General features: G+C 35.5%; 4 protein-coding genes across 7 annotated transcripts; 2 read left to right on the plus strand and 2 right to left on the minus strand.

Annotated features, from left to right (window-relative positions):
* Positions 1-1,684: 1,684 nt before the first annotated feature.
* On the plus strand, positions 1,685-9,246 carry LOC18447438 (protein PHR1-LIKE 2). 2 transcript variants are annotated; one of them, XM_006857535.4, is made up of 6 exons: positions 1,685-2,573; positions 6,736-6,812; positions 6,961-7,015; positions 7,382-7,454; positions 7,714-7,783; positions 8,290-9,246. In XM_006857535.4, exons 1-6 carry the CDS (start codon positions 2,381-2,383, stop codon positions 8,809-8,811), a joined length of 990 nt encoding a protein of 329 aa, XP_006857597.1. In that variant the 5' UTR covers positions 1,685-2,380; the 3' UTR covers positions 8,812-9,246. The 2 variants fall into 2 exon arrangements, with proteins under 2 accessions (XP_006857597.1, XP_088705442.1); XM_088849316.1 differs by lacking the exon at positions 8,290-9,246 and having other exon boundaries at positions 1,693-2,573; positions 7,626-7,751.
* Positions 9,247-20,378: 11,132 nt separating this feature from the next.
* LOC18447437 (myb family transcription factor PHL7) lies at positions 20,379-28,968 on the plus strand. Of its 2 annotated transcripts, XM_020675478.2 has the most exons (8): positions 20,379-20,562; positions 22,772-23,013; positions 23,933-24,153; positions 25,409-25,485; positions 25,590-25,632; positions 25,988-26,045; positions 26,823-26,892; positions 28,281-28,968. In XM_020675478.2, exons 3-8 carry the CDS (start codon positions 23,943-23,945, stop codon positions 28,812-28,814), a joined length of 993 nt encoding a protein of 330 aa, XP_020531137.1. In that variant the 5' UTR covers positions 20,379-20,562; positions 22,772-23,013; positions 23,933-23,942; the 3' UTR covers positions 28,815-28,968. The 2 variants fall into 2 exon arrangements, with proteins under 2 accessions (XP_020531137.1, XP_006857596.1); XM_006857534.4 differs by lacking the exon at positions 22,772-23,013.
* A 118-nt stretch (positions 28,969-29,086) lies between these two features.
* LOC18447436 (Calcium-binding EF-hand family protein) lies at positions 29,087-34,906 on the minus strand. Of its 2 annotated transcripts, none has more exons than XM_006857533.4 (5): positions 34,202-34,906; positions 30,878-31,128; positions 30,358-30,557; positions 29,827-30,001; positions 29,087-29,475 (listed from the first exon to the last, which is right to left on the minus strand). In XM_006857533.4, the coding sequence occupies exons 2-5, from the start codon at positions 31,074-31,076 to the stop codon at positions 29,369-29,371; spliced, it is 681 nt and encodes a 226-aa protein (XP_006857595.1). In that variant the 5' UTR covers positions 31,077-31,128; positions 34,202-34,906; the 3' UTR covers positions 29,087-29,368. The 2 variants fall into 2 exon arrangements, with proteins under 2 accessions (XP_006857595.1, XP_088705443.1); XM_088849317.1 differs by lacking the exon at positions 34,202-34,906 and adding an exon at positions 33,335-33,428.
* A 1,301-nt stretch (positions 34,907-36,207) lies between these two features.
* LOC18447435 (alpha/beta-Hydrolases superfamily protein) lies at positions 36,208-46,341 on the minus strand. Its single transcript, XM_006857532.4, has 14 exons — positions 46,014-46,341; positions 43,023-43,104; positions 42,769-42,872; positions 42,243-42,369; positions 41,955-42,049; positions 40,969-41,092; positions 40,061-40,141; positions 39,845-39,943; positions 39,301-39,486; positions 38,244-38,331; positions 38,072-38,142; positions 37,849-37,923; positions 37,539-37,688; positions 36,208-36,685 (listed from the first exon to the last, which is right to left on the minus strand). Exons 1-14 carry the CDS (start codon positions 46,052-46,054, stop codon positions 36,479-36,481), a joined length of 1,530 nt encoding a protein of 509 aa, XP_006857594.1. The 5' UTR covers positions 46,055-46,341; the 3' UTR covers positions 36,208-36,478.
* Positions 46,342-53,311: the final 6,970 nt, after the last annotated feature.

Consider the following 53,311-nt stretch of genomic DNA (forward strand, 5'->3'; position numbering starts at 1 on the left):
TGTGCATGTCGGTCTTAGAGAGAGAGAGAGTAAAATTTAGAAGATGGGTTTTTACACATAGGGAGACATTCTTATGGGGAGAGTGTAAAATCTTGAAAGAGAGTAAAAATATAGAGGATGGATAATTGTACATCGGTGGAGGCATTCTTAGAGAGAGAGAGAGAGTGTGTAAAATCGAGAGGCAGCAATTAAAGTGTGTAAAATCTAGAGAGAGAGAGAGAGTAAAATGTAGAGGAGGGGTTTTTTGTTGATAGGTTTGAGGCATTGTTTCTTGTAAAGTTCGAAATGCCGGTTATTCCCAAGACTGATGCATGTGCATGTTGGGGATAATAAAACAGCATGCCCCAATGCATGATCATGTCAGTTTTTTCTCAGGATATATTATCAACTTTATGTCCCCAAAGTCATGAATATGTACAAATCAACAGCGTCCTCTACTCCAAATTGAACTTTGCAAATGGGTTCGGAAGCTCGGCCCGACCCCGCCCCCGCATGAAATCCATGCCTGGTATCCTGCTGGGGCTGTTAACGGGCCGGGTGGCCTGGCCTTGCTTAATAAAACTAGGGCCGGGTTAGGGGGGAGGACCCGGCTTGGCTTAGGCCAAGGCCATGATAGGGCCGGAACTGTTTGGCTTTTTCTATTTTATTTTTAATTATGTGTTTTAGCCGAGGCTTGTCTAGCTTAGGTTTATTTTTTTTTCTTTTTGCTTTTCTGTATTCCAGCCAAGGTCTGTCTGGGCCAGGGTTTCTTCGGCTCAATCACGGCTGGGCGGGATTGGGCTGACCCTTTAGAGACTAGGGTCAGCATGGAGCTAGGGCCAAGGCCAGGGCCAGCCCTGCCCATTGTCGGCTAGCCCGATATGAGTCAGCCAACTCGTATGTACACATATGACACCCTTCTAAAATTCACCTTAAAGATACATCTTTTATCCCAAATTTTAGGGGTTTATCATCTAAACCAAGCTGATCATAAACATGAAAAGAAGAAAAATTGAACTTCAAAATGTCCCATTTTTTTGCACCGTCCATATTTTATTTGACCCGTGCATTTTACGCAACGCCCATCTTAAAGATAGACATTGAAGAGTCAGCGAGCACTTGTACTCTCAGGACAATTTTCATATCTGTTGACCAAATAAAGACCCTATCAATAGAGTCGAGCCGGGCCACCTAGCCCACGACCATGGCCCTGACTCAGAACCCCTTTGGTTTGTAGGCGCTTTAGGGGATCGAGGCCACTCAGAGGCTAGCCCAGACCGTGCCCGTTGCCACCCAGCATTCAATTCAGAAGTTTCAAAATGAAATAAAGAGTGGGTAAGTCCTCTTTAGCATTGAATTGCATTTATGCCTCACCGTGTCTCTCTCTCTCATGGACATTTATCACTCTCTTTCTCTCTCTAAAAACCATGCTTCTTTTGCCCCTCTATTTCGTTCTCTCTCTAGCGAGCGTGCTTCTTGTTTGGTGCAACGATTGACAAGTTTTCCATTGTGATTTATCTCAATCTTTCGATACTTACTACGTGGATGATCTCTTTCTCTCTCCTCTCTTTTCTTTCTCTCTCTCTCCTCTTTCTATCTCTTGTTTGAAACTGTTATAACAATATATAAAAAGAAAAATTTAGATAAGGTTGTAACTTTAAAATATAGAATAATATATACACCTGAAAAACCTATCGAAAATATTGTTTTAATGTTAAAAAAACTCTCTAATCGATCGTCCCGGTTAAATATGGAGGCCCTAAATCCTCTCTCTCTATGCATATTTCTCATTCTAATCCTCTCTCTCTTCACGCCTTTCTCACTCCTCTCACTTTGAAGTTTCTATTTTTAAATTAAATGATTAATGCATAGCGTGCCCGTGAACTCCATATAGATATTGGAGTTGCTCTCTCTTAATAGAGAGCCTTTTTCTCTTTCTCTTCATCAAGCTAAGTAATAATAACTGTACAGATGGAAGTCATTTCTCTCTCTTCCCGTGCTCATCAAATGAATTAATTATAGAGATTTTGAAAGCCGCCCACAGAATCACACACACAAACACTCTTTCTCTCTCTTCAATGAACTAATCATAGAGCTTAGTGAAGTACCAATTCAGTTTTTCTCTCTCTAAATTTGGATTTTCTCTTTTTTTATCTTGCAATTACCAGCCAATATCCCCAATTTCACGAGGTGAACTAAATATAGACCCACGCATTGGTCTATTTGCGCCATTTCTAGAGAGAGAGCGAGAGGAGAGAGAGAGAGAGAGGCATGGCAACTCTGCCATAAACCCAGGCCTCTATCTATCCGCCGAACCCACCCATCTCTCACTTTCTCCGCGCCCCATTCACCCAGGTGGGTCTTTCTCTCTCTACAAACTCTGCCTTTCTCTCGCTAGAAAATGTACCCTGGTTTGAACCATCACCATGAACAAGTTCTATCAAATGAAGAGACCCATGGTTCAGTTGAGGCGCCAGGCCTCGCCATTGATGCATGTTTGGTTCTCACTACTGATCCCAAGCCTCGGCTTAGATGGACAGCTGAACTCCATGAACGATTTGTTGATGCAGTTATTCAGCTCGGAGGCCCTGAAAGTGATTATTCTCTCTTTTTTTTGTTGAATTAATGGTTATTTTCATGGATTTTTTATATTGGCTTTTCAAATGAGAATCTTTCATTGATTTTGCTGAATTTACTGCGTATTTTTAGTGGTGCTATGACTATTTTTTCTTTATTTTTTTGGTGATTTGCTTGGTGTTGGTGTTGTGATTTTGATAAATTTGGATGTTTTGGTTGATGGGTTTAATGGGTTTTCTCTGCAATTGATAGTGGGATTGAGTTTTTTTGTTAATTGGGTTTGATGGGGTAGCTGTATTTGTGGGGTTTGGATGATTTGCAGGTGCGTTGTGTATGTGCAGTGTTTGCTTGATTTGGTGATCACATTGTTGTCTCTCTCTTTCCCTCCTGTTCTTTGATTTGGTGATCACATTATTGGTTCTCACATTTTGAGTCTCTCGCTCACTTATATTTTTTCTCGCTGTTCTTTGTTGGCAATTATTGGGTTCTTTTATAGAAACCCCTCTCTCCCTCTCTCTTCATCAATGGTTTCTTTTTTCAGTTTCAACTTACATTTATTGGCCCATTTTTAGTCTCTCTCTCTCCCCCACCCACCCACCCACAAACCCACAAAACGACCCCAAACCCTTCTTCTCTCTTTTTTCTCTGAAATGTTTTGTTGGCAGTGTGTTTTCTCTCCCGTTTTCTCTTTTATCTCTGGAACTTTTTTGTGGCAGTGTGTGTTAGTTGGCAATTCAGAACTGTTACACATATCCCCCTCTCTCTCGTTTTTTTCTGTTTAGACAACTTTTAGTTTGTTCGTGGGGCATTTTCAGGGTTCATCACATGTGTTTGTTTTTTCCATTGGTACTTGCAGGTCATTTTTTTGTGAATTGGCCCTCGATTTTGGTCCTCTCTCTCTTCCCCACCCCCCCCCCCCTCCCCCACCCCACAAAAAAAAAAGAGAAGTTGTAGTATGAGCAGTCATTGATGTTGAATTAAGATTGGTAGTTGTGATTAAGAATTATTATTTTCTTAGTCCTCTAGGTTTTTTGTCATCTTTCATTTGTGGGTAGTGGAGAGACCCCAAACCCCTTTATTAAAAAGGAAGACGTGATTATTTCCTTCTTTATTCTGCAAATTATTGTTATTCTCAGTGTTCTTTTTCTTTTTCATGTGTGTTGATGGTTGCTCTTTTATGCGTGCTAAAACAAGTTTGAAATTTTGGTTTATTACACACTTGATTTTAGTTGGAAAAAGGTTATGATGATGATGACACACTTGATTTTAGTTTGGTCATCATTCTTATATTGAGAAATAAAGTGATAAATTTCTACTCATAACGATGAAATACAAGTCAATAAGAGAATATTCATTTGTCTGTTACCTTAAGAAAAAAAAAACAAAAATTGTGTTTGCATGAATTCAGGCGTGTCCTATTCTCTGTCTCTATTTTTTGCATTGATGATGAATTAAATCACTGTTGAAATGACTGAATTAGACTGGACTATTCAATTGGTTTGAATTGGAATTGGCGTATTAACTGGTTCATTGGATCCTTTAAGTCTTAAACAAATAAATTGGACTGAACTGGACAATTGGGCTATGTTTCTCTGTTTTTTGCTTGATGATGAACTGAACCTCGTTTTAAAGGACTGAATTAGACTGGCCTATTCAATTGGTACTGGCCTATTAATTGGTCCGTGCATCCTTGAACAAAGCAGATTGAATTGAACTGGACAGTTTGCTTATTCAACTGTCTTATTTACCTGTTTTGATTGCTTTTTGTTGGTTCAGATGCTATGTATTTTATAATTTTTCCCTGGTGATTTGAGGTTTTAATTTATGGTGCTTTGTTTGTTTGTCGTGCATTTTGGCAGAACCTGAATGGGATTTACTAAGCATTTATTGTGTCTTCCGTGATTGTCTTTTTACGCGAACCATGTGATATTGTATTCTATTTTTTTCCCTTCCTAAGTTATAATATTACCATTTATTTTGGTTACTATTTTTAGGGATCCGTCTTTGGTCTTAATGTTTGGATCAATGTTATCAAATTCTCTTCGCTTCGGCCGAAGAAGCTGAAGCCTTCAGACTTTAAGCATAAACCGAAGCGAAGAGAAGCATGGTGCCGCTTCGGTCAGATTTGGGTCGCTTCGGCTTGCTTCGGGCTGCTTCTCTGGGAAAAGAAATACCTATAGAAAAGTATTTTTTAATTTTTTCCATTATTTTTATATATATTTTTATATAAATATCTAATTTATTTATATTAAATTAAAAAAAAGTTCGAAGTCTTCCCCCGAATCGGCCGAAGCACCGAATTGCTTCATTTTTCTCACCAAACCGAAGAAGACTCCGAAGCGAATATGACAACTTTGGTTTGGATAGAATTGTTTATCCAGTCATAGCTCAGACTTGTTCTAGACAAAGTTGTTTCCCCTTAGGTATGTTGTTTCCATTATTGATTTGCTAAAGCAACTTCTTTTTGGCTTTGTTTGTTATGAGTTATCATGAATTTTGAAAGCAGAGTTCCAACTGAAGCCTGTTTTCTTGGTCTCCTTTAGAGGCTTTTTGGTGAAATGCTTTCTGTTTCCTCAACCGCAACACTCATTACCCGTCTATTCACTTGCTTTTTTGTGTATGGGTTTGTATTTCGAGAGAATAATAAGGTGTATTTTCATTACTTTTTCGATAATTGGAGCATTTTTATTGATTTAGTGTGGATTCTGAATTCTTTGAGAATGATGTTGCTTCTTCGGTTAGTATGGGGAGTAGAAACTGTTGCCAAAATATAGTCGCTGTGGACAAGGAGCTAAATGGATTAAGAGGCCTGCTCTTGTTGTCCATTGACCAGCTAGTGTACACATTGTATTGTTCATGTTGTTTCATATTAAGCATGAAGGATTTGATGACAAGATTAGGATGCTAGCCAATGATACCTCCATCAAACCAGTACAACATTGGGTTTTCTAGCAACTAAATAGGTTTCATCGAATTTGGGAGCCCCAGGGCGGACAACTTGGAACATGGAAATGTTAATTGCATACCAAATCAAATTTAAGGAGTGATGGGGATGCAATAAGTGAACAAAAAATGAATCATTGGCATTAAAAGCCTGAAAGGCAAGAGTAAGATACGAATCGAACATGGGGAACTCCTGGATTCTTATTAAGTGGTCTCTTTAGATGGGGTCACCAACTATAGCATCAAGAGTGTGTGACAATTAGAAGATATTCTCATAACTTTAAGATTTGGCTGGGTGAAGATGATAAAAAGTAGGATTTGAATGGGCTATAAGCATGAGCATAATTTTGTAACAAGCATGGTTCTGTAGGTCCTGGAAGAGATGAGAAAGGGTTGTGTTTTACTATGGGAAAGAATGATGGTGTTTAGATGCTTGGAATAAGGTATCCATGAGAAACGGCCTTACTAGGTAGAAGACGATTGATTTAAGGGAAGTGATGTGTTTGCATAATGGGTTCCATAAAATAATATTCGTGCATTCACTCATGCATGCTATTGCTTCCCCTTGGTGACTGTTATTGACTTATTTCTCCTCTTAAAGATAATTTCTTAAACAGTTGTGGCCATACGGCCATAAGTATGCTATAGCTCTGCATCACCCTTGATGAGAAATTTACTAGTCTCCTTATAGATAGATGCTTTAGACATGAGCCATTGCATTATTTTACCTGTGATTGGGGACAGCACTAAATGCTAGTGTAGGCCATCACCACTCTTGCATATGCGACTGCTAATTCCTGGTTATTCCATGCTTTTGCATGCACTAGTAATTTCCCTTGTTATTGAAGTCTTGGTATTGGCAATCTGTGCACGAAAAGTTTGATGAGCTTTGCATCATGAATGCATACATGCATGTCTCTTTTTATGTACCTATGTATGTATTATGCCTACAAGACATCTTGATTTAGTCAAAGGGTTCCATACCTCCAACCCCCCAAGAAATACGACTGGGCCCTTCCCCACACCAGAATCGTAACACTGTTATGTTTGATCTATTAACTGAATCATGACTGATAGCTCTAAAAATCCATTTATATGATGATTTCCTTGTATAATTGATATTGGGGCCTATGATCTGTTTATTATGGGTCCCCTGAAAGTGTATTCGAACGAAGATCCTCTGAATTTGCTGGGTGCACTTTATGATTAAAAGTTTGGGTTTTATTTGATTTGCAGAAGCAACACCAAAGACAATCATGAGAACGATGAATGTAAAGGGGCTGACTCTTTATCACTTGAAGAGTCATCTTCAGGTATCCAAGAGGCTGATTTCTGTTTTATTTTATCATATTTGATTTCCGTGGGTTATTTCATTGTGGAAGTATTTGTTCTTTGAGAGGCATACCTTTTGATTTTTTACTCTTATGTACTTATGAAAATGTGTTTATTGCTCTTTATTAGAAATACAGACTAGGAAAGCAGTCAAGCAAGGAATTCTCAAATGAAAACAGGGACGGTATGCTTTCTAATCATAGTCCTCTCGCATCGTCATTTTGATTCCCTTATACACACGTGCTTACTTGGATATATGGTGTGACGCATAAAGAAGTTATTGTGTGACCTCCATTTGTTCGTCTCTGTGTGTGTATCTGTGTCTCTGTATGTGCGGGTGCGCATGTGTGTGTGTGTGTGTGTGTGTGTGAGAGAGAGAGAGATAAGCATCTGGTTTTCTTATAATCTGAGTCTCTGTTTACTTGGTTTGGAATTTATTCTCAAAGGCAAAACCCTTATTTTGGCTGTAAAGATAATTACATGTAAATATTGTCTCTGTTATATTTTTCTCCTATCTTGACTTGGGTAGATCTGTTGGCTTGAAGTGCAGCTTCGAGCCTCTCAGAGGATCAGGCCACTAGTTCGCCTCCATCTTCAAGAGTAATGACTCGGGATATGAACGAGTGAGATTACTAACGATGCATTCCCATTTGTCATTCTATTGCAGTACTTGGAATTTTTTTTATAGTCATGTAGATAATGGGGGACACACTCAAAAAATAAGAGGATGCTCAAAAGAAAGAGAGGATTGAATATAGCCATTTTTTATGCTCCTGTCATTTACAATTTTGTAGATATTGGGGAGCTAACTTAGTCTGAAAGAAAACAGAAAAAGCTACAAAAGGGAGAAACGAGTATAATGGGAGATTTGTTTATGAACAGGGGCTACCAGGTCACTGAGGCTTTACGGGTTCAAATGGAAGTACAGAGAAGATTGCATGAACAAATGGAGGTAAAGATGCATTTTGATCAAACTTCCTTATCTGCCCCTTGTTGGATGAATATAATTGCCTTTCTCCCAGTTTTTGAGCTGACTATTCTTTTACAGAATAACAGAGCGCAAAGGAATTATAACTGTAAATGTGTTAGAGTTGGCAGCCTGCACAGTTTGAACTATTTAGCAAGACCCATATGAGTGAAAGACAAGGGAGGGAGAGAGCGAGGTTTTGAGTGATGGATGACCGTTTAAAACTTTTCCAACTGACTGTGTGTGACAGAGAGAGAGAGAGAGTTTTGGATCAATCATCAACTACTTCCTCACATCAAAAAGAGAGAGAGAGTTTTGGATCAATCAGCGACAATTTCCTCACATCAAAAAGCTTTGAAGCCACCCCATGTTCACTGAAACTGACCGTTATAAACCCCTATTCCCGAGCAGTTGTTCTTTTATTAAGTTTCAGACTTGGGTGATTTTCGCCATGCATTTTCTCTAATCAGGGACGCTTTTTCTCTCTCTAGGTTCAAAGGCATCTTCAACTTCGAATTGATGCCCAAAGCAAATACCTGCAGTCCATGCTGGAGAGAGCATGCAAATACATGACTGACCAAGCGATGACCTCAGGCTCCAACTTATCAGTAGAGCCACAAAACAATCACCTTTCTTTCTCGCTCTTATCCCAATCAACACCTGACGATATATCTGAAACAGCTGGTGTTCAAAATAATCTTGAAGACCCTCGAGCCCAAATAGGGGATTGTTCAGTTGATAGCTGCTTAACTTCTCAGTCGGAGTACTCAAATGGAGGGAAGAAAAGGTCGAGGCCCCCTTGCTTTGAAGCCAATTCAACAAATTGGGGAGAAGATATAGTTGGACTGAATATGGTGGGACAGGTTAAGATGGTTAGAAATGAAGGAATTGATTCATGCGCGAGCAATGTGGGGTTGCACTCTCCCCGGCTTGAGCATTCGGGTTTGAGGAGGCCTTCTGTTTTTCTCGATGCTGGTCCAGTTCATGCAAAAGGTGGCATATATTATCTATGAAAAAGTGCGCATTCGCGATCGTGAGAGAGAAACCCTTGGCTTTTTAATACATGGGTCATGAAGGCTTTTTTTTCAGGGGGGAGGGCGGGTGGTGGGGGCATACAAAAAAGTTGGAAGTGTACAGTGAAACCAAAAGGAGAAAGGAAAAATTGAAGAACTTTTCATTGTAGGATGCTTTATGAACTATTTCCATTCTTGTTTTAGGTCTTAATTATGAGAAATTGGAGATTACCACCTGTTCTACTTGATTGATAATGGCTGATTTATGAGTTCCTCTCCATGTAATTCAAGAGAGATGGCAACCATCGTAAGTTGCAAAATACAGCTTCTGAGAATTCAATACTTAGTTTCATTTGCCTGTCTTCCGTTCTTGGAATTTTGGTGGTCAAAACAGTGTATGTCCATATCATAAAATTGTTAGTTATATCTTTATCATGTCCGTTTCATTTTGTTTTGTTTTGATTTGTTTTCGTTAGGTTCAAAATTGTATTAGGTTGTCTTGGTAACTTTTCCTAATGGCATATTAGATTTTGGCATTTGGGCTCTTATATAGACACAGATATGCATGTCAGTATTTAACATGCATATGAGTGTCGGAAAATGCCACCTTTGAGGTGCAACGCATTTTTATATCCTTTGAAGAAGGGGGGAGGCGGGATTTTGCTGATATCAAATATTTTTGTAGCGATATTTCAAAAATAAATGTTAAGAACGAGTGCCTAAAGCATGATATATTCAAATCAAAGGGTAGGCGGGATTTTTGGTGACATTTAATGCTCTTCCATAAATAAATAAAAAGTGGTACTTTTATGGTAAGTTATGAAGAAAATATGTGCAGAGATGCTCAAGTTTCTAATATATCAGATATAGGTGCCATGTTTTTGTTGTGACTGATATGTATTGGAGATCTTGAATACACATGTTTAAAATATATAGATTTTGATAGTACAATTTATAGTGCACCACTAGTACCTTGGTTTGTTTTATAAAATCACAAAATAACTATAGTTTCCGTGAAAATCATCATAGGCCATAACATTTAACAGTTTAATATTTTGAATAAATTGCTTGAGAAAGAGTTTAATTTTAATGTATTTTGAAATTAGAATATAAATTTTAAAAATAGTGTACCACCCTGTGAATATTAGGATAATGCTAATCACCTGTGTACATTTTAGGGTACTTGGGTCAATTGGAACATATAAAAAGGTTTAGAGCTGTTTGAAAAAACTCTAATACAGCATTCAAACGGAAAATAAAAGAATAAAAAGTATATATATAAAAAAAAAAACTAAGTCTTTATTTTCATTAACACAATAATTTATATAGAGATTGTTTTATAATCAGTGGAGATGGGTTTCCCATTGATTTTTTATTTGAAAATCTAAAAGGAAAGTATGGTGTAATAAAATAGTTCCTTGTGAATAAGAAATTGATGTCGCTTTGTTGTTAGAACCAAATATTTGACTGATCCAATCCCTTTAACTTTCAGTGTATTTTTTTGAGAGAGAGAGAGATGAAAATCAAGTGATTCTCAAAAAGACAAGAGAGATGAAAGTCAAGCATATCAAATGAGAAAGAAATAAAGAGAATTTACGACACTCAAGTAATGAGGGTGAGATTTATGAAACTCATTATCATCATGCCCGAAAAAGGAAGGTGGGTTGTATTAGATAGGTAGTTAATATAAAACTGTCAAAGTTTTTCATGAATCATGAAACTTAAAGCAATTCAATGGGAGATATATATATTTGGAATTCAAGAAATCCATTTATATGGGAGATATAAATATTTTAAACTTCAAGAAATCTATTTATATGTGAGAGAGAGTAAATTGAAGGCAATTTGAGTTCATAGTTTCCAGTTATGAAGAGAGAGAGAGAGAGAGAGAGAGAGAGAGATGTAGTAAATGAAATTTGAGTTCATAGATCCATTTACATGTGGACAAGATGCACGTATACTATGTTCTAGCAGAAGCATATTGTACACCCATTCTTAAGATTCACTAGATAATTATTTTTTAAAATAAAATTTTTGAGTTTTCTAACTGCCTCAAGTGCATCGAGAGTGTTTTTAGATTTTTTATTTTTTTATTTACTGAAAGTAATTGATAAGTTGAAGAAGTTACGTCCCAAAATTTATTTAATTATTTTCTCATGAAATCTTGTAGCAAAATGAAATGTACGTTCCAATGTTAGCAACTTTGTTTCAAGATGGTGATTGATTATGAAAGCAATAAATGGTGTCTTGGCTTTTTAGTGTTTCTCTATAAATAATGTTTGGACGTTTTTTTAGTCTCTCTACCACTAAAATGGAAACTTCACAATTTGTCTCTCTCCTCAAATTGATACAAATCTCTCTTTCATTGCCCACATTTTTCTCTCCCTGTCATCTCACAAGAAAGGCAGCACCTATGCACTGCTCTCTTTATAGGGCTGCCAATGGATCGGGTTAGAGCCGAGCTAACCTAGGGCCAACCCATGGCATTAAGTGGGTTTGAGTGAAAGTCTAAATTCTGCAGGCTGGGCTCAGCCCGGGCTGCTAGCCCCGAACAAAATTCCGCATAGCCCTACTCGGCTCTAAAATATATACATATACATTTATAATACCAAAAATGAGCCCAAAACTACTTGATCATGGGTTGAGCCCAAAACTTAACTTGGACCGACCCTAGACCGAGGCTCATGGTCCAGCCAATGTGCCTTAAGTTGTTGCAGTTTTAAAAAAGGAAAAAGTTTGTATAGAGCCAAGGCTCTAAACAATCAAATTAGAGCCTACCTCAAAAATTTCATTAAAAGAGGTTGTTTTGATGCTCAAATATCCTCATGTTGATCTTCTCAACATCAAGATGCATAGATCCGAGAAAAACGGAGTTCAAGTTTTGGAAATAGTGCATCTTGTAATGTATTTTTTGACCGTCAATTTTCAAGATTTTCATATATCTGCTCGATCTACATTATTTTTGAAGCTTTAAATTTTATAATTGAAAATAAAAATATGTTTCAATGCTATTACTAAGATTTTCAGTATAAAAACCACAGTTCTCGATACTATTTGAAGGTACGCTTTATTTTGATTGTTTTTAGCGTCGGCTCTATGCACCTTTTAAAAAATATTGTTCTACATCGCATGATATACATCACGAATGGGTTGGACCGATCTTGTTGCCATCACATATCAAAACTAACCATTTGCCACTTAAATTGTTGCAGTTTTGAAAAATGTCCTTCCAGATTGAAATTGCATGGTATGGATCGGAATTGGTAGGATCGGTCATGTTGCCAAGAACCAACCGTTTTTCCTGGCCAAGTTTTTGACAAAAACGGCCTATTTTGTAAAAGAACAGATCTATTTGGCCTCATATTTTATTTTTTATTATTTTTAATTTAATTTTATTATCTATTATTTTATTTTTATTTGCCAATTCGCTCAATTAAATTGCTGATCCGGATCGCCAATCCGCGGGTCCAACTAGTTTGTTAGTTATGCGATCTGAGCCACCGAGCCATTTTTTTCTTTTCTCTATCACTAGACAAGCACCACTCTCTCTCTCTACAAGCACCATTTTCTCTCTCTCTAACACTGTAACACACAACCTCACGCTAAAGAGAAGGGTGTCAAACGAAGAACTCGTGCGCTCCGTACAAACAGATCACGCCGAGCAACTTGCCGAATCCTCGCAAGTGCCGCTTAATCGCCGTCTCCGTTACGAAACGCTCCTCCAGCTCCATGCAGTCCGTTATGGAAGCCGTTTCGGTCGCCGAGTTTTTGGCCTCGCTCCCGATGTTTTGTACTCATAGAATCTTTGCCCCTACGGAAAACGACAAGGGAGCCCACCTGCCCGTCGAGAGCGTGAGATATGTGAGAGATTGTTTTTCTTGCTTTGAGCCTGCATAAAGTAGTCCCGCGAGAGCAAGCTGTATGTTTACTCCCTGGCTTATCTTTGAAAGAACGTATTTTTTCATCTTAAAGTTCCAAGATCCAATTTACTTAAAATTTTTAATTTTATATTTTCTACGGTTGCTGGTTCTTGAAATATAAGATATTGAAGAAATAAAATTAGAGCTGAGTAGACAAAATGGAGATATGTATCCATAATCTTATATGATTGCCCCATACAAATAAAATTGAAAGTGAAGTTTTGTAAGGTGGTTGTAAGACCTAATATGTTTTATGTAACATAATATTAGGCGGTCAATAAACAACACATTTTATAAAATAAGTGTAGCTAAGATGAAAATGTTGAGATGGATGAGTGACAAGAGAAGAAATAGTAGCCTTTAAAATGAATACATCCGAAGGAACTTAGGAATGACTCTAATAGGAGATAAGATGAAAAAAGTAAACTTAAGTGAACTGATAATGCAAAGGATCATTCTACTACACGGTTAGGAGGGGTAATTTAATTCGAGTGGAAGGTTCTAAAAAACCAAAAAAAATACCCAAAAAGATATGGATAGAAATAGTAAGAAGAAATATAATAACCTATTGACACAATTGAATGGAAAAAATATAATTCATGTAGACAACCCTAAATGATTAGAATAAAGCTCAAATGATGATGATGTTATATTAACGAAGCGTTTAAATGGGTATTTTCACATTGTATATTGATGAGTGAAGAACACAAACAGTTATCATGTAAGGCACACAATGAGCTCATGCAAGCCACCCATGAAACGGTTCAAAACTGCTATCGTTGCTTTTGATTTCTTCCTTGCCGAATGACTCAAGTAGATGCAGGGAACAAGACTTCAAATTTGCAGAGTTATTTATTGGTAAATTATTTTAGAACCAATTTGTTTGTTAGGAGACTTGAGATATTCAGACTAATTATTGCATTATTATTGAATCTTGACAATATAGAGTCTATGTGACAGACAAAATTGCACAAGATGAATAGGTGGTTGTGGTTGTGGATGTGGATGTCATTATCGGTCTTCCACATAGTTATGTAGCTCAATTGAAGCTCCTATTCAGATACTCTGAACCGCCGTTCCTAGAATCGGCCGAGTTCCCCGGCCTTGTGCTAATGTCGAGACTACATTGGCCCGAGTCAATGGTACAACTGAGGTTATGCCATTTGAATGAACATGACTAAGACTAATTTTGTAAGAATCGGCTCATATCAGTAAAACTCGCTCGAGCATGACTTTTTTGAGGATAAACTCATCTCTACTTGATATTTATTTTTCATGATATATATATATATATATATATATATTATCTTAGTGGCTGAGAGGTTCCACACCAATCTAAGGTCTTAAAAACACTGTAACTACGAATTTTATGCCTGAGACAGCACACCCGCGGGAGCATATAATTTGACCTGCTTTTCTAATTTGGCCCTTATTTTATGGGAGAAAGTATAAAAGATGGTCATGATAGAAACAAGATGTGTAGAAGCCCATGAAAATGGCATCATATGATGCCATCAATGACGGTTTTGCCCTTACATTTAAGGCCCAAAATGGGCCCCCTCCAAACTTGTAGAAGGTGAGAAGAATTTTAATGCCCATTTTTTCTGTTTAAGGAAAAGGGTGTGCAGTGATGATGTCTTCATTCAATCGAGAGGGGCAAGTTTGTCATTGTCTGTTTTTTTTTTTAGCTTTTTAAGACTGATTAGTTGATGTCCAAATGGGGATTTTTTATTTTTATTTTTATTTTTCCCTTCTTTTCATTTGACACATTTTAAAGGGGTATAGGGTCTCGAATACAATTTATGCATCCACATTGAGATTAGTGATGGTTAAGGAAGTTTGATAGATTCACTTTGAGGAAGAAAAAAGTTTGGGTTTTGGAGAGAAGTGTAATATCAACTACATAGACTTTGACTATTTATTTGGTGTAATGTTGTCAAGATTGATTTGAATTGGCCTATCTAATTAGTTGGGTTGTTAATTAGTTAGTGTCTTGATTTGTCTAGTTCAAAGCAAAAATTAGATTTAATTGAAAGCATCTAAAAACTATATGTTTGATTGATTCTGGGTGATTGGACATATGATTTTGATTAGTTGTACTGACTAAATAAACTAAAAAAATTATATTTTATAATATATTTTGGATTTTCAAATTCTTTTTTTTTATTTTTAATTTTTTAAAAATCACGTCTAACCAATTAGATTGGTTGTTTAATTGGTTTTAACTAAACCATACCTCAACAACCATTTCAATTCTGATAACACCGATTTGATACAATAGGAATGGTTATTTTGCATCCACCCTATGACATTGTGGTTTTATATATCAACTCGATAAAATCTCACTAGAAAATGGAGCTTTAGCGCAAAACAAAGTGCACATAAATAATCTCCTATTCAATAAACACGAATCTACAAAAAAATAATTGAAGCTCCAAAAAATGGTCCTTCTTGCTACGTAATTTCTAAACAATTATTCCAAGTTTTCACATGTTTTTGAAGCTTCAATTTTTATAGTTTGGGGCTAAAATGGAATTGCAAGGCATCATAAATTTTGTTAACCCGAAAACTATATTTTTTATAGATATTTGAAAAGAACAAAGTTTATATAGAGCTGAGGTTTTAAAGAATCAAATTAAAACCCACCTCAAATATTTCACTATCAGAGATTTGTTTTGATGCTCAAATATGATCAAATTTATTATCTCGACATTAAGATGCATGGACATGAGATAAAAGTGGATTTCAAGTTTTGAAAATAGTGCATCTCATAACGCAGTTTTGGACCGTCAATTATCAAGATTTTCATAGATCTGCTCGATCTACACTATTTTTGAAACTTTAAATTTTATAATTAAAAATGAAAGTATATTTTAAGGTTATCACAAAGATTTCAAGTATTGAAACCACATTTCTCGACACTATTTGAAGGTGTGCTTTACTTTGATTGTTTAGAGCCTTAGCTCTATACAAACCGCACCAATTTGAAGATGTTTCCTTGCCAAATCTATAGAAGTCATAGCCCTATGAAAACCACCCCCCATTTCTTTTAATCACACCCTTTTCAAATTTCAGGTTTGAGATTTTTAGCACTTTTATTTAAAAAAATACACAACAGACTATTTACTTACAATACAAGGAAGTTACAATCAATAGTGTGCCTTAGATTTCAAATCCGATAGTTGTTGTGTGTGTTATTTAATAGACTCAAAGTTAAAAAAAAAAAAATTCAAACTCCTTGACACATCCAAATTATCAAATTTGACATATAATTAAATTACAAGATAAGACTTGTAGCAAACAGTGCCTTTATTTAAAAGTAAAAGATAAGACTCTCAAGGAAAGAGTGAGTAATGGCCAAAACATACATGTAAAAGTATTGTACAATGGGACTTGGGTAGGTGCCTCAACATAATGTGGCAGGCTCCATTCCCACAATAAACACTTTATAAAAAAAAATACTATACAAGTACTAAAAAGTTCAAATCATGCTGGTGCTCTGATTTTCTCTCATTTGAAGAAGAAAGTATGGGGTTTGATTTTCTCTCCCGTTTCAAATTCTAACCGCATAGTCAACGGTCTCAGTTTTGGTCGGTTTTGGTGGACCTACTCGGTATTCTAAAAAAAATCAAAACAAAGTATATAAAATCCTAATAAATAAATGATTTTTGTTTGTAAGTATTTTTTAATATTTTCATCATTTTGACAAAGATTGAAAAGTTTTTTGGCCATTAATATTTTTATATTTTTTAATTATTTTTTTATTTTTAATTTTAAAAGTACCCCAGGGTACAAATCAATTATTTGAAAGGTGTGGTTTCTGTAAGGTTGCAACCTTAAAAAATCCAATAAAGGTGTACCTCCAAAATTTATCATGTAATGTTGGTGTAAAAAAGTATTAGGATTATCTTAAAATCTAATTTCATATCTAATTATAAAATTTTAAACTCCAAAAACGGTTAAAATCAAGTAAATATATAAATATATGAAAATGTGTATTCTAGATAATGTATTGCAAGATGCACTATTTTTGGGACTCAAAATCTTTTTTATTTTTATTTTTTTTATTTTTTTCTTCATATTTATACGTCTCGATGTCGAGATGAACAATTAGAGGGTTTTTTAACATTAAAACAATATTTTCCGATGGATTTTTGAGGCGCATATGTAATTCTACATTTTAAGGTTGCAACCTTATATAAACTTTTTCCTTATTTAAAGTCTATTATTTTCTTTAATTTCCAATTTCATTTGGATGTGTTTTGTTTAATTATGCTTTAAATATATTCTATTTATTTTTTGTATTTTTAACATCTTTTTACTGTCCGAGATATGCTCGATTAGGCCAGTTAGTTTACCCATTAGCACCGAATAACCGCTTCCAGCACCATGTCCAGTTAACCATACTCCCAACCAGTGTTCCCAAAATTGAACTGGAATGATTAACCATACATGGGCCTGGAAGCGGTTTAACCAGCCTAACTGGTAAACCAACCGATTCAACCGCTCTAACCAGGCAAGTCCCGAGCGGTCAAAAAAGTATTGAAAAAAATAAAAAAAAAATCTACTAAAATATGAAAAGCATATAAAAAATGATTAAAAAAAAACACATTCAAATGAAGTTGAAAATTAATGAAAAAAATAGATTTTAACCCATTTTATATTTTCCTATGAATATTTTTAAAATTTTCTAAAAAGATGGGAAACTATGACTAAAAGAATTTTTTATCTTTACTATAATGTAAAGAATATTTAAAAATACATTACAAATCAAATTCCTGATTTTTGAGATTTTATATACATTTTTTTTGAATTTTTTTTAAAAGGGTGCAGTTGGATAACGAATGCATCCATAGGTGTAGAGGTAAGGTGCACCTTCAAAATTTGATGTAAAATGTTATTAGGATTATCTCAAAATTTATTTTTATATCTAATTATAAAATTTTAAATTTCAAAAATGGCTAAAATCAAGTAGATCTATAAACATATGAAAATCTTGAAAATGGACAGTGTAGATAATACGTTGTAAAACACACTATTTATGAGACTTAAAATCTTTTTATTTTTCATAGTCATACATCTCGATGTCGAGATAATCAATCAAAAGTTTTTTCAACATTAAAACCACCTTTTTCGATGAATTTTTGAAGGGCATCCGTAGTTCTACATTTTAAGGTTGTATCTTTTTATAAACTTCTTTTATTAAAAAATACTGGTTGATCACCCTAACCGCCTAAAACGCGAACCGACGATTGGCCGGTTCCGATTTAACCAGGCGGTTAACGGTTAGCTCGGGCGATTTTTGCAAACAATGCTCCCAACAGTGGTGTGAGTTTTCTTACCCTGTCGTGAATTGAGAGGTCTCCTACATGGGAGACAGGCTGGTCATTAGAGTGAAAGTCCCGGGTGTTTTTCATAAATTTTGGCTTCACTTTTGAAGACGTAATTGAAGGGCTTTCCAGTCAATTCTAACATTTGGACTGCTTTGTTTTCCATATCCATTTCGCACCAAAACCACTCAAGTACATGAACGCCTATCAAACCTATAAGTTGTGTTACAAAAGTCCTCCGACCGCTTCGGTGTGCCTCAGCTCATCTATTGATATTTGGTACGGGTTTGGGTCCGGGTTGGAGTCAAGGTCCCGCCAAATCAATTGATTTTTGGCAGGTGTGGCAATTGTTTGGGTCCGAACTAGATCCAAAAATATGATATGGGACCTGGGCCTAGACCCATTCTCGAAAATATAGTGTGTGGCATCCTGGCATGGGCCCGACTCAAAAATTAAAATATGCTTGTATTTAATTATATTTAAATATATTTTATATATCGACACCCACAAATTATTATCGGAGCTGAATAGTATTTGAGTTCGAGTTTTGGACCCTAACCCAACTAGCCGAGTTCAATATTTGGACCTATACCCAGACCTAGATCGAGTCTATCTCTTGGGTCCCGAATCGGGTTTGGATCCATTGCCACCCCTAATTTTTGGCGATCGACTGATATATTTGTTTTTAACATAGAATAAGTGGAATCGAGTGAAAGCGGTAGCAAAGTTAGGCTCTTAGATTGGTACCCCAGTTATAAGTTGTCTCGATGATTTTTAAATTGGACTAGGTTTTTATGAGTCCCCACTATAAATGAGTGACCTCTTAAAAATCCTTTTTTGAAATGAATCTTTCGGCTTAATTTTTAAGGACATGGAATCTCAAACATGGAAATTGTGAATTCCAAAAAATAAATCAATATTGAAAAATAAAAATAATAATTTTATAAAAAAAAATTGAACCTTTAGCTTCAATTGTTTTTAGATAGAATACCTACTTGAATCCATCTTTAAAATGGATGCTTTATTATTTGGGACCACATATTGTAGATATGCGGTCCGACCCACATGAAACGATTTTTCTTTTTTAAATGATGGATAAAACGCTAAGAACAATTGTCTTTAACGCTAAGAACAATTGTCTTTCTTTTTAGCCAAAAATAGCATCTCTCTAGCCAAAATCTCTTTCTTTTGCTCTCTTCAAAATAATATACTCCCTGGATGAACGACTAAACTCTCTTTTACACTCTATGCATCGATCTTTTTTTTTTGGTAGCTTAGTTGTTAGAATCAAATGTGAAATGTAGTATTGTCACTGCAAATTACTAACCACTCAAGTAAAATATTGATACCTATGCATCTATTCTATGTCCCGCTATATGTATATATCAAGATTTTATTTATTATTTATTTATTTTTAATTTTTTATAAAATTTACTAAAAATCGTCTCTTAAAAGTGTTAATGAGTTAGTGTAAATAGAAATGAAAATCACAACACAGTTACTAAGGTTAAGGGGTATTGAATTGAATTGAATGTGGAGTGTTTCTCCCTCTTACAATATTATCTAACATTTGTGCCCTTCGAATTAGGGCTCCTTGTAAAGTTCATTCAAATATTATAAAATAAAGAAAAAGTTTATATAAGGGTGCAACCTTATAATATAGAACTGCGGGTGCACCTAAAAGATCTATCAAAAAAGATAGTTTCAATGTTCTTAAACGCTTTTGATTGATCATCGGGGATATCGTGATGTATGATCATGAAAAATAAAAAGATTTTAAGCGTCGTACATTATACATTTTATAATTATTATCTGGTCTATTTTTAAGATTTTCATAGATCTACTTGATTTTAATTATTTTTTAAATTTAAAATTTTATAATTAAATATAAAACTAAGTTTTAAAATAATCCTCATAATATTTTATACCATGATAAAATTTGAAGGTGGGCGTTAACCCCACGGCAATGGATGCATCCGTATGCCACCTGCACCCATAAAATAATATATGCAATGTAAAAATTAAATTTTCTCCTCTTTTAAAGCTCACTAAGTAAATAAAAAATAAAATAAAACAAAATTCAAATCATGTGTTTTTTCCCTTGAGAAAATTGTTGAACCATCACTGGATTACGGAGGGTTCCATTTCCATTATTTCAACAAATTTCGGCAAAATTTCGCGTGAATTACGAAGCGAGGGCATTTTCCGTCATTAGAAAAGATGTACAAAATCCACGTTCAACTTTCTTACAGTAAAAAACTCAGAGGTCTTCCTCTCTCTGCCAAAACTTTATTACCCCCACACTCTCTGAGATTCTGAGCCATTATTTTTTCATTTTTCCTTTCTATTCGTAGAAGAAATATCCAGTTGAAAAACCCAATTTCCAGATTAAATTTACCTTTCTTAATAGGCGAGATATTGGGTTTTGTTCATTGTTTTTCTCCCTACCTTTTATTCGCAATCAGGTGAATTGGGTGTCATTCATTTCGCATTTCATGAAGGTATGCATTCATTTTTTATGCTTTGGAAGCTCAATTTCTTGTTTTTATGATGTGCGCTGTGTTTAATTTTGTGTAATATTTGAAAAGGTGCTTCATTTTGGGTTGTACTTTGATTTTTATTGTCTGAGTTTGAGCTTTAGGTTTCATATGATTTTTTTATGTGAATGTGGTTGTGCGATTTACCATGGGTTTTGTTTTGATTTCTTCTAGGACATGTTTTGGTTATTTTCCGTGTTGGGTTTTCATGGAAATGGGCGATCTATTTTGGGAATAAATTCTATTTTTTCTTGAATTTTCTACTTTGATTCTAAATTGATTTTTAGATATGACTATGACTACTCTTGATTCTAAGTGTAGTGATTGTCTTTTGTCTCTGATGAAGAATTTTGGGTTTTTGATTCCCTGTATTCTAATTTTCTATATCTCACTATTTGCTCTCGGAAATTTTGTTGACTTGGGTGTTTTTCTTCTGGGGTGTTTTTAGTTGGAGTAAGATATTGCTTTTTCATTTTCTCTATGTTGGGTTTCTCTGAATTCTAGTCCAAGTTTTTTTTTTTTTTTGTTGGAGCATGATTTCTTCTCCTTTTTTCTCGATAAGAGGGCTTTCTTTATTTTGATAAAGGTGTGAGTCTTCTTTCTGCTTAATTTCTGGTTTTAGTTTACGTGTTCTTCTTGTTTCCTTTTTATGTGATTGGTCTTGATTATAGTACTGTATTTCACTGGCTTTCCCTGTGGCAATTGGGATTTTCTTTTCCTTGTGAAAATTGATATGCTGGGTGCATGTTTGTTCTGAGATTATCTTCTTTCTTGACTTTGAATTTGTAATTCTTGGTTCTTTTTAGAAATTAGAACCTTATTTAGCTGCAGTTTAATCTGAATTTTTCTACTGGATATTGATTTTGACAGTTTCACTCCATATGATATAGTTATTTCTGTTTATAATCTCAACCTCTTAGTTTTGGCTGACCAAAAAATTCATAAATAAAGCTATTTATGCCAATGCTGGAGTGTTATTATACTCGCCACTTATTGGGATACGAGATCTCGCTTTAATCCTGTTTTTTTTTTTTTTTTTTAACTCTTTCTTATGCACAATTTTATCCATTTTAAGATTGGTCATGTATACACTTTTTGTTAGTTACTACTTTTCTTGAGATGAATTTTTTTACTTTTAAGTTGATTAACTTTTTAGTGGTTATTGAGCTGAAGCAAAGATTATCAATGGTTGGGAATTTTATTCGTGAAATGTGAATTTCTTCCAATTTATGAAGTTTCAGTAATGTTCTTGCATCTATTTGCTAGTACTTTGTATTTTCCATGTTCTTGTATCTCTTTGCTAGTACTTTGTATTTTCCATTTATTGTGGGAGATTAGGCCTCTTTTGCGATTTATTCTTTCCCTTTATTTTTTCTGCAATAATATTTATTTATTTATACATTCTTAAGGAGGTTTTTGTCTTCCAATTCTATGTCTCAGTTTCAAAGACCATTTTATTAAACCTTGATGATGATCATGTCGTTTTCAGCTTGGTGACTAAACAGTGTGGTTGGTTCCTCTTTCAATGATTTTATTGAGCACTATGTTTCTAATTCATACAAAGTAATGTTTGAATTCCTTGTTCTGTATAATATTTATTCCCGAGTCATTTCTACAGATATGAGATCTTACATTGTACCGTATTCAATAGTAATTTGTCTAAGATGTTAAGTGGTGAATTTTCATGGATTTCATGAGTTGCTGAATGATACTTTTAATTCTATTTTCTCTTCTCCTCTTCTTGATTTCGTTGTCAAAGAAGTTTCTTATCAGTGCATATGGTACAAATTTAAATGAATAAACACTCAATTGTTCATTAAATTAATGTATGGAAAGAAAGTGCATAGTTTGCACTTTATTTTTCTAGTCTATCACGAGCATGCATTCCTGAATTAGCCAATACTATGTATATATTTATGTACAATTTGTTATCATACCTTTCACATGCTTTTGGATTGCCTACCAAATTTTTCTTCCCTAGAGTTTTTGGATTATGGGGCGGTGGTCTTTCTTTGACCTTATTATGGCCGTGATTTCCTTTTCCTATGTCAATAGCGGGAGTATTTATTTTGGGGCTGTGATCTTTCTTTGACCTTAATATGACCGTGATTTCCTTTTCCTATGTCAATTGTGGGAGTATTACTCTTACCCTCCTTCCCTGTCTTCTTCTCAGGATGTAGGTTGAGTAAATTTTGTGGAATTGAAAGCGGCTATAGATAGTGGCTCTTCCTGACATTGATAACTTGAGGCAATTTGTCATTGGAATGCTCACCTTAGCAATCAGGGAAACATATAGTGGTGCTCTGTAGGATCATTGCGATGGTTCAATTTTTCATTTTCTTAAAGAAAATGATCAGATTTTTCAATTCAAATATGACTTATGAAATCTGAATGTTGTTAATTCATGAAGTTCAGGTTGGTGCTTCATCTGTCATGGGTTTTGTCCCACTCTGAAACTGTTAGTACAGTGGCCCATTGTAAATAGTACAGTGGAAAAGAAAAAAAAAAAAAAACTGATAATGTCTTTTCTTTCCTATTGTAAAAGTTGCCTTAGAAGTTCGCTATCCTCTCGAATGCAAAAGTGCTAACAAACACCACTGCATTGACTGCCATGTGATAACCAAATGGGTGAAAACAGTCCATTCTAAGCTCTTCTTAAATGCAGCCTTACGCTTTTCCAACCACCATAAACTTACACAGGGGCTTAGTTCTTCTGAATTTTTTACTGGAGAGTGAACTTCCTTGTTCCTACTTATTGGGCAGAAGTTTGTGTCATTAATCGGTATCTGGTTTCATGCTTTTGCACTAGGGCTCTGGGATTTATTCTTGCATTCACTTTGTAATCCTGTCTGGATGGTGGATGATTCTTGAATTTGAAATACAAATTGGTAATGTACTGTGAAACATACAAAATTGTAAATCTCCTTTTTTGTTTATTGATGCCATTTCATTTCCTTCTTTCCTGCAACTACTTTTCCTTACCAGATTTTTACTCTTGTAGTCCTTTTGTTCTTTGTCCTATATTCATTTTTTTGGGTCTCCTTTTGAGTTCTTTCTTCCATAGTTCTCCTTATTTTTGGTGATCTTTTTCTTCAGCTTATCCTTGTTTAGCTTTATTTGTCTGAATTCTATATATACGCATTCTTTAATCTTGAAAATTTATGTCTTATTATGTTTATATGTATTTTCTCAACTTACAATGAAACTTGTTTTGTTCCCGTACTCTTACTAATTGTACTAATCACAACTTGTATGATAGGCTTTCAAGCCCCTAATCTGTTCAAAACTTCAAATAATGTGAGATCTTGAATCTCAAAATATTCTGCTTTTGTAGTTTGTGATAAATGTATCATCCAAAGAACATTTCTAGTACTACCCTGGTGCCCACCAAGCCATCATCTCGTGATCCACAAATTGATAATGCTAAGATGGCTGCAAATAGTGGAGGGAACCCCGTTAACAACTCAAATATGGCTTCAAGGCAGCGACTGAGGTGGACAAATGAGCTTCATGAGCGCTTTGTGGATGCTGTTGCACAGCTTGGTGGACCGGATAGTGAGTACCATCTATCCTCTTAAATTGGATTAATTTGTTGTCAAAACTCTATTTAGAAATTTACCCAGAACAGAGATGCATAAATCAAGTTTAACTGCAAGGATTTTGTGTCACTTGGAATCATATTTGGCGCGAGAGCAACTCTCTTGTGGATACCCTGGTCAAAGAGGGAGTTGTAATCCCGTAGCCCGACCAGCTTGGGACCTTTTGAGGTTCCCACTTTAGAGAGGAGCTTTCTATTTCGTTTTTGGTTTTTTTCTGTTTGTCGATTGTACTAGGCCCCTTCTCAGGGGCTACAGTTTGTAACAACAACTTACAGTAATACAATGTTAACAATCAAAAAAAAAAAAATGTTTTACTGCAAGGATTATCAAAACAAACTGGTGTTAGAATCATTTATATACGAATCCTATTGTATCTGGAGCACTTTTTAGGGGCATAAGCTTGTATCAAGTATTTTATTCTAATAAAATTTGATTACCTGTGGAGAAAACGTCTAACTACATGAGAAGTTATGTTTTAGACTAATTAATGGCATGTGTACTGCCAAATGTGCAAGGACAACAGTCACAATTGCGAAATATTGAAACAATTAGGAAAACAATGCAAGGAAACAAAAGAAAGTTTGGCAGATATGAAAAAAGGACATTATCTCAGTCCATTTTTAGAAATGGATATGCCAATAATTTTGCAATATCTGGCTCAGGTAGGTAAATTTGAACATATTTAGGGGACATTGAGGCTTTCTGAGATTATCAGGAAGCATTATTAATTGTATTGGCCTCTAATCAGAGGAAATTATGAAGAGAAGCATTAGTACTTGATTTCTTTTATTGCTTTAGAAGAATTGGACTATCAAAACAGAACATTAATTGTTTGAGGAAGCAATATTATTACTTTAACATAGAACAATATATTATGGGGGAACACTAATTATGGAATAAGTTTTAAAAAAAACCATCATTAAAAAAAACTTAAGTATTAAATGTAAGACTAATCAAATAAGACAAAAGAAATTATGAGGGATGTGTCTGGTTGGTGGAAGTTATAGTATTAATATTGTAGTTCTATTTTCTCTTGTTCCGGGGCTCTATTCATTTTATTACATTCTTCATTGCTTGTTGAGGACAGTTGTTTTTATCATTGGTGACAAAAATGGGAGGCACATTAATTATTGCCAAAGCAAATAGTAGCATTCCTTATTATATCATTCTGGTTTTTTATTATTTTATTAGAGGATCTTTTTCTTCTACAGGGGCTACTCCAAAAGGTGTTTTAAGAGTTATGGGTGTGCAAGGATTAACCATATATCACGTCAAGAGTCATTTACAGGTAATTCTCAACTGCAGAAGATAAAACATTCTTCTTGTCATCATCTTTTATTATATTTCATAGTTATCATGTATTGGCTTGTACTAATTTTAATATACATCCAGAAATATCGACTGGCAAAATATCTTCCTGAGTCGTCATCTGATGGTAAGTGGGTTAGATTTCTTAGTTTTCACCAGGGGTGATATTTATTTTTAACTGAATATGTAATGTATGTGGCCTGTGTGAGGTGTTTGCTAGACAGCTGGTGCATCTTCCATCCTCTCCCTTTGATGAACAGTGGCAATTCGCAATGTTCTCAGTGAGGGATATGCAACTGGCACAGTTGATATCCACTGTTTGTTGGTGAGAGTGGAAGGTGGGATGCCCCAGCTGTGTACCATATAGCATCCACAAGCGGTGTATGATGTATTTTATCTCTTTCAAGGTGGATTTGTTGCAACTTTGAGTATTTTTTTTGATAGTGCATGATAAATTACTGTTGATTCTCTGTTTCATGCAGGAACAAAACCTGACAGGAAAGAATCTGCTGACATGTTGTCTAACTTAGATGCTGCATCGTAAGTATCGAGTCCTGCATGTCACCATTGTTTTTTGTGGATAGACAACACTCTACTCTATTTTGGACTTAGAAGTTTGTTTCCTTTTTTTCATGGTTCGCTAAGAAGGATTTTAAGATGATCTATTCATATTTCATAATTTTCTTACTTATTCTTTTGTATTTTTGGATGGCCTATTAATAGTTTTCTTTTCATCAATCTATCTACTTGAACATGTGAAATTACTCCATCTAGATGAGATTCTTTTTTTCTTTTTTTTTTTAAGCTATCAAAAGTCATATGTTACTCATGTGATTATGGGTGTTACATTAGAGTTTTGGCAAAAACTTAATATGAAATTGGAAATACTAGACAAAAATCTATTTGGAATTGGATCTTTCAGTATACGATATGGAAATGGAAATACTGAAAATTATTAGGTTATATTTTCAGAAATTGAACCCTTCTATGTACTTGTTGGGCCTGAAAATTTAATTATTTTAGTAAATGCTTTTTTTGAGTGTCCTGGGATGGTCATCCAAGTGGTGTTTCCCTCTGTCTCTCTCATCCAAGTGGTGTTTCTCTCTCTTCTATATTCAGTTATTAATTTATAGTCCGTATCAGTAGCTTTTTCTAGAAAATAATGGAAAGTCAGCCACTAAAAAATATTTCGTCTTTTCTTTTAGGGAAATATTATATGCCTCAATCGTGTTCGTTCTTCCATATAAAATACAAGATTTACAACTTTTCATGCAGAGGAATCAAACCAGATGCTTATTCTATTTATGTTGTTTCCAGAGGAATGCAAATAACTGAAGCATTGAGGATGCAGATGGAGGTGCAGAAACGACTGCACGAGCAACTAGAGGCAAGTTCATTTTCTACATAAAAGACTGTATTCTTGCTTTTGAAGAATCGAGTTTACCAATGCTTGTTTCAAGATATTTGTTACTTTTCCTTTGCATGCAGCATTTTAAGTGCGATTTGGATTGAGAAAGTATAGCATGCACCAGTTATATATGGCATGTGGTATACCATGGAGCATCCACCATCCTCTTCTGTCGATGGATGTTTGAGATTTACTGTAACTGCATGAACATCCATCGTCGGGAAATGTTGTTAATCTTATGTTTATCATTGGTAATGGATAGTGAATGCTTCTGTTTGTGTATTATATTCCACATACCAGCGGTGTATGCTAGGCCTTCCCTATTCGATTTATCCAGAGACATCTGTAGCAACTTCCATGAAGTATAACGCTGTATCTTCCATGTGTTTGGTCAACAATTTTCAACAGGGTGTGGCTTCTACACTCTTCTAAAACGAACTACAAGTTTTTTTAAGGAAAAAGAAAAAAAAAACAAATAAAGGGAGCAACCTTTCTATTTTGAGTGGCTAATCTGTGATTTGAACCATGAACACCAGTGGAATAGTATCTAGTTTTTCTTGATTAGGGAAGCTCGGTTTTGAAGATCGGGTGAAAGGCTTGATCTTTTTGTCTTCTGCGAAGGTTGCGGGGCTTTCTTCTAGCACTCTTAGATAATTGAGCTGTGTTACTGTTTTTTATTATTGATGGGCAGTTGTGGATTGAAACCCTAGATGCTAGTGTGCTCTCTAACCACAAGGACGAGGCTGAAAACCCCATTTTGAGGGGAATTTCTAGTTTCCTATTAATCTCATATTAGTAAAATTGTGCGCATGCATGGGGAGGCAAACTAAGTGGGTGACCTGGCTTTCTAATATGGTTCTTTTTAAAAATCATGTGGTGAGTTTAGAGGGTCATCTTTTGATTTGAGTTGATCTCAACTCTCTGTTTCTGTTTATATCAGTATACAGGGTCCCCTGCTTCCCTAATGTAAATCAGATGACATTTTATATATTACAAGAAAGTGGATATTTCTCTTGGGAATATGCATCCGAAGGATTAATGTGTTTCAAGCTTTCCTTCATTTTCTTTACTATATTTGCCTTTTGTGAAATTTTCTTATTTCCAAAGTCTATAGCTTGTCTTTCAAGAATAAGAAGTTACATTATGCATCAAAAAAAGAAGAATAAGAAGTTACATTTCTTTGATGATTATTGTTATTACTATTTCCACCACAACCACCACCACCACCCCAGTACTATAATCACTGACACCACTGTCATAATTGTCATGTGTAATGAGCATTGTGACTGCTAATTGTCGTTGTGTTATTATTATTATTATTATTTATTTTTATAACTAATACTCAAATATTGGCTGTTGTTCATCAGGTGCAGAGGCAGCTCCAGCTACGCATCGAAGCCCAGGGCAAGTACCTCCAAAAAATAATTGAAGAACAACAGAGGCTGAGTGGTGTGCTTGCCGGAACTCCAGCTATTGTGCCAGAATCCGGTGACCACATGCCAGAACCTGATGCAAAAACTGACCCAGCAACCCCAGCTGTCACCTCTGAGGCCCCTTTAAAAGATGAACCCACAAAAACAAAGTGTTTGGTAGCTAAGAGTTTCTCACAGGAGGAATCATTCTCTTCAAGGCATGAGCCTCCCACTCCCGACTCTGGCTCCCCTGGATCAAGCCCTTGTGCTGAAAGGCCTGTAAAGAAGCAACGTGGGCTTGAGCCTAGTGGGCTAGGTGGGCTAGGTCACCCAATACTCGAGTCAAGCTCTGGGTCAGTTTTTAGGCAGGCAGATATGTGCTCTGCTTACTCCTCTTTGGAGGGGGTTTCGGGACGTTTCGATTCACTGGGGTCGGTGTCTCTTTGTGAGAGAGAAGGGTTTGGGGATGCTTCTGGGGCCGAGTTATAGGAAATTGGAGGCGTTTTTCGTCCTAGTCTTTGAAGTTCATGTTTTCGAGTTTGCTCCATTTTACTTCTTTTTTCTCTTGATGTATGTTTAGACTGCAGAATTCGAATTAAAGCTGTATGTGACATTTTAATGAATATGTACCAGTTATAATGCAGAATGGCTTCTGTCCATAGCCCCTAAGTTAAAAGAACAAGGACCAGTTCATCCGTGCAATTACCCTGTGGAATGCGCCCCTCTCTCTCTCTCTCTCTCAATTAGAAGAATCCATTCAATTTATAACATACTCAAGAATCTCATATATTAAGATCCGTAAGTTCCATGGTTCTCGCCAGCAAACAAAATGTGATTGTGCCTGTTCATTGTATTTACATGAGCATCTCTGCACCCCCTAAAGTAATAATTTGAAGGATTAAAATGTCAAATTCTCTATTCTCCAATTATTCATGTAGAAATTTCCTGATAAAATTCCACAGAAAACGCATTTCCATGGTGCATGCACAAGGCCACCAGTGATCTAAAATATAGAAAGGAATCACAATTAAGAAGCAAAACGTTTACTCCTCATCTTCCTCTTCATCAGCATCAATCCCCACCCAATGAGTGAAGGCAAATAAGAACTCTTTGAATGAAACCATTCCATTTTTGTCCCAGTCCATTTCCTCTGCAACAATATGAATATTATGAGAAAAGAAAAAGCAAAAGAAACAACCGAAAACAGCTCCATCAGGGGTACAAACAGGCTGGGTCAACCTGACTCGGCAGGGTCCAAACCAGACCCAGACCTAGCAAGGTAAAGGGTTTTCGGATATGAACCCGATCCCCTATACTGTCAAGCATCAATTGTCAAAAACTGTAACCAAAATCATCTCATAAATGATAGTCGAGGCTACATGTAGAATTGTATGCTATATCATCATATATCATAATAGAATGTATCATCATATATCATAATAGAATGCCTTCACAGACGCACACACGTGTGCATGCAAAAAAACACAGAGAGAGGCCAAACCAAATCTTCTCATGGCGATGCGACCAGATGAGCGCTCGCCTGAAGTTGTTTCATTGATTGCTTGCACCATCTCATACTTGCTAACATACCCATCCTTGTTTTTGTCCAGAAAAACAAAGGCATTAACCAGCTTTTCGAATGTTGACTCGAGTTGTGGCAACCCCAGTTTAAGTTTCTATAGATAGTTGAGGAAAAAGAGATCCGGAAAATATAACCCAACTTCTAGAAATCTTTCCTTTGAAGTCTAGGCCAAAGACAACGGGCATTTAGTCAGGTCGGTGAAAGAAGCAAATTATCCTAAAAAATATCAGTTTTATATTAATGAAAATGTATAATATAGTACAGTCAAGTCCTCTAGTACTTGTGTAAAAATAAAATCACCTAAGATACCGATAATTCAACACCACATGTACAAGAGGGAGAGATATATAATCACAAAGATACCCAAAAGTTAAATCAAGTGTACAAGAAGAGATACTAAAATACCCAAAATTTAACATCAAATTTATGAGAGAGAGAGATTAAGGATACAGCAGGAAGAACGGCTGGCTCTTTGAGAAGATAGACGAGGCAGAGGAGTACAATGAATTCGTTGAATTTCATTCCCTGCGTCTCGCTTATATCGCATGCCTCAAAGAGATCACTCACCTCTTCCTCCGTAAATGAAATCTGAAGTTTGTTGAAACAGTGCTTCAGTTCTTCAGGATCTATACTCCCATTCGAATCCTCATCTACCAACACAGAAAAGAACTCTCCATATTTTATTTTGATTCCACTTCACATAAAATAAAGATATAAAGTTAATCATCAAGAGAAATGAAAGATATGTTCAACTGACCATATCTTAGGAACTTTCTTAAAAAGCTAAAAAATCCGATATCCATATATAATTGAAAAAGATGTAATCTTCATTCTTCACTATTTGGTGCAATTAAAAAGATATTTTTTTTTGGGTAAATCAGAATGAGCTTTCAGAGGTGATTAAGTTTTAACAATAAAAAAATAGCAATAAAAATACACAAAAAGGCCACAGGGGAGAAAGAAAACTCACCAAATTGTTCAAAAATGGTCTTAACATTTCTTAAGTTCTCATCGATTTTTGGGAACTTCATTATTATACTGTTAAAAGATTTCACAGTCGTCCCCTCAGCAGCTTTGCGCCGCATGGCTTCTACCATCTTTGCCTCAAGCTTTGAAATTGGAAGGCCTTGCCTTCTTGGGGAGTCGCATTTCCCAATGACGCCACCCATTCTAGCCCAATAACAATAATAATGGCATATAGCCTAGAGGCCTACTATTTGCCTGCAAAAAAAAAAATGAAAAAAAAGAAAGCCAAAGACACAGGTTTATAAGTAAAAGAGAAAGTATGTGCATTAGCTGTTATAGCCCCTATATGGAAACATGCCATGAGTTTTTTTTTCAACAATATCCTGACTCAATTGGAAACTCCAATTTGGACTAAAAAACATCATTTTGACAAAAATAATTCTTGAAAAAAAGGGGTGGAGGAATAGCCAACAAAAGGATCATCATCATCATCCAAGCCTTATCCCAACTATTTAGGGTTGGCTACATGAATCCTGTTCCACCATTCTGCGCTATCAAGTGTAGGTCCAGCTCTCAGTCAAACCATATCTCTTCTCATTACTTCCATGCATATCCTTTTGGGCCTTCCGCTTGACTTTTTAGAGCCTTCCACTTGAACTAATTCGCCCCTCCTCACCAATGTTGTATTAGGTCCACCGTGCCCATGACCAGCCCACTTAAGTCTACTTTCCCTCATATTATCGCCTATTATAGCCACCCCTAAGTTCCCTCAAATACCCAACAGAACGATGTGATCCTCAATTATTTTGGTTCTTGGCAATGGCCAAAACCCAAAATTGCAAGATTCCATGAGTAAAGAAATTTATGGTCACTCTGCTCTGCCAAAGAAAGCCTATTTGTTTCGGGGAAAGTATACTACAAACCAATGGACTATGATGTTTGGTACACCAGAGGGCCATCCACTATCCATCCTGATGATGGACACCAGAGATTAGTGCTAATGAAAACTACCAGGCCATTCACCTTAGGTACACTTAATATCCATTGTCTATCATTTGATACAGATAGTGGGTACACCATTGGAGTACCATATACGATCTCCAATATATTATGTTTGTTTTAATGGTATTGGACAAACTGGGTAATGAATACTAGAAGGGCTGAGAGGAACACATGTGAGGAATGTTAACCAAAGTTAAAGCCTCCTCTACAGGTTTAGAGATATTCAGGAATATAATAACAGGTATGCTGCAACTCAAATTCTTGAGGTGACAGTAGTTTTGTGCTAACCATGACGTTCTTACTTTTTTCTTATTCCTTTTTCTAAAGTAGCTACAGTTATCTACATTATCTTTCTATTAGTTTTGCACTGACCGGATATATATATATATATATATATATATATATATACACGTATCCTTTGGAGTTGGCACCACTGAGAGCTAGTTTGATAGACATCATGATAATGAGGTGCCTGATTGTTGCTTTTGGACACTTAAACAAATTTAGATGCAGTACTTTCTGATTGCAAGAAATCATTATCCAGAGATGGCTATCCTAGAGATTAAATAGCATAATCCCAATTAAAACTTCATATAATTCTAGAGAAGCTTCAAATGCTTAAAACTTCATTAACAGAAAAGTATATGATTTAGTCAGAGTCAACAACCATCCAAAATAACCATCTCCAAAATTAGCTATCGCTTTATAATTTTATACAGTGTTACATTGTATGTTTGTCCTTTGGAGATACTTCTCAGTGTCCAATTTGATGCTCATTAATTTGTTTTCGCTAAGTTATTTGATGTTCGATAAAATTAAGTTACGGACAAAAATTATTCCACTTGAGATGGTTTTTTACAGCCGAAATAAGAATTTCTTTAATCCAGACTATAAATACATTTATGATCATCTTATTGTTCTCCTAACCAGTTTTTGAGCATAAGGCATGCAATCACATTACAATATGGCAGACTTCAGATCTCATTATTTTTCAAGTATCAAGCTTCAAAGCAAGGAAGCTCTACTGGTTCTTCCAGTGAGAAATAATGCCTACCATAGTAAGGAAGCAAAGACAGAATAGTATAGCTATTAAAACATATCATTCTCATATCATACAATGGTTCATGAAATACTTGCCGGATACTAATCATGACAAAATCTCCATATGGTAACCTCAGCAAGCACTTGAAGTTGAAATATTTTGTGAAGTAAATAAACAAAAAAGCTACACCATGTGTCTTACCAATGGATCAAAGCATCAAAGGCCAAAGCATGAAGTGAGAATCAAGATAATGAGAAGATAACTAAACAAAGCTGCCTCAGGAAAATCTATATAACCCAACAAATCAGGAACCACCTACTCTTAGATAAAGCAAAAGATCGGGAAGAAAGTTTGAAAATAAAAAAAGATGACCAGTTTGATTCGTAACCAAGCTTCCCTAGATTCAGAGAACAATACCACAAGAAAAACATATCATCATGGTACCCAATAGCAGAACGATTGCAGCATATTTGCAGATCATAAAGCCTAGAAAATAAAGCAAGAAAGACTAGGCAACCAAAGTTAAAAGAGAACAGGTAAAAGAAAGATGTGAAATGGGGGACCCTTGCATGCATCATAGTTCAAAGAACCACCAGCATATTCAAATAGTAAAAAGAGGATGCCCACTCTCCCTATTATTGAATTTGTATCAAGAACCAAAAATTTGAAAGAAAAAGTCCTGAAAAAGATTTGTAGCAAGATAATATCAAGTTATCAACACAGCCGCTTTTTGAGAGGAAAGTAACTCACAATTGCTCTTAGAAGAAAATAAAACAAGTGTTTACAGGTGTAATAATGCATATTATCAAGAAAAACTCAACAATTTGAGATCATTATATATAAATGTAAGCATAATTATCCTAGCATGATATAGGACATACTTATTAACATCATACAGTCCCAATTCATGCTAAAAGTCCAAAAAAGAGAATAAAGGCAAAAAAGCTGCCTATTTGAAGAAAAAGGAATCAAAATACCACCTTTTTAGAAAGAAATGAACATGTCCTGTTATTCCAACCATAAGTTTTTAAACATCAGAAAATTCCTCTGGTGACATATCAATTTTTAAGATTGAATAACAAATAGTATGAATTTACATAGGGGACAATTTGAATGTATATTAAAACTACATAGCTACAAAAAACAACAGAGAAGACAAAATAAACTTCTAGAAGGCTCATTATATATAGCAAATGCATGGAGAGAGAGAGAGAGAGAGAGAGAGAGAGATCAATTCACATAAAAGGAAATGATAGAAAAATCAGATCAAAGCCACAAACTCACCCTGTTCTCCAATGGAACCACAATTCAATGAAACCTCCAAAAGGTGAAAGCTTTAGGGGAAGATAAAGAGAGCCCAATTGATGAAATCCAAACCATATAAACTTTGTTAAAAGAAATAGCCGTTGCAATCCCAACACTTGGAAGCATACAACCTCGCCACGACCATTTGGTGGAAAAAGACAGATGGAACAGGATGAGAAGGAGAGATAGAGACGGAGAGCCTAGAGAGAGAAAACCATGAAATGGGTGCTTCCAAGGCAAGGGATGAGAAAGAAAGATGTGGGTGCTTGTAATTATGGAATGATAGCACAGAGATGGTTTAGAAAGAGAAAAACAAGAAACGGGTACTTCTAAACATAGTAGAAATGTCGTGTTTTTTCAACCAGAGAGAAAAGAAAACGCATTAAAAGAGAGACAAACAATAGGTGGGTGCTTCTGAAAATAGTAACGATGGTTCGTTTCAATAAGAAGGAGAGACACAGAAAGGGGGGGGATCCTAGAGAGAAAATCAAGAAATGGGTAGCTCTAGAGAGAGAAAATGAAGAAATGGGTAGCTCTAAACATTGTACAGTAATGGTTCTTTCAAGCTTCAATGAGGGAGAAGAAATGGGAACCGCCAATTCTGGATGGTTTTTAGAGAGAGAAAGTGGGGTGCCGCTAATGTGAGAGAGATAGGGAGGCGTTTTTTCAACATGGTTTCTCAATATTGTTACTTGATTGGGTGGTCATTTGGTTTTCTCTCTCCAAGATTGAAGGTACAGTTACCACGTGAGAGCATCTTAGAGAGACACAGATTTGATTGCGAAAAAACAGTTTTTTGAAACGTCCACCAGGAGCTTCATTATTGAGGAAATGACTAAAATAGCCTCTATATTTCTAAAATTGATAATCACATCCCCGTGATATTTTGAGGTGCTCCCAAGGGAAATCATGAGTTTGTGACCAAATGTCATCGTGGCCACTCTTGTTCTGTGAGAGAGAGAGAGAGAGAGAGAGAGTTTGGGCCTCAAGCACTCTCCCCCAACCCTGGTGCTTTTTTTTTTTTTTTTTTTTTTTTTTTTTTTTAACCAGACTTGACCGGATGTATAGATCTAACCTCAAATCCAATTATGAGTCGAAATTTTGAACCCAAAAATTAAATCCAAATTCAAAATCTAGACTCAAATACTATTCAAATCCGAGTCCAACCTGACCCGACCCTTTGCGACCGCCACTAACATACCTAAAAGAATATCAAAGTATGGAGAGAGTAGAGTTTTAGGGATCAGCCCCGCGGTTCAAATAAAGAGTGACAAGTAAAGTTGCTTGGTCTGTAAGCTCATACCTCAGTTCTAGACAGGGATTCATCTATTGTGCTCTATTTTAAAATTCTCATAGTATTCATATAGAGTAGATTAGACGGACGGTAGCAATATTAGGTTCATCTAATCCCAAACAAAAATTAAGTTCAATAAAAACATCAATTATAACAACGTTCAACTAGTCAGACCAAGAAATTTTGTTTGGTTGAACTTATTTAGCATTGTTGGACAATTTTTTTATAATACACTTTATATCTTTGGATCATTCTTCTTTTTCTTTTGGTTTTAAAAATGTTGATAGACTGGTGCTCAAACTTCTACAAGGCAACACGGTCAGAAGACGAAACGAGTTGCCTCCATATGTATGGAGCAAAAATAATTGCTCAATTGTTCCGATACAGTACTCCATTGTTCAAAACTTTGGGGTTTTTTTGCTCTCTTTCTCTCTTCCCATACAGTGCTCAATTGTCAAAACTTAGGGCTTTTTTTGCTCTCTCTCTTCAAAATGCCAAATGGATTGTTTAATTACATTGGCATTCTGTACTGTCTTAAAGCTCTACACACAGATTGATTGATTCTCTCTCTTTCTCTCTCTCTCACACACACATTTGCATATGATTACATCTGTTTCTGAAGTATTAAATCCCTGACTCATTGGATTCTAAATTAACATCCAGATTACCAAACGGAAGTGCAAACAAAAAGGGAAAGGAACTGCGCACTAGACTGATATTGAAATACATACAAAACAAGATCAAAACAGGGAATGGAAGTTTCCCATCCTCACACCTGCAAATACACAGAGAGGGAGAGAGAAAGACAGAGAGGGAAAGCAAAGAACATACAAAAAAAAGCCTTGGTGTGAGGAAAAATAATTACTGTTACAAGAGATGTGTGTGTGTGTATATGATACATTGAGAGAGCTCTCAACCCTTCATAATACCCATTCTGCCTCTTCTCTCATGATGCGAGCAAATCACGTTGACTTTTGCCTCTTGTATTTTACATGCCATAGGAAACATAGTCGTATTCGTTGGCTCAGTGCCTCTAGTTTCTCAAACTTGTCTCTCTTCTTCGGCTTCTTGGAATTATTAGCTGATGATCCATCATCTTTGTTATGTGACCGAGACTGAGACTTGCATTGTATCTTACGTAGAGGTGTCGCCAATGCCCTTAGAGCCCGCTGAATCAAGAGAGGAGAGAGACAAACCACATCAGCGGCATCAGCAGTAGTAGGGGAGAGAGATGTACAATGCCGATTCATGGTGAAAAATGGGGGGGAAGGGGAGAGGCATAAAATATTGATCACGAAGAAAGACGGAGCAAACAGAGAGGAGAGATGCATAATATTAATTCTGGGTGAAAGATGGGGAGAGAGAGAGAGAGAGGTATATTAATGATATTATATGGTGAGAGAGAAATGTATAATATAGATAAATGGTTAAAAGTGAGGTGTACATAGAGAGAGAGAAAGGGTTATGATGCACAAATATTGACTCGTGGTGAAAGATGGGGTAAACAGAGAGGAAAGATGCATACTATTAACTCAGGTTGTGTGTGCTTGTGTGTGTTTGTGTCAGAGAGAGAGAGACCAGAGGGAGAGAGATCTATAATATTGACTCATGAAAGGCAGGAGTAAAAGATGCATGATATTGTATTATGGTGAGAGAAATGTATAATATTGCTAAGTAGTGAAAGGTGGGGTATACAGAGAGAGAGATGTATAGAACTCATCCATGGTGAGAGAGGTGCGTAAAATTGGTTCATGGTGAAAGATCCGGTGGAGAGAGATATATAGTACTGATTAGTGGTGAAATATGGGGTTCAGATGGCAAGCATAGGTGGAACGGTGCTAGAATGGCTAAGTCACAAGCAGCCCATGGGCGGCACCTGCCCTCACCAATCACATATGCATATGCACATAGACACACATACAGACATAACACTAATTCATGTTGAATAGTGAGGAGAAGAGATTATTAATTCATGGTGAAAGGCGTGTGTGTGTGTGTGTGTGCTGGGGTTTTTGGAGAGACCTGATGTCCTTTGGTGACACTGTTACTCCCAGAACAATCAAGAGAGGATGACTCTTCGTCGCTGTTTCCGAGGGAGGAGCATCTGCCCCAGCTCTCATGGTTGGAACTCGAGTATGAGCAGCTCTCCTCAATCCCCGCATTCGACTTCTCCTGCGAAATACCAAGCCAGAAATTTCAGAATTAGAAACAGTATAAAAGCCCCATTCCTCTCTCTCTCTCTTTGGCCTCCTCCCTTAAATCAAAAAAGAAAATACTATCATGGATTAAATTTCAATTTCATAGATGTTCACACTGAAAGCAAGGCACCAACCTGAAAACTCATTTCTCCATCACCATCTTTCCCATTGAACTCAATAACCACATCATCTTTCCGTTGCAATAAGTCCTGATATGGAACAAATTTAACAAAGTAACAAATTTCATTGATAAATGATTCCTACCGATTTGGCATAACAAGAAAATTTGGCATGACAAGAAACTTAGAGTGATATACTCCTGAGCTTTAACAAAAGAAAACACACATATCAGCTTACCATTGCATTCGTTATTGGGGTAAAAGCTCCAGTTTCAGAGAGCAATTCACCAACCGATTTTGTGGGAAAACCTGCATTGGATTTCTGTTCAATATGGAAAAAAGGGTTTCCATGCTGAAAAACCTAAACTAAACCATATGAGAGAGAGAGTAACTTGATTCACAGTTCTTACCTTTTGGTGCACCAGGAGGAGCTGATGATGAACTAGCTGCATCTGTCTCCACCATTCGAATTCCTGTAATTATCTCGTACAACAAGCTCTACCCACAAAAAGGGAGGATAAAAATTAACATAAATCCCCATCTGTGCACCCATTAAGTTGTCAAAAAACCACACACACACACACACACACACACACACACACACACACACACACACACGCATGCACACACATGAACACACACACACAGAAGCGTGTGCACACACAGATACATATATACATACCTGTGTGCGCATGCGTGTCTCTAGAGAGAGAGAGAGAGAGAGAGAGAGATTTAAATAGTGGCTGAAATTCCTCTGAAAAGCTACTAAACTCTGGATGAGAGTTTTTTGTTTTGAAAAGCTCAGATATTTTTTGGTAATATTCTAAGAGTAATAGCCAAGATAGGAGTTTCTCTAGTCTATGCTCATTTTCCAAAAGTTCTTTCAAATCTGAAAGTGACTTCAAAAATTATTAAGTTCCTCGGATTTCCTCCTATGAATCAGGTTTATTGCCCTCAATTATTTTAAGCTTTTAAAATACTTTTCTATTAGTAAAACCAGTTATTAAAACCTCACCGGGCTTTGGGCCAAGACTCAGCCTCCAACTCGGCCGATTTTGCCACAGATTCAGGCTCAGGACCCTGGTGAGTCAGAGCCCGATTCCAAACTTATAAAGATATGAGCAAAATCATCTCTCACTGTTTCTTCTCTCTCCAAAAAAAAAAATCATCTCTCGCTGTTTCATAAATCATCAAATTATCTATATTTGTTTTCAAGGTGTACCACATACTTTTCAAAAGGATCGATAACCAACAAAGCATCCCTCATGTATAAGAGGTAAGAAAAGTTCAAAGGTAGATGGGCATCATAAAAGAATGTTATCTTGTCTCAAGGAAAAATCTTTTATAAGAATTCCTAGTCAGAGGGAAAAGTTCTTTTTTTTTTTTCTTTTTTCCTTTTCTGTTTTTTGTTTTCAGGTAGGGGTGGTGTGGGGCAGGGGGTGGGGGGGGAGGGAGAGAGAGAGTCACCTCATTAATGCTGGCACCAACCTTCAAATCCCCCAAGTCATAGTACTTTTCAACCTTAGCGGGTAATGGCGAAGAAACTTGAGGAGGGTGAAGGATGTTGTAGAAGAAAATGGAGACAGAATCATAGTAAAACTGAGGTCGAGGTGAATTGTGATCACCCTCAAACTTTATGATATTCTTATCTCCCTGAAAAATGTTCAAATAGTTAACAAAACCAATTTTCCTTTGATGGGCTATTTGCAAAAAGTTTTATGGATGACGTATTAAGAAACCAACTTCTTTTTTGATATATTCAATATAAAAAAACAAAGTTGGTCACTATAGATTTGTTTAAAACACTGACATTTCTTTCAGTAGATTACATCTAAAAATTATATGACACAAAAAATGCCCAACTATTGATGCTTTCTTTTATGCGCGATAACCATTAGCAAAAGGCTGACATATAGCAAAAAAGTAATATAACATCGATAAGTTGGAGATGAATTTGCCAAATTGAGATACCTATTAGAAACCAAAGATAGGGAGTTTTGTGTTTCCTTACTGCATATGACTTAAAGATAAGGTCTGAATGATGAGGCTGAATAAATAAATCCTCGGTAGCATGCCCAAACAAAGCTGGGATGAAAGTCTTTGGAGCAACCTGTGATATAAAAAAGAATGCACCCAAAGTTCAACACACCGTTCAGGTATGTAAGTTCAGAGAAATCATGCCTATGTCAAGTTATGAAAATTTCCAATACAACCCAAAAAAATGTACCTGTAAAGAGTTGAGATCCATAATATCAAAATTGGCCTTTTTCTGAATGACCCTCCTCATATATTGCACAGCCATTTTAACCTGATACAACAAGACAATGGTCAATGCAGTTGCAAATGTATTTGAAAAGAGAACATCTAACTATCAAGTTGATAATATTTAACAAAAAGAGGTAATACGAATTGAAAAAGACATATTTATTAAGAAAATAAAATTTCAATAAGTAAAGATAATACTTATTAAAACAGAAAACATTAATGTGTTGATAATAAAAAAGAAACTAGTTTTGATTTTCATCTATGTAAAATGGGTACGTACAGGCCAGGAATCAAAATGGGATAAAATTTCACCAATTTGTAGAAGACAATTAATAGAATTGTTGCTTGTTAGTCAAAGGGTGAATGGGTAATTTACCCCAAGGGCTAACCAGAAGGTAATTTTTCAAACACAAGAGTGTAATCATATCAGCTCATAGGTACTGTGATTTGTATATTATCATGACCTAATCCAATCGAACAGGCTTCATGGATCTCATACTCGCACATATGCCATATAAAAAAGTACAAAGAAAAATTATCTACTTTCAATTCTCAGCACTATATTTCATGTGTTCATAGCCACATAAAGAAATGAATTTGGACATAAGCCATTTAAGCCACAGATTGCAATTTGAACCAAGAACATACACTGCACAAAATGATATTATATCAGGCTTCAATTTGCCTAATTTGATCATCTTGACAGAATATATCTTCTAAAAGTTGCTTCTAAGAAGACAGCCTCACTTTAAAAAGAATATATATGCATAAGATTAAACAAAATGTGATAAATTTACTTTACAACTAAGTCCACCTCTTCAACATGATTGTAAGGACCAGTAGTAAAGCATATAACAGAAAACCCCATACCGTGAATTTAGGAAGCCGGATTTTATAAACGTCCACAAGCTCCATCATAAGATCAAATAAATTTGAGAAAGCACTGTCCAACACCATTCCAGCAACAGATGGGTCTTCTGCTCCATAAAGAAGGCTGCATCAATTAAATTTTGAGAGTGAACTCTTAGGCTCCAAGCAACAGTCATTTGTAGATATACAGAAACTATTGTTTATTATCGAATTATGGATATAACCAGATTTCCTAGAAAAACTTTCAATCAAGTTAGAAAGGTTTACAAAGGCACCACCACTGTTGCTAAACTCCATAACCATACAGAGAACAAGTCACCGATATTTTACAAATATAGAACATGGCACCAGTAAGCCAACAAGTAAACATGTCTCCTAAAGCCTAGGGAGGCATTCTCTTCATTTAGAAGATAGTTGGCTGGCAAAACTAGCATTTATTTATGTTGAAACATGGACACTGTGAGTCACTTGTAGGTTGATGCATGGATGTCTTGGATATCTAGCTGACCATACAGAGGAACTTTCATCTTCAGGGAAATAATCTTCGAATATCTATTTGTAAATTTTTTAAACCACGTTGGGATTATGCAGTGAATAAAAACTAAAAAAAAAAATGGAGAGCAGTGCAAATCCAATAGCGCAGTAAGCACAAAATTTGAAAGTCTAGAATCTATCTTAATCGGATGCACATCAAATTAGCTTAAATTAAAAGAACTGAAAGTAATGCCATCATAACAGCCCAGGAAGCAAAATTTGAGTCTAGAATCTATGTAGATGGACAACTAAATAACACAGAAACAAGTGGTCAAGAGTAGTTTAATGATAATTTTGTGTATGAACATGAGAAATTCCAGAATATTAAGAATCCACTACAAAATCCTGAATAGATACTTACACGATGGTTCTGTGAGTAGAAAATCCAACTAAGAATTAATTTTTTGTAGACTACGGGAAAAAAACAAATACAAAACAATGCTATATATTACCTTGTGACCGCACCCATGGATCTTCCCCATAGCCCAATGCACGATACTTGCTTGTTGCCACGAAGAAAATCCACAACAGTTTTAAGATCATCTTTCTGAATTGGACAACCAAGGGAATGACTTAGACAAATTACAAGAACACAGATGCATGAAGAAAATGGGCCCGTGGCCTGGTTACGGAGACACAACGACACGTCACGGGTTCCGTTCCTACCCAATTAACATTTAAAAAAAAAGAAAATTGAAAATAAAAAAGTGAGGCCATGAAAAAATGAAAGATCAGTTTACCTCATGCCATCCAAGGCTGACATAATCACCATCAGACAAACCCGAACCAGAAAAATCCAGAATAAAAACAGTAATATTTGAAGGAAGTAAAATTACAGCTGCCTCATTGGCATCTGCTCTGCAGCCACTGCATTGTTGAGAAAAGAAAGAAATCAATAATATCCAGCCTTTAAATAAACATTATTCCTCAAAAAATATCAAACTTATTATAGCAAATGGGGAAAGTATGCTGTAATCCAATTTAGTAAGTGGTAGTCCAAAGAGACATCCACCATCCATTGTCAATGGTGAAGAGTGGAAATTATCCATACTTTTAAGGATGCTCTATCGGATGCCACCATGATTAATCTTCACTCTTCATCATCAGGAACAGATGGCGGGGGGACCTTTGGAATATCACCTTTAGATTACAGCATACCTTCCAAAAATTTTGGGAAAAGGCAGCACACGACATAACTACATATGTGCAAACCCTAATCAGTACATGTCCCCAATTAAACCATCCTAAAGAAATACAAGAACAAACCTGTTCCCATGGCAATATATAACACAAGGAAGAGGGGTGTTTTCTGGGAAAGGTGAGGGAACATAGTGACTGCACTGCAAGACATGGCCTCTTCCATTTGTGAGCTGTTGATAACAAAACAAAAATGCCAGTGAATTTAATACTACAAAGGTGCGTGGGTTTGTACATATTGTCAAAAATATATTTGATAACATAAAATCACAGGCTAAAAACTACAAACAAAAATGCGAAGGAGACCCAGTTTCTATACTTGCCTCCAAGTCTTGTCGTTTGTATTTTCTCCCAGCAATAGTGAAATCTGTTTCCCATAAATATTGGTCTGGATTATATTCGGCCCTGTAATATATGTCATTTTAAAGAAAGTAACAAGCATTAAAAAAAATGAAATAAAGTATTGAAAACAAATGAAGAAGCATATTGTGCAACAACACTTCCACCACATAGCAAGGATCAGTAATTTGTGAATGCCACCTTTTATCACTTCTGACCAAAGATAAAAAAAAATTGGACACAGTTGAAACTTTAGACATATTTTCTAAGTAGCTATGCCACTAAGGTGCTATCCACAAGACTCAAAGGGGTGACATGAGATATGATATCTCTTTGCTGAGGAGCATTTGTGAAGCGTAAATGGTCATTGGGTGTTTGTCTTACCAGAGAAGAATTTATAGACTCAACACAAGTATTTAAAAAAAAGAAAAATCCGAACTTGTTGCGCGACTCGACCAGAACCAAGACAGAGTTAACTAGCCCAAGCTCTCCAATTTTGTTAAGAAGCTCAACAAGTTTCTGAATTCTAGGGTAACTTAATTTTTGCCAACAGTAGGAGTCGAACTTTAGATCAATTCTAATAGGGAACACATGCTACCGAATATCTACCGTATGTTTTGGCGATGACTCCATAATATTTTATTTTGATAACAGGGCTGAATCTGAAATTTCCATTATACAAACGGAGACCCAGCAAATTGAGTTGACTCGGATAAGTGGCAGAAACACAAAACAAGTTTCTGAACACTGATCAAGACATAATGAAGGAAATCCCAGTATATGAGCTGCTTCAGATGAGCTGCATTTACTGGCTTAAATGACACAACACAATCAAGGCCATAACGGGCAAAAGTCCAGTATTCTTTGGAAGATAGATATGGGTAAGCCATGCAAGCATGCCTACAATAAATTAATTACTCTTATAAGTATTCCTGAAGATGCCACCCACAGTCGACAGACTAGGGTGTGCAATGGCTGCACTGTCAAATATGAGTTTCGAGATAGTCTCCATCAACAACAAACAGGTCAATAGCTCAGTGGTAGCGCATTTAACCACCGATCAAGAGGTCACTAGATCGCAACAGGTTGGGCCCTCTTTCAACTCTATATTAGCTTTCACACATCAAAAAAAAAAAAATCCCCCCAACAATATCTCTCACGAAACAGTCTAAATTGTGGATTTTAACTGAGGGCCACAAGGTGACAAACCTGTTACAGATGAATTCAGGGCGGTGAGAGGGGAGTGTGAGGAATCAATTTGGAAGACAGGTACAGATATTCCCTCAATAAGGGAGTATAGAAGCATGGATTCATTGCAATATTTTGGGAACCAATATTTGGGACTAGACAGTCAAATCACAACAAGTAGGCAGTTGCAGCACTGATAGCTCATGCAGATTTCATGGTGAGGTTAGCTAATCTTCTACTCACCATTGACAACCTTAATATAGCAGGTAGAGTACGGAAAGTTTCTAATTTCCTGATTAGTTTAAATCGCATACTGCTATTAAAACCCTCTCCAAAAAAGAAAAGGAACAACATAAAGCATGCATTGCTATGTAAACCTACAGGTCCGAATTACAAAGATGGTCTCACTAATTACTGCTGATTATGTGCTATTATTAGCTCCTGTTAGCAAGGATAAAGCCTTTGCTTTTGGAGAGCTGGGAAAGCTAAAGTCTTACATAGCTCAAAGCAATAAGCTCGTTTAATTCAGGTGTCATATGGGAATTTTCTAGTTCAACTTAAAATGCAGGCCAACATTAGAACTAGGCAACCCGTCAAATGAGAAATTATGAAGTGCACATTATTATGCATGTCTTTAGATCTCAATTACCAAAATGGTAGCCTTTCAACTGCCTCACCATAACTGATTATGCACTTACATATCATTCAAATCACTGAGAACATTCAATTTGTAATTAAAATTACAATCAATGTGAAAATTGAGCAAAATATAGTAAAGGCTTGAGTAAATAGTAAAGGGTCTCTGACATCTAATGATATCATTTGCCTCCCTGCGACGACGAGTGTCACGCCTCCATGCATTACACACAAGAATCAAGTACGAAGCGTTTAATCCCCGATTTCCAACTCCAAATATTCTTTAGGCACAAATAACACAAAGCACTAAATGAAACATCTTAAACTGAAACTAAAAGAACTAGGTTGAACCTTATGTCTAAATTGGTAGCAAGAGAACATAAAAGAAACAAGTCCAAAAATAGCCAAAATTGCACCAGACCCAAATGAACTACTCTAGAATCAAAACCCAAAACGGTTCTCATTTTTTATTTAATTTCTCTTCTATGCTGGGAACCTAATTCTTCACAGGTTTCCACATACGCTTCTTGGTAACTTAATTTACACCAAAAAAGGTACAAGTTTCTGCAAGTATAGACAAAAATTAGTTCGATATTAACAAGTTTCTCAGTACACTTCATCAATAATAAAATTATAATAAAACCCACAAACAATCTTTCACATGAAGGAATTGCATGCTACCATATTATGTTCACTTTTTCAAGATTCCAAATAGAAATTTTCCAGTTAAATGCATCCATGTTAAACCCGTAATCAATTCATGGTTGCAACACACCCTTTAACAATTTCATTGCACCGAACAATTAAGCCTAAACTCAATGCCTTGATAAAAACCCATAAATTTTTACACACCAGACCTGAATCTCAATTTTAGAAAAGCCCAACATACAATATTCTTGATACTAAAAAAAAAAAATACAAAAACAAATAAAAAACTAAAAACTCTATCACAATACATTCACTATAACACCATGATATATCACCAAAAAAACAAATACAAAAGATGGTGTAATACCAAATTTCAGACATAAAATGAGAAAAACCAACATTTATCATTATCCATGAAATTCAATTCATGCTTGCAACTCGACCAGCTACATCATGAAAAAATTACAAATAAATAAGATTTTTTTTTAAAAAAAGATATCTACCTTGGTGGCCGAATCACAAAATTTATGAACTGCTCAATCATCTTCCTTTGATCCAAATCTCCAAGAAAAAAACACGGACAATCCTCAATTGAACATTCTCTCCATTTTTTGACACCTCCCAAAGGAAACTACTCAGAATAAACCGAATAAAACAGAAAAAACCCGAAAAAAATACACAAATAGGAAAATTTGAGGAAACCCAAAAAACAAACAAAAGCTGTAAAATGGGTTTTCTAAGGGGGGAGAAGATGGCGATTAAATCGCCGATCTGCTCCCAAATGGAGCTCCACTCGCCACCACAAACACCAAACCACTGCAAATGATCGTCAGTTTCGCCTACATCAAAGTGGCGATTTATTGGAATCAAAAGCAAAGGGAATTAATTACTCGCCTGGTTTATTCTCCAGGGGTAAAATTACTACTGTACGCATCAATGTGTTAAGATATTACTGAATTGGCCTTTTGGCTGCTGCTTTTTTATGAGGCGTGCCTGCTTTCTTGAAATGGCAAAAGTGCCCTCCAAGTGCTGTGTTGGGGAAATTACTAAACTACCCCGTTACCATATATAACGGTAACGGACGGGGAATAGAATCACCCGTTATAAAATAAGCAGCATTTTATAATGGGCGGGGTTTGTAGAGGATTGCTACTTGTGTGCCCACTTTGGGGGAGCACCAATCGCATGTCAAATTTTAAGTTTTGTAAATGGAAAGGACCTTATTCTGAGAGAGAGATTGTTTCAAATTTTTAGTTATAGAGAGGGAAAGTACTTACAAATTTTAGAGAGAAAAATTATTTCAATTTTTTTTAAAAAATGAAACTATCTTAAATTTTAAGTTTTAGAAAAAGAAGCATCTTAAAACTTTAGATAGAGAAACTATCTCAAATTTTAAGTTTTAGAGAGATAAAGTACTTAAATTTTTTTATAGAAATAAAATATCTCAAAATTTTTTGCGAGAAAAACTATTTTCAAAAATTTTGAAGAGAGAAACTATCTTAAATTTTAAGTTTTAGAAAGAGCAAGTACTTGAAAATTTTTAGAGAGAGAATATCTCAAAAATTTTAGAGAGAGAAACTATATCAAAAAAAATTCTCAAATTTTAAGTTTTAGATAGAGAAAGTATTTGAAATTTTTTAGAGAGAGCAACTTTCTAATTTTTAGAGAGATAAACTATTTCAAAATTTAAGTTTTATAGCAAAAATATTTTGAAATTTTTAGAGAGATAAACTATCTCAAAAATTTAGAGAGAGAAACTATCTCATATTTTAAGTTTTAGAAAGAAAATATCTTAAAATATTAGAGAGATCAATTATATCAAATTTTAGATAGAGAAACTACTTAAAATTTTAGAGAGAGAAACTATTTCAAATTTTAATATTTAAAGAGATAAAGTACTTAAACATTTTTAGTGAGAGAAACTATTTTAACAATTTTAGAGAGAAACTATCTCAAATTTTAAGTTTTAGGGAGAGAAAATATATTAAAATTTTAGAGAGATAAATAATATTAAATTTTAGAGAGTGAAACTATATCAAAATTTTTAGAGAGAAACTACTTGAAATTTTTTAGAAAGCAATTTTTCTCAAATATTTAGAAAGAGATAAACTATCTCAAACTGCCGAAATATATTTCATAAGAAATACTTTTCTCAAACTGGATTTCAATGGAATTAGATTACATAGAGTAATCTATTTACATGGATCCAAATGGCCCCTAAGTGTCCAATAGATTATACCCTTTTTGGAGACTAGGGGTGGCAATGGGTCGTTGGGTCGACCCTGACCTGGACAAATCCGACTAGGTAGTACATGGACCTGGACCCGGACCCGACTCGACTCACTAGGTCTATAAATAAATAAATAAAATAAAATTTTAATATATATATATATATATATATATATATATATATATATATATATATATATATATATATATATATATATATATATATATATATATATATATATATATATATACACACTATGTATAATATTATACTTGCATACATCGGGTCGGGTTGGTTCCAGTCATTTGGGCTCGGATGCGATGCGCCGGCCTGGACGTGGACCTAGAACCAGTTCAGGTGGACCAAACTAGATCCCATTGCTACTCCTATGGATACATTTCATTTTACAGTATGGCGTTTTTATGTTTAGAAACAATATTTTTCCTATGAGACCCTCCTACACTCATATGAGTAGGACCCCAAATCATCACCATCAAATTTGATATAGATCTTTAGAAAAGTCAAGTCTCACACTGTGATGACTTTTTTAGAGATTTGTGCCAAATTTAATGGTGATCCTTTAAGGTCATACTCACATGGGTGTAGTAGTGTCTCGTAGTGTCATTTATCTATTTGAAAATAAAAGAATATTCTAGAATTAAATAATAAAAGTTTATCTAGATTTATATTTGCCAATTTTGAAATGCGCATTCTTCATAACTATTTTTACTTTTTGTTTTCAAAATATAAAAAAATAAAGCCCATTTTCATTGTTTAAACATGAACAATTGTCCGTGCTTACACAAGTCAATTTGTAATGCCTATTTACATTCGTCAATTTTTAAAAATCATTCATGTTCCCATACGAAAGTTGCCATGTTTATACAAGCCGATTTCAAAATGCCCAATGTTATTTTTCAAAATAAAAAATAGCTTAGAATAAGAAAATAAAAAATATTATGAACTAATAATCAGCCCAATAGTTTTTAGTTTTTTTTCCATGTCATTAAAATCAACATTGGATTGGACTATAATAACTTTTTTATGAATAAAATTAACATTTACAAAATAATAATGTCCTGTTTATTAATATAATTTGTGTTTTTTTGTGGTGCTTCACTATTGTTGCTACATATGAATTGTAGTATATTTAATTGCAAATTCAAACTATGCATAGTTTTCAATATGAGTAATGATCCTATGAGACCCTCCCACACCTATGTGTGTAGGATTTCAAATGATCACCATTAAATTTGGAACATATCTTTAAAAAAATCAAGTCCCACACCCATGCATATACATATATGTATATGCATATATATCCAAACGACGTGTTTTAGGGCTCCCGTTTCTGATGCTCACATCCATGTCACAAATAGACATGCATATCCATTTCTATGTAACATAGTTTTTCAACCTTACTTGTAAAATAGTTTTATTTTATTTAGATGGTATGGATCTGATCTCTTTTAAGATAGTTTCAAAAAGTGGCATATCTTTTAAAATAGTTTTAAATCTACACTATCTAAATAAAATGAGCAGTGTAGATATATGCAACATTACTTCTACCAATAAAGTTGCAATCTTATATAAACTTGTTTTCTTGGGTGTGGTTTGTATAAGGTTGCAACCTTAAAAATCGAAGTAAGGTGCACTTCTCAGTTTTATCATAAGATGTAATTTTGATGTAAAAAATTCGTAAGATGGCCTTATAATATATTTTCATCTCCAATTATAAAATTTTAAATTATAAAAATAATTCAAATTAAGTAGATCTATAACCATGTGAAAATCTTGAAAACAGTTTAAATATTTTACTAGATGGCCAATTTGGACCGATCCAAATTGGTGATCGAACGATCCAACCTAGATCCACCTCATCTACCCAAATTTTGAAACACCGAGACATGCCTGTTATATACTTTTCCATAATTCTTGTGGTTGTTTATTTATGACGCACAGGTTCTAGATTTCCATTGTAACGGCAAGAGTCACTGCAAATATTGTCCGTTATAACGGATCTTAAAACCTACATTATTGTTCGTTATGACGGATCTTAAAAACCTTTCTGAAATCTTAGATATGACTTCTCTTTGGCACCGTTGAGCCGTTGGAGTTTGAAACTCTGGAATCAAATGTGTCATTTGGAGGCTCTATAATACATCTTTTTAGGTTAAAAAAATGGCGCCAAAAGATTTGTGCTCAGGCAGGGTCATACTGTCTATCTACTCCCCATGGTAATATCCAATGTTGGAGTTAGTTTTAGGATATTAAATTTAGGAGATGGAACATGTCAACCTATAGACTAACCTCCAAAAAGAAAGTTTGAAATCACAATCTCTATGCTCTTGGAGAAAATAATGTGTTGAGATTGGATCGAGACGTCTAACTTTTTGAGGGTAAGATCTAAGTGTTAGAAAACTTAGAATTCTAATTTTGTCTTTTGAAAACAATCATACGGCATTTCTTGGTTAAGTCCCAAAACTTTAGATTAGAAAATGTCCTCCCAATTAGGGTTTCTGCCCGAGGCAATAGAGGAACAATATGCTCCTGCGGGATGTTAACTCCAGCGATAAAAAAAAAATGCTTAGTTATCAATGTGAGGAACCTTGATAACACATGGTTCCCCTTATTTTTAATCAATATTTATTGCATGGCATAGAATAATTTGATCATAGTTATCATAGACCAGGTTGGACTACCTTTTGTTGACCAGTTGGACTACCAATCAGTGTTTTCTTTTTACCAGTTGGACTACCAAGTAGTGTTTTTTTTTTACCAGTTGGACTCCCAAGTAGTGTTTTGCCTAGAAAATGGAAATTTGGTTTCATCGAAAATCAATAAAATTCAATGTTTGACCAGTTTTGGTGGTTGAGTTGTTCTTAGAAAATGAAAATTTGGTTTCATTGAAAATCAATAAAATTCAATGTTTGACCAGTTTTGGTGGTTGAGTTGTTCAGTTTTTACCGATCAAACTATACAATTTTGGCCTATTCGACCAACTAACAAAGTATGAGAATTTTTTCTCTAATAGACGCAGTTTTAAACTATTATTTTTATTTTTATTTATATTTGTTATAATTTAGTCAAACTAAAGTGAACTAGTTTTGATTAGACTGACCTCTCGTTGATTCTTTAACTCATGTATTACAAATTCTAAATTAGGTTTTGGGGTTTCTTACATAAATTTGTGATTATTCAACATATTGTAATTCGTCGAATTACGTTTTCCAGGCAGGTAGCTTGCCTGCCTACCCAAATAGATGCATTTAAAAAAAAAAAAAAAAAAATTTAAACAAATTTTTTTTATTCAAAACCAAATAGAAAAAGATTGTTTGAAACTTAACATTAAAAGACATATTTGTGTAAAAATCAACATTCAACAACAACAACAAAAAAAAACTTTTTTCACTTAAAAATAGAAATTAGCATGTGAAGAAATGGCAAAAATTCGCTTAAATTAAATGCAAATTCCGACAACATTGACTTCTATGGTAAACAACTTCTCCCATTAAATATGAAATAAAGAGTTTCCATTTAGCCCCAAATTCTTTGATATTTTTTAATGCACACGTGTCATGTCCCTTTTCAATTGTTTATCATGTATTTTATTAATTTGGATGAAGATGATGGAGTCATGGGCGTACAAGAATATCTCAACCGTCCAATTCATCGAATATGACACGTATGGACTAACACACGAGATCGGTGCTGATAATGTAATGGAATGGATGGGGCATAGAGGTCATTAGGGTCATTTTACTATTTTTCAGTGTGGGATGGAATCCACCGGGATTAATTAAGGTGTTACAATTAGGGGTTAGGGAGCAGCTGCCATGCTGGCTTTCTAGAATAACTCCAAATTTAATTCATTCTATATTTAGCAACAGGGTAAAATACTCTCCCACTCTTATGTTTAGAATGAAGGACCCTCACATGAACCAAACGATTCTTTCATTCTTGAACAGCAGTGGGCCCGCTGTCGGGGCCCGGCTAGGAAAATTAGGGCCTGGGTTATAAAACGTGCTGGGATACTGACCTGGCCTCTTTTTTGTTTTTTTTTCTTTCGGTTCTATTAGCACCATTCGGGCCCAAACATAGCTAGTGTTAGGTCTGGGTCAGGTCCTCTTCAAGCTAAGGGTGGCAATCACCCGGCAGGTAAACCGAACTTGGGTCTGGATCTAGGTCCATGTGTTGGACCCAACGAGTTGGGTTTGAGTCCGAATGGCTTTGATCCGATCCGGGTTGGGTCTGGGTCTGGGTCCGGCTTGGACCTTGTCAGGTTGAGTCGAGTCACCCCAACCAAGAGCCGACAAGGTATACAATAATAAAATACATATACCTTACAATATAAAAATATTTTTTTTAATTTCTAAACCCAGGTTCGAATCCAAATGAATTAGACCCGACCCCAATTCAAGTCCATGTGAAACCTAGTTGAGTCAGATCAACCCATACCTAACTTTGACCCATTGCGACTCCTACTTTAGGCTAGTCTGGAACAACCAAGGCAAGGGTTCAGGCCTCCCAATTGGGCAGGTTTAAGGCAGGCCCTTTAGGGACTAGGCCTGGTTGACCCAACGCAAGGCCGGCCCATCGTCAACCTAAAGATCAATAAACCAAGTTGACCTTTCTCTCCCTCAAATATTAGTGGATTTTCTTTAGTGGTGGCAATAGGTCGGGTCTAGCAGGACCCGGACCAAGACTTAAATGTAATTGGGTCCAGGTTTTGGAACCGGACCTGACCCATAGGGTCCAAAAGTTGGACCCGTACCCATACCCATCGAGTCTTGGGTCTATCCCATCGGGTCCGGGGTCTGGTCGGATTCATTGCCACCTCCATTATGAGCTTCCTTTTTTGTAGCCTACAATGGTGAACAACAGAGAACTAAATATTGAGGGGTGGGCGATTAGAGAGAGAGAAACATTCGAGATCCAGAGAGAGAGCTATGTCTCCAAGAAACTGAGAGAGAGAGAATTGCATAGAGGGAGGATGACGATAGGGTTTGGCCGTTTAGGGAACTAGGGAAGACGAAAAGTATTGAAACGATTTTAAGGTTGGGGCTTTTTGGGTGTGTTTTTAGTCACATATAAGGCTAAGTGTATTATAATGAACGGTTGATAAATTAAAGATATCATATATACAACAAAGTCGGTAATGCACGTTGGATAACTGTCTTAATAGATGATCGATAAGATACGAGCACAGTTCTTGATAACACTTGCTCAGATATGCCCCATGATATGAAGATATGATGTGCTCATAATTAGTGATATGAAGGCCCCAATATGCTTTCGAAAACCCTGATTCATCAGTCTGCCTCTATAGATTCTGAATCACGATCGATAACAGATATGATAGCTCGTCGGTTAAACCTGTTCAAGTTTAACTTATGGTCTATGATAGAGAATATAAAAACCATCTCATTGCGAGATAAGTTTTAGGCCCGATATGCCTATCAATGTGATATGTGGAGAAACCTGATGCTGTTTAATATAGATATTTTCTTAAATCCATAATTAGTTAAGCATGTGCATTATACCTTACTGTTTATAACAAGATATAATAAA

The sequence above is a fragment of the Amborella trichopoda genome, chromosome 10 (genome assembly GCF_054954075.1).
Source record: "Amborella trichopoda isolate Santa Cruz 75 chromosome 10, AtrichopodaSantaCruz75HAP2 v2.0, whole genome shotgun sequence".
Lineage (NCBI taxonomy): Eukaryota > Viridiplantae > Streptophyta > Magnoliopsida > Amborellales > Amborellaceae > Amborella > Amborella trichopoda.

Bases quoted from the DNA above. Each gene is read 5' to 3' on its own strand.
- LOC18447435 (XM_006857532.4), bottom strand. From the start codon at position 46,054: ATGATTGAGCAGTTCATAAATTTTGTGATTCGGCCACCAAG. The intron at 39,487-39,844 runs GTAAGGAAACAC...AACATTTTTCAG, and splicing joins TTATCTTTAAGTCATATGCA to GGAGATAAGAATATCATAAA. The intron at 37,689-37,848 runs GTTGGTGCCTTG...GGTATTTCGCAG, and splicing joins ATGGAGAAATGAGTTTTCAG to GAGAAGTCGAATGCGGGGAT.
- LOC18447437 (XM_020675478.2), top strand. From the start codon at position 23,943: ATGTATCATCCAAAGAACATTTCTAGTACTACCCTGGTGCCCACCAAG. The intron at 25,486-25,589 runs GTAATTCTCAAC...ATATACATCCAG, and splicing joins ACGTCAAGAGTCATTTACAG to AAATATCGACTGGCAAAATA. The intron at 26,893-28,280 runs GCAAGTTCATTT...GTTGTTCATCAG, and splicing joins GACTGCACGAGCAACTAGAG to GTGCAGAGGCAGCTCCAGCT.
- LOC18447438 (XM_006857535.4), top strand. From the start codon at position 2,381: ATGTACCCTGGTTTGAACCATCACCATGAACAAGTTCTATCAAATGAA. The intron at 2,574-6,735 runs GTGATTATTCTC...TTTGATTTGCAG, and splicing joins TCAGCTCGGAGGCCCTGAAA to AAGCAACACCAAAGACAATC. The intron at 7,784-8,289 runs GTAAAGATGCAT...TTCTCTCTCTAG, and splicing joins GATTGCATGAACAAATGGAG to GTTCAAAGGCATCTTCAACT.
- LOC18447436 (XM_006857533.4), bottom strand. From the start codon at position 31,076: ATGGGTGGCGTCATTGGGAAATGCGACTCCCCAAGAAGGCAAGGCCTT. The intron at 30,558-30,877 runs GTGAGTTTTCTT...CTGTGTTGGTAG, and splicing joins GACCATTTTTGAACAATTTG to ATGAGGATTCGAATGGGAGT. The intron at 30,002-30,357 runs GTATCCTTAATC...AACTATCTATAG, and splicing joins AGCCAGCCGTTCTTCCTGCT to AAACTTAAACTGGGGTTGCC.